The 72089-nt window shown below is 33.0% G+C and overlaps 1 protein-coding gene across 1 annotated transcript; it reads right to left on the reverse strand.

Annotated features, from left to right (window-relative positions):
- Positions 1–10450: 10450 nt before the first annotated feature.
- Positions 10451–39539, reverse strand: LOC123223006 (kinesin-like protein KIN-14B). Its single transcript, XM_044646056.1, has 23 exons — positions 38934–39539; positions 37466–37589; positions 37188–37274; positions 36828–36998; positions 36582–36688; positions 36038–36169; positions 35732–35910; positions 33950–34111; positions 33422–33513; positions 32296–32447; positions 26390–26563; positions 25595–25741; positions 24455–24643; positions 23951–24022; positions 23803–23858; positions 23477–23696; positions 14752–14943; positions 14460–14651; positions 13921–14271; positions 12219–12317; positions 11876–12016; positions 11618–11776; positions 10451–11189 (listed from the first exon to the last, which is right to left on the reverse strand). The coding sequence occupies exons 1-23, from the start codon at positions 39168–39170 to the stop codon at positions 10734–10736; spliced, it is 3891 nt and encodes a 1296-aa protein (XP_044501991.1). The 5' UTR covers positions 39171–39539; the 3' UTR covers positions 10451–10733.
- Between the last annotated feature and the right edge of the window lie 32550 nt (positions 39540–72089).

Genomic DNA, 72089 nt, shown 5'->3' on the forward strand with positions numbered 1-72089 from the left:
AAAAATGACAATTGCACACTAGTATAATTTCAAAAAGGTTTGATGATATTGTTTTATTAGCATGATAGTATTTACAATTTTATATTGCCTACTAACATAATAATTTATTATTATTGTAGATGTCATCCATCGGTGATAACAGTGGGAATTATGTGGCTCCATTACCAACTAAAGACCTCAAACGTGTAAGTTCTACAAAAACTAGGAAAAATGCTTTTGATATGTGGGATCATTTTACAAAAAATGATTGTGAAAATAAAGATAATGTTACAGCTTCATGTAGTTATTGTGGGGCTATCCTTGCATGTCCTAGCAAAAGTGGTACTAGTTCTTTACACAATCATTTAAGTAGATGTAAAAAATATCTTTTGAATGTGGCGGAAAATAGACAAAAGATTTTAATATCTCAAAAACACACACATGATCTCTCAAGTGGTGTTGAGGTTACTTCCACACATCCTTCACTTTACTCTTGGAAGTTTGATCAAGATTTAATTAGACATACTGTAGCAAAAATGATCATTATAGATGAGTTACCTTTTAGGTTTATGGAGCGAGAAGGGTTTCGTGAAATGATGAGTGTGGCACAACCTAGGTTTCAAGTTCCCTCACGTATTACTGTGGTTAGAGATTGTTTTAAAATTTTTGTTGAGGAGAAAGAGAAGTTGAAGAATTTCTTTGTTAAGTTCCCTCATAGAGTTTGTCTCACAATTGATACATGGACATCTTGTCAGAACCTCAATTACATGTGTCTTAAAGCTCATTTTATTTATGAGGATTGGAAACTAAACAAAAAAATTCTAAATTTTTGTCCTATTTCGAGTCATAAAGGTTTAATTATTGGTAAGGCAGTTGAGAGTTGTTTGCTTCAATGGAAAATTTCTAAGATACTCACCATAACTGTTGATAATGCAAGCTCTAATGATACAGGACTAAATTATCTTAAGCAAAGGTTAGAACATTGGAATAGTAGTGTATTGAATGGTGACTATCTTCATATGAGATGTTATGCGCATATATTAAGTCTAACTGTAAAAGAAGGGTTAAAAGATATGGATAACTCTATTTTTGGAATTCGTTCCGCCGTAAGGTATGTAAGGTCTTCTCCTATGAGAATGAAAAAGTTTAAAGATTGTATAGAACAAGAAAAAATTGAAAGTAAATGTTTGTTGGCTCTTGATGTTGAAACAAGATGGAACTCAACTTATTTGATGTTGGATGTGGCTATAAAATTTTAGAGAGCGTTTGACTTGTTAAAGCTTCAAGATAGTAAGTATCAAACTGAGTTTAATGGGGATAAGTATAAGGGTGTTCTTATGCCTACTGATTGGGAATATGCCCATTATTTATTGCCTTTTCTAAAAAAATTTTATGATGCAACTCTACGTATGTCTGGTTCTCTTTATGTTACAAGTAATGCATATATGCGAGAAATATATGGCATTGGGTTGAAGATTCCGACATGGTGTAAAAGCAATGATCATAAATTATGTCAAATGGCTAAAAAGATGAAGGGAAAACATGACAAATATTGGGGAAATATTGATAATATTAACCTAATGTTATTCATTGCAATGGTATTGGATCCTAGGTACAAGTTAGAGTATGTGAATTGGGTTATTAATCATTCCTATAATGTTGTTGATGTTGATAAGTTGAAAACAAAAGTAAAAGAGACTTTGTATGCTTTATATGAAGAATACAGTTTGCTTAATATTTCTCATAGTATGCAATCAACTGAGAAATCTCAAGGTATAAACAATGTTGATATTGGTGATGTAAATCTTGATCCTGAAGATTTCATAATGGTTATGTATAATGAAGAAAGAGCTGGACAACGAGCTATGCAACCTAAATCTGAGTTGGATAAATATCTAGCCAAAGATATTGATGATGATAGAGACAAAAAGTTTGATATCTTGAATTTGTGGAAAATGAATTCACCAAGATATCAAATTCTCTCTTTGGTAGCACAAGATGTTTTGGTTATGCCTGTTTCAACTATTGCATCTGAATTAGTTTTTAGTACTAGGGATCGTGTATTACATTCATTTCGTAGCTCTCTTACTCCTAAGATGGTAGAGGCTCTTATTTGTGCACAAGATTGGATCTGAGGATCACGTGAACTATTTATAATTGAAGAAAGCTTGCGAGAGATAGCAAACATTGAATCAGGTAAAAAGTAAAATTATTCACAAACATACATAAATAATTTGTAAATTGTTTATGATACATGTTGTAAATATTATGATTGATTGTGATTTAAGAATAGTTATATTAAATGATATAATCATGAAATGGGTTATTTATATCTTATGTATTATTTGTTTTTTATTTTTTGAAGAATTTTCACCCTTGCCAATGGAAACTATCACTATTCATTTGGAGGATGATTGATACAATCTCTCTAGTCTCAATGCCATTTTGTCATCTTCGTGGTGAGTTATTCAATTCAATCTCATACTTTAGTCTCAAGTTTTCATTTTTCTATTTATTTTTTTATTTTTTGTGTTGTTCATTCAGTTACATAGTTATTGTTTAAAAAATTTATTGACTATATGTTCAACGTCTTGGTATGTGAAATGAATTATATTGAATTTATATTTAGGTGTAAGAGAATTTTCTAATGCTAGTTTTTTTTAACTTATTTTCTTGATTCATTAATTATGTACAGGTTGAAGATATTGATATAAAGTGCAAAAAGAATATGTTACCGATTTACACTTCTTCAATTTCCTAATTTGTATTCATTTTGTAAATTAATTTAATACTCAATTGAATCATATTTGTATGTATTTATATTAAACATGGTATCATTTAAAATTTACTTAACTTTAGTGTTTAGTGAAAGCTAAAATTAGAAAAGAAAACAATTCATATTAAAAACTTAATTGAAAAATTAATTGTTAAAATTCAGTTCAAAATTGGGTAACTGAAAATTCGGATCGGTTATCTAATAATTTCAATTCGGTTACAAATTGGTTAATGTGTAAAACGGTTCGGTTTCGGTTCGTAATTTTTATAAAACCAAAAATTCAGTTCGGTTTGCAAAACCAATTAACCGGTTCGGTTAACCGGTTTTGTTCACCCCTAGTTGGCCAAACCATAATTTCTCAATTTCTATCTCTCAATTAGGATTGTTCAATACTGGATAACTAAACCAGTTTGAAAATTTTGTAAACCTAACCAAATTTCTGATTTGAAATAAATTTTAAATCGAAACCGATCCAATTTTATATAAAAACTAGTTGATAATCAAACCAGTTTTACCAGATAATCAAACCGAATTTTTTTTTACCCAATTTCTAGCATCAACAAAGATTACAATTGAAAGAGACCATCAAATATCGTCAAAACTCAACTGAAAAGTAGACGGCAAGAAAAGATGCAAGAAGCAATTGATGGAGGCATCATTGGAAGAGGAAGAAAATCCTCTTGGAAGAGTGAATGATGCAAGTTGAGTTGAAACCTTGAGACAATGATAATGAAAAAAAGTAACTGGTAAGAGAAAGTAAATAATAGAGAAGGACAATGCTCCAATGAAAATAGAAAACGTGCAAGGAATAAAGACAGTCACTTCAAGAATCTGAAATCTTTAATGTTAGCACACACAATAACAACCTTTTTAAAGTTTCATTTAATGATTTTTAGATTTAATGTGTTATCAGCTTTCTGTTTAATGATTTTGGCTTTTATGTGATTTAATAAATATTTAATCTAAAATATTTTTTTATTATATTTTAATCTAAAACCGGTTCAAATTTGGATAATCAGATTTCAGATTTAAATTAATTGAAAATCCAACCTAAATTTCAATCTTCACAATATTTTAACCCAATAACCGAATCAGTTTTACACTTACACTATTTTTCAAATCAGTTTAAGGTTTAAATACCAATTCGGTTTAATTTTCGGAAAATTTTGAACACCCTTACTCTCAACACTTTCATCAATTTCTCATTCTCAAACTCTCTCAAGTCTCAATCAATTTTTAATTACGTCTAATAACTTAGTTTTCATTTATTTTATAATTTTTACAATCATTATTTTTCGTTCAATAGAAAATTACAAATGGATTAAGGCTCAAATAAGTTCAATCCATTTGAATCCTTTGGAAGTAATAAAACTCGATATGTTGTTGACGACACATCTAAAACACTGGCACATGAAAGTGTAGCACCACCAACAAAAAAAAAAAAACAAAAATCAACAGTGTGAAAGCACTTCGATCAAATCAAAGAAATGGTGTGGGTCTTTGGCGTATAGCCAAACCAAAGCGATTTTAGGTCAAAAACTAAAAATGATGTATTTTCTTATTTTGGCCACAAAGCTCTGTGCAATGTAATTGTGAAAACATTAGAGCTAATTTATGTGACCTTGATACCCATATGTATATTACACTCTGACGCAGGGAGCTTTAGCATTTAGGATGCTTGTACAATATTGGAAAGACCTATGGTCTTACTTCTCTTATGATAAGATATCTTTAGCCTAAAGTCCGATCAGCAAATGTACTAGATGCACTTTACATTTGACATTTTGGGATGTCATATGCTTTCACTAGGCATCGAAGATGCCAGTATACATCTTTTGGTATTAGTTATTGCGATGAGACAACCAATAGAGAATGGCTACTAGGTGTCGAAATATTTGTATGTGCATTCAAGATGTCAAGGAAACATTTGAGAATACCAAAATGGAGTAAAGATGTAACACATATGATTATGGATTGTGATATTATTAATATTGTGTGAAACGTTTCAAGAAGTCCCTTGCTTATTGAGTGTGTTTCACTCATCATGTTCCTTTTGTAGTTTTGTAGGTAGGCTTATAGAGCAGTAGAGTGGCGGGGGAGCCAACGGGTTAGCTTAGGATATTGTATGAGCATGAGGCATTTTGCTCATTTTAGGCCATGGCTACTATTAATGTTTCTTTGAGTTTTTTTTAATATTTATGCACATTGAGATTGTATTGGTTATTTAGACACATGGATTCTTATATTAAGATTATCATAATAATGAATTTTTTTTAATTATGCATATTTGGTAATTGTGGGAATTTATTGAGTTGTCATACATTTATAAGTGTTGGGAAGTTTTAAATTAACATGTTTTTTTAGGTGCATATTTTAGATAAGGGTATGTATTTGGAGATGGGTGTTATATTTTTTGTATCAGAGTATGGTTTTGGGAACCCAAAAAGATGTTAAGTGTTTAAATATGTATAAGTATTTCAGTAGCCCCTCATGCAACTATAACCGCTCTTACGCGTCAACCACTGTAAATATTATTTTAACATGCATTTGAATTGTGGTTTATCTGCATAAGCTTGTGTATTGATTTCAAGATGAAGAGATCCAAAAGGCTTATCAGGATCTCCCTAGCCTAGAGGGTAATCAAAGAGAAACAAGGGGACAAGCCTCATGCACAGTTATAGTGCCACTGATTGACAGCTCGGTAATTAGGCAAATTGTTTAAAGGGTTTTCCAGGAGAATTGTAAGGCATTTGAAAGTGTGGGATGCCCAATTGAGGTCCCTCCTATTGTTGAATAGGGACTTAGATTAAGAGATTATAGGTTGACCTAAGAAAGTACCCGTGATCTAAGCACACTTATAAATAAGGTCTAGTCTATCGATTATTGTCCTTAGATAGAGAAATGATTGTTAAGACCGTGTGTCAGTTGATTGGGTTAGGACTTACCAAGATATAAAAAGTATGGTGATTAGCATTCATAGATTGATATGCTAGAACCATGAGTCTATCGATTGACAAAAAGATAGGACAACTAAGACTAGAAAGCCTTAAAGATTGGTTACTATATTGGGTACATAAATTTTTTTTATTCGGTTAAAATATGAACAAACTTAGAACAAAATAGAGATTAAACTTAGGTTAGAAAATGAAAGAGATAGGTATGATTGATTGACTATAAGGTTGATTATTCCTATTTATTGAGTGTTTTCATTCATTCCATTCCTTTTAATTTTATAAGTAAGAGACATAAAAATGATGACGGCTAGTCAATGATAGAGTGATATACGACAGATAAACTCATTAGATTTCTATTTTATGAGATGATATAATTATGATTATAAATTTTTGTTAATGCAATATGGATGTTAATTTCACTTGGACTTTGATTATAATATCTGGGGTTTAATGTTGGATTGGGATTTATTATTATAATAATTATTATTATTAATGATGTTATTCAATTTTTAAATATTTGTGCATGTTTATTATCTATGATTATTTGAGCATGTATGATATTAATTTTGTTGTACTTTACCCCGAAGGACACAACTTTTGGTGTAGGGTGTTATATGACCAACCCAAGGTAATTCACTCTTTGCACTTTGTACTCCAAAATTTCAAGTCCTAGCAAATAACTCTTTATATGTGTGACCTATAAGTTCTCCTATATATTGAATATGAATAAAATTCATAATTTAACCAAATTAATCTTCTCTTTTATTCATAGGCCATGAATGACCTCTAGTAAGACATCATGATCACCCAATATATTAAGAATATATGTTGGTTGATGTAACATTTCAATTGTATAATTACCATACAATCTAATCATTTCATCATACTAATATTTCATCAAGGCTAAGACATATAAATAGTGTCTATCTTAGTTATCTTAACTTATTAACTTGACTTATGAGATAACAATCAAGTTTAATTGGATTTGGACTTCAACCCTAATTCGCATCATGGGCACAAATTTTATTGGTTATAGTTATCAATCAAACAATGCTACAAGTTATCTTTCTCTTATACCTAAAAGTGATGAATCTTTTGTTGATCCACCATATTCTTACTACACTTCTCAACATAGATAATAAATACTGCTCTAATAACCCTCTCAAAAAGACTTCATTATAATAGTGTTAAATTAAGTCAATTTGTATACAAAATGTTTCGATAATCTTAAGTTTAAGAATCACATTCAGCATGATCCATTAGAGAATTTATTCTATTGGTTATCATCTATATAGAATCTTCTTGGTGGATTAGTCTAATGGATATGCAGTCTATATACACCTGCATGTTGCAATAAGTTGACACCAATAACCTCAATATATGAAATATATCTCTATCTTTTGATAAAGTCATTTAATATTATGATAGTCTTATTATATTATTTGTGCCCTTAGTTAATATAATATTAGGACTACGAACATTTCTAGATTGGTGTACTCATAAGATTCTCACAATGAAAATACACATTAATCCTCTCATCACAGTTTTATTAATTTGAGGGCATTTATCAAACATATATACATGCAAATACATATGACTAACAGATGAATAAATTCCTTTTCTTAATGATAAAATAAGTAAATCTTAAGGTGATTATTACATGAATAATCATAATAGATTGGCTCTAAAGCACATATTTTTAACACATTTGGCTAAACCAATCACTAATCTCTTGAAGAAAAACTCTTTCTAATAGAACAATACAACATAAGAAGCATTTGAGAAGCTTAAAGAGGCTATGGTTTCTACCCCAGTCTTGGCCTAACTCCTCTAAAACATTTATGATAAAGACAGATACATGTGGTGAAGAGATAAAAGATGCGTCAATGCAAGATGGTTACCCCATTGCCTATATCAGCAAGGCATTGTCTCTAAAAAAACCTAACTCTTATTAGTTTATGAAAAATAGATGTCAATAATTTTTTGTGATATTAAGAAATAGGAAGCTTTTGTGAAGTCAAGATTTTATAATTAAAACTAATCATCAAAGCCTAAAATACTTGCTAGAATAGATGCTATCAACACCAACCTAATAAGCTTGGGTGGCAAAACTTATGTAATATGACTGAGTTTTGTATAATAAGGGAAGGGAAAATATGGCAACTGTTGCTTTATCATGGCTGCCTAGAAGTGACATTTATAACTTGACAACAATGGTATCACCTACTAAGTTAATGTGGAAAATTAAGGACACATGGATGGCTGATTACCAACTTAAAATTATTATAGAAGCTAAACAATATGACCTAAACCTATTTAAGGGTTATACTAAGTAATAAGATAAATTAAAAAGAAGAGGAAGGTATGTAGTAGGGGATGCTACTAACCTAAGAAAGGAGCTTATTTCATTGCTCTATGGCTCTATCATAAGAGGCAATTCAGAGGCAATAGTAATTTTCAAAAGACGTTCCATAATAATGTTCTGGAAGGGGTATGAAAGATATGAGGAACTACATTTGGAATTTTTCAATTTGTCTAAGTTATAAGCAAAAAAATTTGGTTTTTCTAGGATTAGTACAACCTTTGCCTATTCTAGCAAGAGTGTTCACGGATATAACCATGAACTTTGTCGAAAGGCTGTTTGAGTCACATGGGAAGTCAATGATCCCAATGGTGGTAAACAAGCTTACAAAATATGGTCACTTCATAGGGATGAGTCATCCTTATTTAGTTTCTGCAATCATTTCTTGACAATGTATATAAATTACATAGAATGCCTAATACCATAACTAGTGATCGAGGTGCAACATTTACAAGTAACTTTTAGTAGGAACTTTTTAAACTACGTTGAATAGGTTTGCAACTATTGACAACTTACCATCGTCAAACAAATTATCAAATAAAAGTAGTTAACAAGTGTCTTTAGAATTGTCTAAGTTGCATGATAAGGGATTTGTTGCACACATGGTGCCACTGGCTACCATTGGTGGATTTTTGGTACAACACTTCATTCTATTCAAGCATCCTTATGTCTCCATTTGAAGCTCTCTATGGTTATGCTCCACCATTCAATGTATAGTATTTTCTAAGTGACTCCAAGGTGGAAGCAAAAGACACCTTCCTTCATACTTAAGAAGTAACTTTGCAATTTTTGAAGTGACATATGTTAATGGCACAAAATAGAATGACGTCGTTAGCAATCAAGAGAAGAACTTAGAGAAAATTCCAAGTAAAAGAATGTGTGTATATGAAACTACAACCTTACTAGCATACATCTATGCATCAGGGGAACTTGAAATTACAGGCTAAGCTACAACTCCCAATAGATGCAGAGATACATGATGTGTTTCATGTATTCCAATTAAATCATGTTTGTGCTCCCATTTAGGCATCAACAACTATTCCTTGGACATTCACCTATTCTGATCTTATTTGACAACAATTTTGGATAGACGTATTGTGAAAATGGTAGAATGCCACAACAACACAACTTCTCATTCAGTGGTAAGGCATGTCATTAAAGGAAGTGATATGGGAATTTGCAGAGAAATTGAGGAGACAATATCCCATTTTTTCCCTGAGGACAAGGTCATTGAAGGAGGGAATGTTGATAGAAAATCAATTAACTTGGACGAGATGAAGATGTTTGGTAATTGTTGGATGTCAAATGTTGCATTTCAAGTTAAAGAAGCTAGGAACAAATGATAGTCACTTTATTAAACCTAGCAAATTGGAAGGTTGGGTCGATGTAGGTGCAAGTAAAATGGGTATGAGTGAAAAAGGGATCAAGTTATACAGGTAATGATTTCTTAAATCTATACCCGACCCTACATGTACAAGTCAACTTACAAGTTACCCACTAATATTAATTTTTCATTATTTCTTTTTAATTTTTATTGTTTTAATGTATTCATTTCCTAATTTTCAATACTATTCTCTCCAAGTATATAATTATTTTATGGAGAAATAAAAATTTACCTCAAATTATAAATATTTATAACATTGAATACAGAATAAATATTTATAACAAAGTATTTAATGTTCATATTATTTAAATATATTTTCAACACAACAAATTCTTTAATTTTATAATGAATTTGATTTTATTTCATGTTAAGAGAAAGGAAAATATGTTAAATTTGTATTGAGTGTGTTGTAAGATTAATTTGAAAAGAAAGAAGAAGATGAATAGGAAAAGAATAACAAGTGACCCGGCAAATTCTTGTAGGCATATGCAATTGGTCTACAAAAATTCATTATCCATGGATATAGATCCAAAACGGTCCGAATCAAAAAAATCTAAAACTTATACCAGTTAAGTGGATTACCTGCAGTTTCTATGAATGACCCACCCATTTTACCAGGCTACATTTTGTCAAGCAAAAGGAAAATTTGAAATAATAAATGAAAACTGTAGAGTTAGTTAGGCCGGGTGGCATGCCAGATGGGAGATGATTTTAAAAACAATGTAACAGGAGAATTCGTTTTTATGAAATCCATGCATGACTCTTCTTCTTCCTTTCGTCTCCTTAATTCTACTCCATTTTCTTTGATTCTTATAATTCTCGGAAGATCGTTTAGCTTGTATCAGAGAGGAAATGAAATGTTTGTGAAGTCTCTCAACGTGATAATGACATAAAAACTAAAGAAGAGATTGAGATTTAAACTAAAAAGATTGAATGAATTTCTTACCCAATAACTGATAAACCAAAAAGACAATACTACAACCGGAGACATCCAATTTAACCACACTAGCATCCGTGGGTATAAAAGACGCCAACTTATTATTAATAAGGCAGCATTCCATAGATTACACAAAATTGCGTTTAGTATTAGCAATGATCAACGCGTGCAAAGGTACAATGAGATAATATATTAAACGCTTAGATTATAGAGGTCACTTTTCCGTGAATTGAAAGCCACAACAGATTACGATAACAAATACCTTCCCACTGCAACTCCTCCTCAAATAAAAATATAAATAGACACGAGGCAAATAACAATTACTAGACGCCCTTCAGCATTCATGACTTCACATCTTTAAGTACTCCCCCCTTTTCAAGCTCACCCACTAGATCCCTCAGTGATGGAACCTTCATGGCCAAGGTCCTGTACAGTCGAGAATACCGAGCTCGGGTACCATCAGCCGTTCTTGCTAATGCAAGCAAGCTTATTGCCTCGGGAAGTTGGGCGAATAGTTGTTTCATATCCTCCAAGCTCATATTTTCCAAAATAGATGGTCTTGGTACAACTCTCACTATTTCACCACCTTTTGGTTCCTGGTTATGGGCGTCTGCTTTGATGACAAGTCCAGAATTCGAGTTTCCCCCACATTTTATGATAAATGGGTTTGTTGAGCCTGTGTTAAACTGCAATACGTTCCACTGTGCCACGTCAGTTTCAGTACCAGACCCCATATCTACAGATGGTTTGCAAGCCTGGGATGCTACAAGAAAACTGTCATCTTCTTCAGGTATTGACTGCATCAATATATAACAATGGCAATTACAACGGGAGAAGTGGCTAAGAATTTCATATAAATAGAAATCCAAACAGAACCAGACACCCTAAAAATATAAAGACCTTCATAGTCACTAAATAATAAGCTATTTATGCTTTTTTTAACCTATAGGTGCAATATACATGACAAGAAGGATTAGAATTCATTTTCCTTCAAATAAAAACAATTTATCTCCACAAAGCAACTAAAAGAATTCATCTATTTCCTAGTCAAATTATAAATGTTAGGCCACTACAATGTATCATCTTTACCGTTCTCTTTCTCTCATTTTTATGGTCACTGTAAACCTATGCCTTGTAAATTAAAACTTGAACCTGGGACAATAGGAAAGTCAATGACATCCTAAGTTTAACCTTCAGATATTAAATGGAAAAAAAATCAAAGTACCTCCACCACACGACGAGTGTCAGCAATCTGTCTTTGAGCACAAGGATGGTCAATATCAAGAAGAGAAGGCATCCGCTCTGCAAGTTCATCTAGTGATGTGAGCATTGCTTTCTTTTTACTTCTACTCAAGAAGCTTGCAGAGGATTGTCTCATTATGTCCTGTACAGCATATATAATGTTGCAAGTTTACTTTTTCTACTAGCACATTATAAACAAAATTTCAAAAAGAAAAAACAACTGTTTCATGAAGCAAATAACCTTGACTTGCTTCATCATGGCATCCAGAGAAATAAGGGATGCCAATCGCGCATCTTCAGCTGCAGTATTAGGACTCTGAACAGGTGAACCACCATCTTCCAACATTAGTAATGCTACATCACTCCTCATTTGTTGCAAAATCTGATTATAGAAATATCTATTAGCATGACCAGAAAATTTTTAAAGTATTTCTGCACTCATGGATGTCATAAGAGGATAATAAAAGCAAACATACTGTCAGCATTAATTGTATTTAATATGTTAATATTCACAATCACTAATCCAATCCACAAAGAGAAATAGAAAGTTGAGACAAATATGTTCTCTAAACAAAGATGTGCACCTTTCTTCTTTTGTGATCAACAGACTCAAGAGCTGAACGCAGCTTTGCTACTTGTGACGCATCTGCAGCCTCTTCTGTAGCCAAGGTCCCAGCAATATCCTGACAAAAGAGTGAATATTAGCAAGTAGTCAAATTATTCATTAAATTGTGAAGATCATGAAAGAGTGCACAACTAAACTTGTTCTGAGCATAGAAAAGGTACTTGTTAGCCATTCTGTTTCTTAAGGTAAAATGTACTCATCAGGGACATAAAAAAATGTTTTTGGGCATAAACATACAACAAGAGGTCATTCTTGAACAACGATACATCCCAAAGTAGTAAATTGATGCTCTTCCAACACGAGGTCAAATTGTCATGCCAAATTAACTTGTTCTTGAAACATGGCTCAGTCATCCTGTGCACCATGCCCATACCCAGAAAATAAGACTTATCCATCTTGGGTTGTGACATATTGCTTTCATATTTTGTCCCTTATTTTTTTTTTTAACTTATTAAGTTAACAAAATTAATAAGCTATCATCCAAATCATTGATGAGGTAATTATTATTCTAATTTTTACTACAATTAATTTTAGAAATTATAAGCAATTACACATGTTTTCCAGCTTGCCAATATATTGGCTCTTGTAGACTTTCACATCTAAAATCTAAGTCAACATAATTCCTCAATTGGTCCTATGCCATGCTGGCCCAACTTTGTACAAAGCCCAAGCCATACTAGTGCCTACTTAGGTCAATTTACAACTCTTATTTTCTTAGCATAGGAATAATGCTACATATAAAAACTCTAGACACAGACTAATACATAAAAACTTGTATAAGATGTGATTGAAAGAGTGGAAACTAAAAAGAGAAATTGACAAAAATTAACAAGGTGTGACTAACATGCAAGAATGTAACATTCTCTATATGAGTCTATATAGAGAGTGCTTGTGAAGTATCACTCTTAAATGATAAAGTAAAGTGCTGCCTAAATATGATTACATGCAAACAAAAAAAAAAAAACCCACAGCTCTGGTGCGACAACCATCCCAGCCAAGCCAATCAAATAAAGAAATAACTTATTAATGATCAAGCAGAAAACTATCAAACAAAATTATGTTACTGAAAACTTGCATCAATGGAAATTAATGCCAACCAACTATTCAGCAAGGAGCCAGGGTGGATTCAAGCTGAGAACAAGGGCCAATTCGAGCTCATCTCAAATATGGAATGGCAAGCTCGAGCCAGCTCGAATGGTGAACAATAATGCCAAAGAAGACAACAAGTCGTCGGAGAACAGAAGAAAATCACCAAAGATAAAGAAAAATAGCTAGAGAAAAAGAGCTTTGATGAAGAATCGCCACTAAGCCTTCTAACTCGAGTCAAGTTGCCCAGCTGGAGCTTTGACTTGAATTAAGCTCTTTCATGCCGAACAAGGGTTCGAGCCTGAGTCAACCACTTGAAATCCACCCCTAGGAAGAAGAGATTTATCCCAAATTTGGCTTGACGCTAAAAGTTTGTGTACGTGCAAAACAAAGACGATCTACTAAACAAACAACCAGCATCTTCATATATGAGAATGCAGAGCAATTTTGCTAAGCAATTTAATAGCACTAAGAATGTTTTGAATTCACACTCCACAGGCATTTACAGTAAGCTAACTTTTCATCCAGGAGATGGTGCTCTTCAAGCAAAAGTCCTAGCAATGAATGAGACATACCTTTAAGTGCTGCAACTGAGAATTATAGACCCGCTTTGCATACTCAGACAGAAGTTGGCCAAGTGCGTCAGTATTTGGAGGCAGAGCAGCACCAAGACCTGCCATCCAACCATCCATAATCGCAGTTGAAAGAAGTTCTAACTGACCAGTGGTTCCCCCAGATGCATCATCCCCTGTGACAGATAGAAACTCAAAGCTTTCGGCAAGCCAGGACCTAATTTGCCGCTGAAGCTCACCAGCTGGGGTATGAACAAAAAGAGCAGCAAGAGCCTTGTTTCCCATGGAAAAACTTTTGGCTTCCTCTTGCATTTCCCTTAGCTTTCCTCCAGTAACTTGCTGCCTCCAAGCATCCTGCATTTTTCATCACATGAAAAAATCTTTCCATCTATTAGAACATGAAATATCTAAGATAAAATCCAACAGAAATATTGATGAGTTGAGGATAGGCATCAGTCATAACAAATGAAAGTAAGCTGAATTATAACATTACAGTAATAAAAAAAGAAAAAAGAAAATGCAAAGGGGAACAAAAAAGCCACCTGATCAATTCCTCGCATTCTCAAAACAACTGAAGATAACTTGGACTTTTTCTCTGGCTTTATATAAACCTTGAAGCCTTGGATCTGCTCATCAACATAACGCACAGGAGATCTTCCAGGACTGCTACCTCGACTTGAGCTTCTACTGCATCCAGTATTAGCCTTTTCTAAAAAGCATTCAACAGGGGGAACCTACAAATGGAAGAAAACACACTAATCTCAATAAAAAGCAAGTTATAGCATATAGTCATCAGAGGAAACCAGGTTATATGATAGCATCTTAAGTATGTACCTTAATGGACTGCAGCTCAGGAGACCTAGCAATCAATGATCTTATATACAATATTCTGACACGTGAAACAAGCATGGTGTCCATCACCCCCTTAGGTTCCATTTTACAGATAAAAGAAAAGACAGCATCTCTAATTTCAGCAAGTATTTCATGCTCTCTAGAAGCTCCTGCTTTAATAACCGCTGCCAAAACCTGAAATAAATAGAAAGATATCTTGAAATGCCCGTTCTTTTTATCACACTTAACAGATATCTTGAGGGAAGATCAACAGCCATTCACCAACTCAAACAAGCTAAAATAAAACTTACTGGGAGTTTGAGTTGTTGTGAGCACCATTGGGGGAAATTTAGAAGAGATTTTGATGGGAGCCTTCTTAAACGGCCAGAAAGATGATATTTGTGTTGAGGTAAAGCTTTTCAACCCCAGAAATGTGGGTGAAGTTATGGTGCATGCCCTAAAAATCAAAGAGAAGAACTGGGTGAATGACCTCCATTCCAGACTGTTGGGTCCTGAATTTATGTCTCCCGCAAGAAGAAGGCCCAAAGAAATGGCAAACCTGGCAGGAACAAAATTGATACACATGGCAGCTCGAGACTGAAACAAATGGCGAATTCACAATGGTCTGGACCACCACAAGCAGGAGGCATGTGTGTGGAGAACAGCAGAAAATTCAGAGGAAAAGGAAGGGAAATAGGGGAGAGAACTAGGCCTCTCGAATTGCATAGAGAATTGGTTGCAAGTTCATTTTATTTGCTTGAAATCCTGAACTTTGTTTTCTGTTTCTTTTGTTGATCTTTATGGTGTAATGAACATTTGTATTATTGCACCCATTTTCCAGAAATGAAGAGAATGAATTTATATTCTAGTTTATAAGCATATTTACAGTTCCATTGAGATTGTTATTTTTGCTTGAATTGTTGCGTTGAGGTGTTTGGCGATTAAGAAAGTAAAAAGAGAGATAGTGTAGCAGGAAATGTATTTTGTATTGCTGGAGAAATTACATTGGTGTTGAGTTACAAGTTTCAGTTGTTGGGGAAAGTGTATACAGAGGAGTTGCTGCCCAAATTTATCCAGGTACCTATCACGGACCCAGGCCTAGCCAATTCAACCGGATGAGCCCAGTCATGAACCCAACCCGTTCACCTTACCCATCTTATAACACCAACCAACTCCATTAACTAGCAAACCAGCCCACTCAGCAACAACCCAACGACCCAACAACCAAACACATATTAGCCCATCCCAAAACAGCCAAACCACCAATTCTTATAACCCATCAGGCCTTACTCAAAATCCATATACTTCCCCCAACTTGAATTCAAATAATCCTCAAAATCCCCTTTACCACAAAAATGAAAATACAACGACCAACCAACCCAAACACAAATCGATTTCCAACCAACAAGTGCGTCGTCATCCAACTAGAGACATAACAACAATTTCCAACAACTTTCCGATGAAGAGTTTTACTCCAAGTTGGAAAAGGGTTTTTGTTTTAGATGTGATGAGAAGTATTGACTAAATCACTAATGTCGATTTCCACAGCTTAAAGTGCTCACAACGTGGGAAGATGAAATGGAAGTAGAAGGACAGGAAGGAGTGGTTTTCGCAGAGGAAAAAGAGGTGGAGTTGAACCTAAATTCCAATTTAATGGTCGGACAAAGCTCACTAGAGACGATGAAATTCAAAGGGAGGATAAACCAAAAGGGCATAGTGGTCGTGTTAGACAGCGGAGTTACTCATAACTCCATTTATCCCAGTATCTCCAGTAAAATTCGCAATCATTCTTATAGATGGTCGAAGAGTTAGGGGGCTTGAAAGGTACATTGATGTCAAATTGTCATTCCAAGGTATATATAATGACTAGAATTCATTTCCATTTCAATTAGGGACTGTATACATTATTTTAGTAATCAATTCGCTGAGAACTTGAGGTGAAGTTAAATCAAACTGGAAAGTGCAAACAATGAAATTTGATTGGCAGGGTAAATAGGTGGAGATAAGGGGTGATTTATCGCTAACCAGATTGGAAACTTCATTTTAAACCTTGATGAAATCAATGTTACAAGGGCCAATGGCTTTTAGGTTGACAGGGATGGACCAAAATTTTGGGTGATAAAGAAGAGGAGTCCCTAGGGTGAGAAATTGGGAATTTAGTAGAATAGTTTGAAAAGTTATTCAATGAACTTCAAGGCCTCCCACTAAAGAGGTGGTGAACTGTTTGAATGAAGATGTTAAATTGGATGAGCAATCGAAGAGAGTATTGGATTATTGATACTACCCACAAGGCGACCTGGCAATCCTTGTTAATTGGACACAACTTTTGAACTATGAAAACTCTTGGTAGTTGACCTAGCAATCCTTGTTAATTGGACACAACTTTCAAACTGTGAACTTTGGTTGTACAAAACTCTCAAGCATATTTTCCCTCTACCTTGAGGAGAAGGTACATGTGGATGTGCAGGCTAATGTTAAAGCTTGTGTATGTCTCCCACAAGATGAAAAAGCAGTAGCAAAGGGAAGAGTTGCTAGGTACGGTGGCAAATTAATGAGAATAATAGATGGGAAACTCACAGCGAAAAACCAGGGGACAACCAAGCTGCAAAGTGAAGACATGCAACAAACTGAGAATGGAGATATGCAGCAACAAACTGAGAATGGAATATGCAACAACAAAGAGGCTTGGACCACCAGAATATTCAAGGAGGGATGTGACAAGCTGAGAATGGAGAGACATTATGCAAAGAGAAATATGTAGCAACTGAGGAGCAGGTTGGAGGCTCCTTAGGCAGCAAATAGAAATTAGGTAGGGGAAAAGGAGAGAACCAACCTCTCAAATGCTACATATAAGGGAGAACAATATGGTACTGTTATATTGGGTAAAAGAATGATTTTGTGAAACAATTTGTATTGGACTTGTGTTGAAATCATCATCAATCAATGTAGTGTCAAAGGAATTAGCTGGTCATTCAAGGCTAGCAGATTTTATGGCTGATTTTATGCCATTCATTTTATGGCTAATTTTATGTCATTCATTTTATGGCAGATTTTATGTCATTCTATGGCAGATTCTATGCCATTCTGTGGCTGATTCTATGTCATTCTGTGGCTGATTCTATGTCATTCTATGGCTGATTCTGTGGCAGATTCAATGTCATTCTATGGGTGATTCTGTGGCAGATTCTATGGTAAACTCTATATCTTGTACAACTGTAATTATTGTTGTAAATTCTTTATATTTTCCTTATTTAGGATATACTAGCTGTAGGCTATTTTTAGACAGATTTGTATATGGTAGTTTAGCTATTTTTTATAACTAAATTTCAGCTTGTATTCATAATATATAATGGGCATTCTTCTCCAAGAGGAGGACACCAGTTTTTGCTCAAAACTTTCTAAGATTATCATGGTATCAGAGCCTCAGTTCTGAATTCTCCTGTGTCTCTTCGTCTTAAATCCAACTCAGTCCTAGTTCAGTCTTTTGCTCTTAGTTATTTTGATCAAGTTATCTCAGCCTCATGTCTTCAGACAAGTATGATGTCTTCTTGATTCGTTTTAATGGCAAAAACTACTCAGCCTGGGCATTTCACTTTAAGATATTCGTCAAAGGCAAAGATCTATGGGGTCATATTGATGGCAGCAAACCTGCACCTGACAAAGACAAAGACAAGGATGAGCACTCCAAGTGGGAAGTCAAGGATGCTCAAATCATAGCATGGATTCTAGGATCTGTGGAATCCAACATCATCTTGAATCTTCGACCCTTCAGAACTGCAACTGAAATGTGGAATTATCTAAAAAAACTCTACAGTCAACACAACACTGCTCGTCGATTTCAACTTGAACATGAGCTAGCAAATCTCCAACAGGGCAGTCTCACTATCTCTGATTTTTATTCTAGCTTCATAAATCTTTGGGTTGAATATACTGATATTGTCTATGCTACCTTACCACCCAAAGGTCTTAGCTCTGTTCAATGTGTACATGAAACTACTAAGAGGGATCAATTTCTTATGAAACTGAGATCTGAATTTGAAAGCACCAGGTCTAATCTGATGAATCGAGAAACAGTCCCATCCTTGGATGCATGTCTCACTGATTTATTTCACAAAGAGCAACGACTTCTTACTCAAGCCACCATGGAACAACTTAAATCCACTTCTGTTCCTATGGCTTATGCAGCTCAAGGTAGGCCAAAAGGTAGGGACATGAGTACTATTTAGTGTTTTTGTTGCAAAGGATTTGGCCATTATGCTTCAAATTGTTCAAAAAAAATTTGCAACTATTGCAAAAAGAATGGGCATATCATCAAGGAATGTCCTATTCGACTCCCCAAGAGATCTAGAACAGCATATACTGTCTCAGTTGGTTCCTCTAGTGCTGGTAGTTCTGTGGATACAGCACATCTGACACAAAGTGCTCCTGCTCCTGTTCAATCTGTGACACCTGAAATGATTCAACAAATGATCATTTTTGCACTTTCCGCATTAGGACTCTCAGGTAAACCCTTCTCTAAACCTTCTCCTTGGTACTTTGATTTCGGGGCTTCCCATCACATGACAAACAATGTTAAATCTCTTACCAATGTGAGTAAATATCCTGGAAATCTCAAGATTTATACAGCTAATGGCAACTCTTTGCCTATCACTGCCACTGGTGATGTTTCTTCGTCTATAACCAATGTCTTTGTTTCTCCTAACTTTACCACTAATCTTGTTTCTGTCGGACAATTAGTTGAAAATAATTGTAAAGTGGAATTTTCTAAATCTGGTTGTGTTGTGCAAGATCAGCAATCGGGGAAGATGATCGCAAGGGGGCCTAAAGTAGGACGACTTTTTCCTCTTCAATTTCCTATGTCTCCATGTTCCTCTTTACCTGTTATCACTTGTAATTCTGCTTATGTTGATTACCGAGCATGGCATAAACGTCTTGGACACCCAAACTCTCATGTACTTCATGCTTTGCTAAATTCTGGTTTACTTGGGAATAAAGGATCACCATCTCTTAGTACTGTTCAATTTGATTGCAATTCTTGTAGGCTTGGAAAAAGTAAAGTTTTGCCATTTCCCATTCACACACCTAAAATACTCCAGCCTTTTGATTTGATACATAGTGATGTATGGGGAATGGCACCAATTACTTCCCATGCTAATTACAAGTATTTTGTCACTTTTATTGATGACTATAGTTGCTTCACATGGATTTATTTTCTGCATTCTAAAGATGAATTGTTTTCGGTTTTTAAGCTTTTTCATGCATATATTTAGACCCAATTTTCTGCCAATATCAAAATTCTTTGTTCTGATAATGGGGTGAGTACATGTCTCATTTATTTCAAGAATTTCTGCAAACCAATGGTATAATTTCTCAAAGGTCTTGTCCTTCAACCCCTCAACAGAATGGGGTGGCTGAAAGAAAGAACCATCACCTTCTAGATGTTGTTCGCACCCTTCTATTAGAGTCATTTGTACCCCCTCGTTTTTGGTGTGAAGCTCTCTCCACTACTGTCCACCTTATCAATAGGTTGCCTTCTCCCACCTTGAACCATGTTTCTCCTTTTTTCAATTATTTGGTCATACCCCAAATTACTCTAACCTTTGTACCTTTGGTTGTGTGTGCTATGTTCATCTTCCTACACATGAACGCACAAAACTAACAGCTCAAGCTGTTCAATGTGCTTTTCTAGGATATTCGGTGCACCAAAAAGGTTTTCTTTGTTATGATCGCAACCTCCGATGTATTCGGGTTTCTCGAAATGTGATTTTCTTTGAAAATCAGTATTTTTTTTCCACACACAAGGATGACCTTTTTCCTTCATTCTCTGTTTTGCCAATATTTACTAACTCTTCTGCAGATTTCGTACCTTCTAAGCCTCTCATAGTCTATCAATGATGCAAGATTTCAGCACCTCTTCGGCCTCCTCCAGCTCATTCCCTCAATGTTGATCCCGTTCCAGCAACTGCACCAGCACCTCTAAGACAAAGTACTCAAGTTCGTAAACCACCAGATAGGTATGGTTTCACCTCTCCTTTATCTTTGACAGCCATTGTGTCTTCTATTCCTATTCCTTCATCCTATAAACAGGCAATGGAGCATGAATGTTGGCTAAAAGCTATTGAAACAGAACTTCTTGCACTTGCAAAAAACCAAACCTGGGATGTTGTTCCATGTCCACCATCTGTGAAACCTCTTGGTAGTAAGTTTGTGTTTTCTATCAAGCTTCGTTTTGATGGATCCATAGAACGTCACAAAGCTCGGTTGGTGGTTCTTGGCAACAAGCAAGAGTATGGCCTAGACTATGATGAGACCTTTGCACTGGTAGCCAAAATGACCACTGTACGAACAATCCTCGCCCTTGCTGCATCACAATCATGGTCTTTATATCAAATGGATGTAAAGAACGTTTTCTTACATGGTGATCTCAAGGAGGAAGTTTACATGAAACTCCCCTGCGGTATGCCTACTTCTTCCCCTAATGATGTTTGTAAACTAAAACGCTCTTTGTATGGATTGAAGCAGGCACCACAAGTATGGTTTGAAAAGTTTCGATCGACTCTCCTTGGTTTTTCATTTACTCAAAGTCAGTATGATTCCTCCCTTTTTCTCCAACGGACATCTAAGGGCATAGTTGTTCTCCTTGTTTATGTGGATGACATTGTTATCACCGGTTCTGATATGGAGGCTATTTCTAAACTTCAGAATTTGTTGCACTCTACTTTCCACATGAAAGATCTCGACCAACTTACCTATTTTTTGGGGTTAGAGGTGCATCATCAACCTCAAGGTATCTTCTTGAATCAGCACAAGTATATTATGGATTTGGTTCAGCTAGGTGGACTCACAAACACTAATTCTGTTTACACCCCAATGGAAATTAATGTGAAATATCGGCGTGATGAAGGGGAACTTCTTGAGGATCCTACTTTGTATCGGAAGCTGGTTGGAAGTCTTATTTATCTAACTATCACCCGCCCAGACATCTCTTATGCTGTCCATATTGTCAGCAAGTTCATGCAAGCTCTTCGGCATCTCCACCTATCTGTAGTCCGCTGCATCATTAGATATATCCTTGGCACACCTAGTCGTGGCTTATTCTTTCCTATTGGTTCTCCCCTCAAATTACAAGCCTATAGTGATGCAGATTGGGCTGGCTGCCCGGACACAAGAAAATCAACTACAGGATGGTGCATGTTTCTTGGTGATGCTCTTATCTCTTGGAAATGCAAGAAGCAAGACTCGGTCTCCAAATCATCCACTGAGGCGGAGTACCGCGCCATGTCTACTGCATGCTCCGAGATCATTTGGTTACGTGGTCTTCTAACAGAGCTTGGTTTCTCCCAAGATCAACCTACTCCCTTACATGCTGACAACACTAGTGCCATCCAAATTGCTGCCAATCCTGTCTACCATGAACACACGAAGCACATAGAGGTTGATTGCCACTCTATCCGGGAGGCCTATGATGGCCAAGTTATCACTCTCCCACATATCTCCACTACTCTTCAGATTGCAGATATTTTCACGAAATCCATGACACGTCAGCGACATAACTTTCTTGTTAGCAAATTGATGCTTGTTGACTTACCAGCATCAATTTGAGGGGGGATGTTAAAGGAATTAGCTAGTCATTCAAGGCTAACTGATTTTATGCCATTCATTTTATGGCAGATTTTATGTCATTCATTTTATGGCTGATTCTATGGCAGATTCTATGCCATTCTGTGGCAGATTCTATACCATTCTGTGACTGATTCTATGTCATTCTATGGCTGATTCTGTGGCAGATTCTATGTCATTCTATGGGTGATTCTATGGCAAACTCTGTACCTTGTACAACTGTAATTATTGTTGTAAATTCTTTATATTTTCCTTATTTAGGATATACTAGCTGTAGGCTATTTTTAGACAGATTTGTATATGGTAGTTTAGCTATTTTTTAGAACTAAATTTCAGCTTGTATTCATAATATATAATGGGCATTCTTCTCCAAGAGGAGAACACCAGTTTTTGCTCAAAACTTTCTAAGATTATCATGTAGGAGTAATAATCCTTTTGTTTATACAGATTTTGGTTACATGGTTCATGTGTGTATTGTGTTGTTGATTTATGTATCACTCAATTACAGGGATTGATTATTAAGGGAGGTGCTGGCGTAAGCAGAATCAAAAAACGAAGACAGGCTCATCCTAGGTACGTAACAGAGATTATGGTGTTTCCTTCTTAAGATCTTTATCCCCTTTTAACAGAGGCATTTCAACTGTTTTTGTTCTTGGAAACTTATTTTGAAAAACAGTAATAATTTCATCTACAAATCTTCAAAATGCAAAACTCTGAGAATACACAAAACTGTTTTCCTACTAATTTCTACGAAAGTCTTAGAAAACTAGTTTGAAATACAGTACTAGACTCAATTCTAATCTTAAACATATTAAAAAAAACAATTCTCCTCTTTCATTTTTCAAAATATTTTCAAAGACATTTTTAATCAATATTGGACAGGCCTGTCCAACTTGAATATATCGAGTTAATGATTAAAAGCAACACTAATATAAGTCATCTACAATCTCATCCACAAGGGTAAACATTAGAAGGACCGTTTTGACCTTTTCCACAGACTTAAATGGAGAACATAAATGACACCATTGTAGAAATTCACTTGAACAACACAAATAATTATGTGACAGAAAGATTCCATCTAAAATGGACAAGCCAAGTACAAACATACCAGCATCAGAAGCTTGTTTGCTCCATCAGAAATGGCAGCAAGGCTGTCATATTGTTCAGGGTCAAAGTCATTTAATGCCGTAGTAAGATATTCTCCAGCTGGTGTAGATTTAACTTTCTCAGAACTTGATTTAACCAAAGTCATTGTCCCTTCAGTTTTCTCTGCAGATAATGACGAAGGAACTGCATTCATAGAGTGTCCTTGATTGTTACTATCATTCCTGTTCATAAACAATCAGAGTTCAATAATCAGCTATTGAGGTACCAAGGAAAAGGGAATATAAACTGCTAGAACAATCACAGCAACTTTTTCAAACTTGGCTATACCAGGCTGAGTCCCGTAACTTCACATTCACTAGTCCTTTTGCTGACGGACTTGTTACCTGAAAAAATAAAGACAACAAAGTTAGACAAATAATACAATATTTACAAAGAATAAAAGCACCTGTCACACTGTTTAAGAAAGAAAAACTACCTGGACTGAACCAATTACTGAAGTTTTCTCTGTTAATCTATCAAACAATTTCTCATTTTCTTCGTGCAACCTCTGCTCAAGCAACAAATCAAATATACCTATAAGGCAACCATAGTAAAAGCAGAAGTCCGCTTTAATTTCAAAAGGGTTTAAAAAATGGTTTAAAACAGACAACAGACAGATTCCAAAAGCATCACGAAAAACAACATTTTTAAAGAGATATAACCATTACTATGGCTAGAAATCAACCACATCCAACCAATAATCAAAGGAAGATACTTCATTGCAGCATTAAATTCCATTCTAAATGAAGGAAAAGTAAGTCTTATTGATTTTAGAGGTCCATTGTTAAAACTTTAATTAGCAACAACTTACATGGAGGAACAGAAACAAGTGTGCCAAAGATAAGACAAATTCAAGTTGACAACACAAAAAAATAAGGTCAAAATTGTAGATTCCTACACTTTAGTGATTTAAAAAAACAAAAAATGAATTGCAGCACACCTCAATGAGAGCATCACGTTTTTTAAGTTCTTCCTCCAGTTTTTTGGTTACTGCTGAAGAATCTATGCCATCCTCAGTTGCCTTGGATATTGAAGAAACAGCAGGTCCTGGTGCTGAGCCAGGTGTTGACCTTACTTCACTTGAATGAAGTGCTTCATTGAGTTGAGATTCAATGTTCTTAATCTTGGCCTGGATAAGAGATCAAAAACAGGAGAATCAATATTATCATTCAACAATGTTCTAGAAATTATATAATCAGTATAAGCAGAAACAGGCAGTTAACTTTTCTATAGAGATGACTAATACATACTCAAACCTTTTGCCAGTAAAAGTTGGAGTATATTAATGAAATGAAAAAACTGGCAACGTTATGAAGAAGTTCACAAGTAGTTCTTAGAACCCGAATAAAGAATAATCATTAAGCATCATTAGAAATCTAAGAATAATGGTCAACTACACAACAACAAATCTTAGAAAACTATGCCATACTGTTGCTGTCTCTACTTATGAAAGAAATGTAAAGTTTGCCAAAATGGCTCTGGGTCACATACATGTGAGATGACAAAAATGTCTTTGTTGAATCTCAAGACAGCAACAGCATGGCATAATGTTGGACATTATACTATTCTCAAGACAAAGGAAAAAAATTGAGAACATTTAGCTATCCACAAGAAGAAACTTCCCGACCTAGAGATGTTTCTTCAATATTAATGAAACTAAAGAACTCAAGCTACAATTAGTGAAGAAACTTTCTGTAAAATATCAGTCAAACATAAACACTCCTTCAGATCTAGAAAACAAAATATATGTATCAATAGTAAAGAAAAAAACAGGAGCACACATTAATCCATCACCATCAGCTTTGACTTGGGGTGAATTAAAATCACCCCCAGTACTTGCTCCTCTACACTGAGCTTGACTCTGTAAGACAGCCAATCACCCTATAATCAAGGCTGTGTATGTAACATTTATATCAACGAAAATAAAAATACTTGATTTTCATTAAAATTGTAGCAAAATGAACAAACAAACTATGGGAAGGCCCAATAAACTTTTAAAAAGCTCCCAAGGCATTGCAAAAGAATTTTTTTTCTTCTAAACATATACACAGATAAACAAATAAAGTTATTGAGGACCAACCTGCAATGCCTGAATTGTTGAATCTCTTTGTTGAATCTGCATCTTTTGTTCCTGTTCCAACTGTAATAGTTGAGCGACCTGATTTCTGAGCTGAGCATTTTGTTCCTTCTCTATCTTATACTTGTCAGCAAGCATAAGATTCTCAGACTGCATCAAACAAAATTGATAATAAAGATTAACAATATGATTTACGTGAATTGGAAATACCTACTTTTAACAAAAAAAAAAGCACACGTACAAATGCCGCTATGCACATCCACAACGGCAACCACAAAATACAGCACGCCACTCAAAGTATAGGCATTTGCAAATCCAAAATCAGAGTATTATGCCCAAGCAATTTAACTAAACGGAGGAAGTTATACTGTAAACATAATTGTCCAATCAACATTTCAAAAAAAATCACAGAAATAAAGAGTAGGACCATCATTACACCATTAATCTAGACTACATATGTAACACTAAAGCATAAAAAATAACCTAAACCCATGCATTTGTATTAACGTGGAACGACACTTGATGGAGAAGTAAGCACAAATATCAGTTAAGCCATCTTAATATGCAAAAAGAGGCAAGAATTTGACTATACAACATACTCTAGCACAATACATTCAATTTTTATTGACCATGGAGACCTTCTGAATACTAAAAGTCTAGGGCAAAAGAAGAAGACAAAGAAAGGAAGAATAAGCAAGGAAAGTTACAAAAGAATGAAACTCAATTACAAACTTGAGATACTTAGAAAAAAATGTTACTCAATTAGAAAAATATACCAAACTTGAGATGTTACAAGACCTTTAAATCTGACTGCAGTGTAAAAGACACTTTCCATGCTTTCTGAACTTCATTGTAGAGTAGGAGACACTGATTGTTTGCTTCTTTAAGTGATTGTCTTAGTCCCACAATCTCCTGTTTAAGATCTTGGATTTCCTTGTCCCTTTCATACAACTCCTTATGTGCATCATTTGCCTACAAGAGTCATCACACAAAATAAAAATGTAAGTTTGGGCAGTACACCTGCATTACCAAGACATAGACTTGAATAAGCATGGAGAACTCTAACAAGTTCCAACTTGATCTATTGAACTTTCAAGAGAGCAGTTATAAGAAGCACCCAAGTACAGGTAACCTCAAATGAATTGCTAGATTGAAATGTAGCTGAGATGCTTCCCAATTTGATTTTGTTCTGCCAATTCCATTTCTAAAGCTTTGTAGTTGTCTCATCTATATAAAGCCCTTGCCATTTATCATTTCACAAAAGCAGAATACTTGTAAATCCACATGTTATTAGAATACTTATTGAACATTCTTTTCACCGTTCATAGACATAATTGTGCATCTGGACAAAGAATGTCCTGACCTTGAGGAGATGTCCTATTCTGGCTGATTTCTGGGTTATTTAAAATGAAAGAAATAAGGAGTTTTAAAGACCAGTGACTAAGGATATAGGTAAGCTATGGGATATTCATAATTTCATGTTCTCCTCTTTTCAGGCTTCACTCCCAGAACAGTTTTTTTCTTCATTCAAAGGGACCAGTTGTAATGTCTTCCTTGCTTATAAAAAGTAAATCTAGATATTAATAGTAGTGTGCAAGACAGAGATTAAGATATTATATATTTCTTTTTCTTTTCATGTGTATATTTCTTATAGTAATTAGCCTTAATTGTTTGAGATAGTCCTCATAAAATTAAGGATTACTTTTCTTGTATTAGGATTTAATTTCCTGATTTTGAGTTTGATATAAACTATTTATTCCCTTGAGTCTTGAACATAAAACGCATAATAATAAAAGTCTCAAAATCATTCAAATATTTGCATGGCATCAAAGTAGAAATTTTGGGAAAATTAAGCTTTCTTTTTGTCACCAGAACAGTAACCTCACTTGAATAGTCACCGAAAAATCTCCTTTAATCTCAAAAAACACTGACATGTCCATAACCTTGCCAGAAACAGTCAAACATCGTCTAAGTTTTTCCGAAAATCCTCAGAAGCTACCACAAATTGTAGATCTTCCATCATTGTTGCCAAAATCCTTCAAAAGTTGTCGGAAACCCAAGTAAAAACCATTTGACACACTGTACACTGTCTACATCATTGGACCTTTGAGCCACTGGATAGTGGTTCATCTTGTAGGAGTTTGTGAATAGACAGATCAAGTGTTGGTCAGAATTTCCAGGAGAACCCCTTAAATACCTTTGTAGTTTTAGAAGGCCTTTATAGTCTTTAGAAGTATTAGAAAGACCACAGAAGTTGCAGGAAATAGTAGATATATCCCTCTAGTTTCAAGAAGTATCATATTTACCTCAGTAATTCTAGAAAATATGATATAAAACCCATATCTTTGAAAGGTATCAAACATCATACAAGATGACCTTCAACACCGAATTCTCAACTTCAGAGGTGACATCTTCCCAAGAGATGCCTCACTTGTGAGGAAACTTATCCTTAGCTCCTTTTGCTAGTGCTTCTTTAGCACAAAAAAGTAATTTTCTAAGTGCTCTCAATGTGACTCAGGGAAAGAATCTTTGGATTGAGGACTCTGGTGCCTTCAATAACATGACAGGTAACATTAATGTTTTTCATAAATATTAACCATGCCATAAAAATTTGACAGTACGAATTGTTGATATTACCTTATCTAAAGAGACTAGTTTAGGCTAAGTTGCAGTTTCAAAGGATCTAATGCTTAAATTTGCCTTATTGGTGCCAAATCTAGATTGTAATTTGTCATCAATTAGCAAATTAATTGAGGAAAGGAAATGTGTTGTTAACTTTAGTTTTCAACAATGTGTTTCTCAAGAGTTGAGTTCAGAGAAGACAATTCATAGTGTTTAGATGTGCTTGGGACTTTATCTACTTAAAGTTTTCCTTCAGTCATGGAAAAAATGTCTCTTTCAATTTTTAGTTCAAATAAAAATAGGAATGTTATGCTTTGACATTATCGTCTAGGACACCCTAATTTCTTATACTTGAAAAGATTGTTTCCTGTTTTATTCAATAAAAATTGAGATTCATTTGAATGTGAAATATGTCAAGCATCTAAACATTCGCACAAATTATCCTATTCACACTTATAAATCAACTCTACTTGTTTCTATGATCCATAGTGACATGAGAGCCAACAAAAATTAAAAAAAAAATTTCAACGCTAAATGGTTCTTGAATCAACACACCTCAACAAAATGGAATAGTCGAATGAAAAGATAGACACCAAAGGTCACTAAATCTCTCATATTTACAACAAATGTCACTAATTTTTTTTTTGGGGAGAAGTCATCTGAACAATTGCATATCTTTCATGGGTTTTACACTTTAAGACACATAGCAGAGTCTTTCTAAAATCCTATCCTAATTATGAATCCTATACTTTATTCAGCCCAAAGTGTTTGGATGTTGTAGGAAACCAGGAATAAACCCCTAAAATTTAGGAATAGAAATTTCAATTTAGTTACTGAATATTTCTTTTTCCTGGTTTAAACTAATCTGATTCTTTTCCCTAGTTTAGACTGGTTGCTTCCTCAATTTGTTGTAAAATTTGTATAAATTCACCTATTTACTATTGAATGAAACAAGCAAGAATTCTTCAAATCTTCATTTTTGTTTCATGGCATCAAAGCACCGGCTTTAAGAACTCTTTCATTTTTGTTTCACTCTTAGAAGGAATAAAGGGTGTAATCTACACGAATATTGCCAATACCCTACCAGAATATTACCACAAAAATTTTCAAACCTCAAATGTCACATGACTTCTTAGTAATCACAAAAGTCATTGGACGTCCACAACAACCATCTAAGACCTAAGATCTCGTCAGAAAATCTTCAAATTTGTTGGAAAAATGTATTGGTTGAACACAGAAGATGTCGATCTACTGTCAATAGTGGCCAAAATTATTTTATTTACAATCTGCAGAAAGTTTCAGCTTGCCGAAAGTTTCCAGATATGCCAAAAGTTGCTAAAAGTGTCAAAACAGTTGCAAGAACCTGTTGACCTACTTCCTACCTGAATTTTCAACTGTCGATATGTTGTCAATTGAACAGTTGACACCCTTCTATTGGCAAATTTCAAAAAGCCTATCATAACAAATTTTAAAGGGCCCCCTTTGGCAAATTTTAAAAAGGCCCCTTTTGAAAAATTTTAAAAAGCCCCCTTGTGGCAAAATTCATAAAAGCCCTCTTCTGGAAATTATTTTTAAAACCCCTTATGAAAGTTTTCTTCAAAAAGAAACCGAAATTTTTTCACCATGGAGCTCAACAACCTCCATTAGTCACTCTTTTTTCTTTCACCTGTTGTTGCATCCTCTAATTCACCTACTACTATAGTCTCAATCGCTCATTGAGGTACTCTTAACTCTGCTTTTGTGTCTCACATCTTGCCGCAAGATATATGGATTGTCGATGATAGTGCCTAAGATCATATGATTGATTTTGTCTCTTTGTTCACTTGCTTTGCACCTTGTACAGTTGATTTTAACATTTCAGCGCAGATGGTATTGCTCGCAATGTAGATAGTCAAGGAACTGTCAAAATATGTAATTTAGTGTTGTACTCAGTTCTTTATGTTCCTAATTTGTCCTCTAATTTACTATCTGTCAGTAAATTTGTCTTAAAATCTTAACTGTGCAATAACACTATTTCATTCTCATTGTGAATTGCAGAAGAGTCTTTAGGGATGGTGATTAGCAATGTTAATGAGTGCAATGACATATACTATCTCAAGGGTGCTAACTTTTTTTAAGTTCCAAAATTTGCTCAGCTTCACTATTGGTTTCTAATGTTTCTAACGATGAGGTATTTCTTTGGCATCAATGTCTTGGACACCCTAGTTTTAGCTATTTAAAACATTTGTATCCACATCTCTTTATTAATGAAGACATGAAAGTTTTTCAATGCAAAAATTGTATTCATGCTAAACAGTATAGACATTTTTATTCTTTGTACACATATCAATCATCACAACTATTTCATCGCATTCACAGCAATATTTGGGGACTTACTCATTCCACAAATTTAACTCATACTAGCTAGTTCATTACATTTATAGATGATCATACAAAGGTTTGTTGGGAATATCTCATAAAAGACAAACTTCACGTTAATCTTATCTTTCAACAATTCCACAAATTTATACACACTGTTTTTGAAAAATCTATTCAAAAATGTCACATGACTTTCAAAAATACTTCTCCAATCATGGCATATTTAATCAAACATCTTGTGCATACACTTCTCAACAAAATGGTTTAGCTAAAGGAAAAAATAAGTGTCTTCTAAACATTGCTAGGTCACTCATGTTTGCCTCCAATTTTCCTAACTGATTTTGGGGTGAGGCCACATTAACTGTAACCTATCCCATAAACCATCTTGCTAAGAGTCTAAAATTTCATACACCAATCAACTCGTTAAAAGAATGTTTTCCCCATGTTCATCTTCTTACTTCTTTACCTTTAAATGTTTTCTGGGCATACTACTTATGCCTACCATCATTCTCCCACTCGTCGCAAGTTTGATTCCAAAGATTTAAATTGTTTCTTTGTTCAATATTCCTCAACTCCAAAAAACAACTCCGCTCAAAAGGTACAAATCTTACCCAATCTAGATGGAGAAACTCATGACAAGACAGACACCCAAAATTCAAAACAAGTTGTTTACTCAAAGAGCCCAAAAGTGTCCATAAGTATTGTGATAATCTATGAAAATATGTTGTGATAATCAAACATCCATCAGTACTAAAAAGAATCATTTACATCATGATAGAATGAAACACATGGACATAGATCGTCATCTCATCATAGAGAAAATAGAGGGAGGAATTATTTCTTTTATCTACATGCCCATTTCTCTTCAAACTGTCAAAATCTTCACCAAAGCATTGTCATGCATTATCATGCACCAACTTTGAAGATCTTAAATCCAAACTAGGAAAGATTAACATCTACATCCCAGCCTAAGGAAGAGTGTGGAATATACAGATTATGATATTGCTTATTTCTTTTCCTTTCATGTGTATATTTTCTTTATTAATTAGTCATAATCGTCTGAAATTATCCCCATAAAATCAAAAATTACTTTCCTTGTGTTAGGATTTAATTTCCTGATCTTGAATTTGATGTAAACTATTTATTCCCTTAAATCTTCTACATAGAACATACAATAATAAAAATCTTGGAATTATTCTAAATTTGCAAGTAGTGATTAAATAAGAATCCTATCCACCCGTTACCCTTCATATATCAAGGCATTATCCTTTTGAAAGACATGTTTTGTTTGTTAATGTTGGAAAGTTAACAAGGATTCCTAAAGTTAAGGAATTGAATCAAACTTTCCTAGATTGGTTGCCTCTATCTTTTAGTCAAACTTTCCTAGTTTGGTTGTCTCTATCTTTTAGTCAAACTTTCCTAGTTTGGTTGTCTCTATCTTTTAGCATTTTTTTTTTTTTAATTGTAATCTGTTTCTTAGATTTTCCTAGAATAATGCCTAGGATAATGTGATTTTCCTAAAATAATGCCTAGGATGATTCATTTCCATTTGCTCCATCTATTATATAATGTAATTGTTGTTATTGAATAAAAATATCTTGGAGTATTATATTTTGAATACTTCTAATTTCAGTTAAACATACGTTTATTTCAGAAAAATGCAAGACATATTGAATGAAAATGATGCATTGTAATAGAGATTAAAGAAGACATAGGAAACTCACAATATCTCTCCATTTCTTAATTGTATCTCGATTTCCAAGGCTTAAAACTGCATTACGAGCACGAGCAGAGAAATTGAGAGATGATAGTGTCTCAGACAAATTTACAGCATTTGGACATATGGTAACTATCATTAAAGTTTTTGAGTTTCCACCTACAGAAATACAAAAATAAGAATTCATTGAGATAGTTTGTCAAAACGAATATCTTAAAAAATAAAGAAGAATGCAAATAATTACATGCACAATGAAACAAATGAAACACAACCAGACAACAGTAAAGAAAGCTGGAACATTATGAAGGCAGTTAATCTCACAAAGGATAATCACCCACAAATAAGAATAAAATTAAGTAATCACTTACCAAAGCTATAAGGCCCAAATAATGCATGAAACAAATTTTAGTGGTTTAGTGCTAAATTGCAAACCTTGCTCTTGACAGATCCCATTCTCACTCAAAAAATGACATATAATGGATCTTATATGATGTGGAGTTACAAAACAAAGCAGATACAGTATTTTCTACAAAATTACCAAATTTCCAAAATCAATAAAGCCAAATCAGGTTTATACAAAGTTTGTGTCCAACTCTTTGAGCAAACTTAAAATCGTACACTCTTTCCATGCAAATTTTTTTCCAGAGTACGAATTGAATGTCTTTGTTTATGGTTCTAAGCATTTTATTTGATATGAAATTTTTGCCTCTAAGTAATAGTATTATAAACAATAAGCATAGTGTTCATCAATCCATGGAAGACTATGATCAAAAGCACTAATGGAGAATATACAATTTCAATTCTTTTTCGTTAGCATGACCAAAGGGGAGATAAACTGAGAACCAAGAGCATGATAAGACACATTTGGCATCTTTTAGAAGGCAACTCAGAAGAATCTATGAGATTCATAGTTTTCTACTTATTCCTAATAAAAAGATGGAACTAATTTCATCAACAGATCTACTTTTTGGGAAACCTTACCTATAATTTCCCATACTGATTCTTCCTAATATTCTTTCCTAACTTCCCACAATTACAGTTTCCACTATAATATATCTTATGATGCTGCTGCAAGTCTAAGCATCATAAAATTGCCACCAAAACTTATGCACACAAGAAGGAGAATTTGGTACCAAGAGAGTCTGCAAGTACTTTGGTAAGCATTGAATTTTCATAAGGAACAATATCCTTTCTTGATGTCAAGGATGACAAAACATCTCCCAGCCTACAATTTAACATACAATTGAATAAGAAATTGCATAGAAATAGGAGAGACTTCAGAAACACATGAATGCATTGCATGTTAATCTTACTACCAAGAGCAAACAAGTAAATAGCAAATACAATCATGTTTCTCACTAACCAAGCCTAGGAAATGGCATAATTAATATCCATGTTTAACTAACTAGAAAGAACACAACCTCAAATTGCAACAATTCCTATGAGAAACCTCTTTACTTTCTTTTTTTTTTTTTAAGGAAAACGTAAAAAGTAGCAACTACAACACCAAGAGAAAGCAGAACTGAAAATTCGTATCTTTATAATTATTCCAACATAACAATTCATATGCAGGCAACAACTGTGTGTAGCATTATGTTGCTACTGATGCAGAACAATTAATTGATTAATTCAATGAAGAGACAGATGAGGTTAAGCCATACACCGAAAGTGATTTCATGACATGCAGCAAATCAGTTACACGCTCGCTGCTATCATCTTCTGTTATCAGACCTTCGCTTCCAGCCAAGTCAACAAGAGAAAGCTTACTATATGTGCTTTCTCCAGTGATCAAATTGTTATAATATATGTGTATCATGATAATCCTGCCAAAAATAAGACACAAAATTGAATTATATAATAGCACTAACTATCAAAGCAACAGGCATTCATATGTGACACATGCACATACACTGCAACAATTTAAATTTAAATTTCGATTGCTTTTTAAACTGCACAAAACATTGAAAGAGTTTGGAAGAAAGTAAAGGAGCAATCATCTCTCCTTGCATGTTGTACTAGTTGTTCTCTATTTCCCTATCAAACCTCTTAAAAAGTGAACAAACTCCTGTGAATATCTGAAAGAACATTTAGAAAGAATCTTCTTATCTTGCTTATTTCTTAATTGAACCATATTTTCTTCTGTTCTCTTCTTTGTTTCCATTATCCTTGCTGATCCTTGAATTTAAAGCCATTATACACTGAATTTTTTAATGAAATCTACAGACAAGCCCATTTTCTGAGACTAACAGCCAGATCCCTAGAAAATGTTAAACCCCAAAAACTTATCAACGATATCCAGATAAAATCTTAAATTAAATTCCTTACCTCCTTCACTATTACTAACGCCTTGGAATATTTCAATTTCATGAATATTGTTACAGTGGTATCCTAGCAGGTTTGTTACATTCAATCAATTATGGCCTTTGAATCTTAAAGACTTGAAACTTTTTTTGAACAAAATTCAAGAAAACTTGAATAAAAAATTAGAGAGTGTAGTACTAAAAGGAGCACACTTTCCACATTATATACATGTACGGCTCAAGACAGGGCAAAAACAGAAAACTAACTAATGATACAGGACATTATCAAAGCTCCTATCAACAAAAACGCTAATATCGACAAAGTCTATCAATGCAACCCTATTTAACATATGTTCAAACATTGTTTTATCAAATTTATGAGCAAATACTACTTTCGTGGCACCATCACCGATTAAAATAATTCTTTTCATGAGACTTTATATTCAACTTTAGTCATATGATTAGTAAATGATCTAGTAAATTAACTTATCAAGGTCATATCTCACTAGACGTGCCCCCATTAGTTGATCAAATAAAGTGAAAATCAATTAACAAAGTGAGTTCTGCATTTATATTTTTTTCAATTACATAATTGTTACCAAGATAAAATTGTTTAAAAATAAAGTTATGTTATGTGCACTTATAAAGAATACGAATTTAGGTACCAACAATGATGTGTCACCATGTGATTGGGTGTTACTTAATCCTTAATTCAAAATCACTCAATCACATAGTGACATATCATCATTAGTATGCAAATTAGTACTCATTATAAGTGCACATAATTTTATTGTTAAAAATGAGTCAATATCAAAGAGCTATTCCAAAATGCTTTTACAAGCACAAAATACGTTAATAATACCAAAAAAATATAAAGAATAACTTATAAAAAATTAAACTTAGTACTCTTTGACAGCAATGTGTCAAGACCTTGTTTAAAGTGACTATTTCAAGGCACACCAATCCTTTAAATTAAAATTATTACTTAGCCCAAGGCGTGGTCAAACTTTCTCTCTCAGCAAGGAAGCATGGTCATGGAAGTAGAAAGGGTATGATCACACATTAAATGGGAAAAGAGAGAAAATGAAAAAGAAAGAAATATAATGAGATGGAAACTCCAATAGTACAGCAAAGAGAACATACAAATGAGAAACAATTAACTTGTAAACATCATTTCCCCGGCTTTGAAATGCAGATTTCAAGACCTTAGAGAACTCCAATGGATTATCAACTTTTTCCTGTACAAGTTCTATAGAAGATTCTGCCATTCCCAAGCGAACCATTGTTAAACTGCCACCTGATTCTAAGAGCAAATCCCTTATCTACAAGAACAAGAGAAGGGTCTGAATCAGAACATTCTGATGACACCACAACTAAAAACCAGGAGATACTGAAAATAAACAATGGACAAGAATTGCAAAGATTGATTAGTGATTGAGCTGAATAAACCTGTTCATTGTAGAGCTCAAAAACTGTAACAGAGAATTTAAATCGAGAAGTTGAAGTTGAATCCAAGTTAGATAAATCAAACAATTCCTCAAAACAGCGAGCACACAGACCACGATCATGGCTTGATCCTTCCTGTACAAATCAGAAACATGTAAGAAAAGCAAGAGACTTCACACAAGAATGAAGCCCTGCAAAGCCTCAAAGCACTGGCAGTAGACCTACAATCAGTTTAATCGACATAATGATCATCAAGTTGATCCAATTGCTACTTAATTCAAAGAGAATGAGAACAGGAAAATAAAAAACCAAGACAAAAATATTTTATTCAACAAAAGTTGTAGAGAGTTGATGAAAAAACAATAACAACTCTAGTTTAATCAACAACTAAGCCAGCTTTAACAAGTATATCGTTTATATTGAGCAATGAAAATGTTAAAGAGTGTGCTTTAGCAAATTTTCCAATGGAAGAACCCAAGGGAAGGGGGCAGGGGGTTGTGGAAGAGAGAGAGAGAGAGAGAGAGAGAGAGAGGAAGAGAGAAAGCACCATTGTGTGTGTCTTTCCTGAGTGAGTTTGCCCATAAGCAAATATAGAGACGTTGTATCCATCCAACGCTGATTGCACAAGTGGCTGCACATCATTGAACAACTCGGCTACAAAGAAACACCTCAATAAGACTTTTTCTTAAGGCATTTCAATAGTTTAATTATTAAACTGTGCATGGCTCAGGGGCAAAAGAAAAAAATCACTTATAAAATGATTTAGAAAGATGATTGAAGAAATTTTTGTCACCTTGTCCAACATGAGGGCCATAAACTCGGTCAAATTCAAAATCCTTCTTGTGGTTGGAGATGGAATCATCACCAGTATTTATACGAATCATGCAATCATCAGGAAATTCAACAACTGAATGGCCTTCATCTTCAAATAATGGTCTAGTACGGCAAAATACCTTCACATTTCCTGAAATAAACAGTCTAGTTTTTCAAACAAGATAATGGAAAAACAAAAACCTTGAAGATGATCTTAGAATAAATATAGAAAATATTGTAATGAAAAAAGCTTTTGTGAGCATGGAGTATGTGCAAATCTGTCTGTGCATGTGAGTCCATTGGAGACAAAGAGAGAGATGGCAAATCAGAATATGAGTACCTTTGGACGTCAACAAGTCATTGAACAATCTTTTCTTTTCAAGGATCAGTGGAGATATTCTGGCTTCAGCTTCGGTGGCAACTTGATCTGACATTTAAATTTAACTTAAAACTTAAAACCAATATAGGAACAAATCTCCATTTCAAACATACTAATACCATAGTCATGAGCTTAGGGATATAGCCTCATTCGAATCATAATCTCAAACCAGCATAGTCCTTATTTGGGGAAAAATTCAAGATTTTAGTGTGAACAACATAAGTGACTTGGTTATATACCTAGCTTACGGGTTTTTGCAGCAAGAACACCAAGATAACGTGTAACTCGGTCAAGCTTTGCATTAGAGTACTCTTGCAGATCACTTGCTTCTTGTCTCAATTCCAAGTAATCCTCTTTTGCCAGCTGTCAAAATAATGTGAAAAAAGTATTACAAATTCATGAAAAAAAATTATACTATAGACAAATCAACCATCTGAACTCAATGTAATTTTAAAGCAAAGATCAACGTTCTTAAAAGCTCACAGAATGTTCCCAAGATAAATTTGCAACTCCTGATCTGCCTTGATATCAATATAACCTACAATAGAATAAAGGGGTCTCCAATACATCATCCAGCATATGTTGTGATTCCAGCCAACAGCTAAGACTAAAAACTTGCCAGAGATCTTGCATTCCAGCTCACTATGCGTGAAAAGGTTTAATCAAGAGGTACCATGATATTTTACTCACAATTCTTTTTCCTTTTTTTGCTTTTGAATTGGAATTTTAAAAATCAGATACTCAATCTGTGCGTATAACTAGACTCACATATAGTAAGCCTTGCGTAAATAGTTTTAAAAAGTTATTAACAAATTTCATCCTGATATTACAGAATCTTGGAACCTTAAATTTGAACAAAGAAAATCAGATTCCTTAAACAGTTATCAAAATGAATGAACTTGAGACCTGCACTAAAACTAATACAACTAATGTTTCAACAATCAGCTGATAACCACAGTACTTTTTAGCACTTCCCAATATCATAAACCAGAAACTGTCAAAATTCTACCAACTGTTGTCCCACCAAAAACCCACAAAAAAGAAAAACTTCTCTTTAGCCATCCAACAACAAGCCCACCTCACCTGAATGCATATGTTGCAATTGCATTAATGTGCATTAAAAAAAAGCTACAAAACTCCATATTAATTTTGAGAAACCTACCCAATTAGAATTAGATCACCAAGGAAGGTCTGGCCATGGACTACAGTTCTAAAGTGCCTTAAAGAAATTAGGTCATACCTTGTTGTTTCACTAAAATGCCTCAAGGTCCTTGACAAATTTACTTATTTACAACTCCTACATAAATTCAGATTAACCCCCCAAACTCAAAAGTTTCTAAAACCAACATTTGCAGACTGATAATAGACTCCATGTCTCAAATGCCAACAAAACCAACCAGTCTAGCATTATCCAACTAAAAACTTCCATTCCTCCACCATTAAGAAGCCAGTCCTAACCAAAAGTATAATTCTAGACTGTAATTAAACTTAGTTAAAGACATTAAACAACATTTACCTATTTCCTGAATGAAGTATTTTTGAAACATAAATGCCTCTCACATTCGAGAAAATAACTCAGTGACAGAATATTCACTACTTAACCTCACTATCACACTCAAACTCACTAACCACTACACACATTGCAATTAACACCACCAAATCAAACCATCAGCCAACCAACTCGAACAATAATAATAAACAGACTACCTTAACTTTATCCTTCAATCGCTGAACCTTAGTAGTAAGCGCCTGCTTCGAAATCTCTGGAGAATGCGGCGAAACCGACGTGGCAGATATCGAGTAGTGTCGAAGTAGAGGTGCAACGGCCGGGCGGGGGTCCTCCGGCAGGTCGAACGGCAACCTCGAGGATGACGAAGACGGAGACGACGTCTTCCTCGGCTCGAAGCCACTCACCTCCCAGTTCCACCGGTTCTTGTTCTCCATCACTAGAGAACCCAAACCCTACCTCAGTTCCAACACAAATTCGGAGCTAAAACTTCAAAAGACTCTACCTAGAGATCGTCATCTAATATTTTTCGCTTTACTTTTCGTATTTGCTTTAGCCCTGTGATCATGTGATGCAATAAAATGAAAGGTGGAGAGAGAGTTGAGGAATAAAACGGCGTCGTATTGGAAAATGGCGGATTGATGTATCGACACTCGATAGCTGTTTGGAACACAACTAATTTGTGCCTAGTATCACTTCACGATTCGCTTTCTTTTTTCCTAACATTCGTTTTCTTTAGACAAGGAAGCGCGTGCGGGTGTGGGTGGCTGTTTGTACGATGAATGAACCGGTGATCGGTGGTGTCGGGTTGGCATGTGTTGATTGATTACTGGAGTGGTAGCCTACAACCCGAACCCATCGGATTATATTTTTGTTTCTTTGTTTAAATGTGGACATGGTTTGGTTTCCCGCCTTATTAATTCAAATTCAACTTTTGGCAATTGAAATTGTACAGTTCCGTGGTATGGTAGTTGAAGTTTAATTATGTCCATTATTACGTTGCGTTACTCTTTAAAATGGGTACAGTGTTTCTGGATAATTTAGCCGAGCCGAGCACATTGGTCACAGTTTTTGTGATATTATTGATAAAGTGTCATAATTGGCCTTTGAGACTGCCCAATGTTATAACTTTGAAATGTTAATCATAAACTCCTATGTACTTTTGATTATCTTTTATGATTCATATGGTTTTCAATCATACCATACAATATTCCAAAAACAAGAAACCTTATTGCGAACACTTAATCACAAAATCAACGATTGATTACCTTATAAAAAAATAAAATACTTGATTAACCCAACATAATTATTATATTTATTATAATTAAAATAATAATAATAATAATAGAAAATTCAAACTTTTTACTGAATTTCATATCTAATGTGAAGATAGATACATTCATATCTTAATAATATAAGATGGAAATCGATAATATATATGTTTTTTTATTTTTTTTCACAAATGAAAATTTGGTTGTATAAAGAAGGCTAAATATTACTTCAAAGCGAAACAAAGCTAGGTATGTTATTTATTGGAGCGGCATGGCAAAATTATATCGTTGCTAATTCAGTAGTATTTATGACCCATGTGTACATTTGCGACCCCACAGGCCAGCTCGCCGAATTGTAAAGCAATCACAAATAGACCCGACTATCATGTCTGTGGGTTATGTTTGCATCATTTCAAGTGAAAGTTAAAAAACTTTAATTTTAATTTGATTTAAATTAAAATTATATTAAAATTTTTAATCCTAACACAATTTTTTAATATTTGATTTAATTTAACACAACTCAAATTATCTTGAAATTGTCTATTATATTTATTTTCTTAAGTGTTTTTAGTTTTTTAATTTCTTTATCAAATTATTCTAACTTATTATTAATAAAACACATAAAATAATATTTTGTTTTGTTTACAAATTATCCAAAAATTATATACTACCAAGACCTTAAAAATACGTCAATAATTTTATTAATAAAATCACATCCATATTACCAAATAATAAAATAATATATTTAAATAAAAAAATAATAATATGAGCAATTACAATTATATAAAGATAACTATATGTAATTAGTAAGAATTTCAATTGATATTATCTTTCAATATATATTTTTATAATTTATTTGTAACAAATTATTAAAAATTAATATTTTTCTAAACATTGAGTTAATTCAGGTTTTTTTAAATTATTTTTATATTTAATTAATTTGAAATAAATTTTATATAAAAAAGTTATCTATGATCCGATTTTTTTCGTATCAGGTTAATACATTGGGTTGAAAATTACCAACTTCAATCCCAAATTACGACATCTATGAGGATGTAACTGAAAAACATCTTGAAATTAAGATTATCTTTATGCAAACAATTTCAAGATATTATATGATCCTCTTTTATGGAAATTGACATCAGAAAAATATAATAAAGTAATTACAGCAACTATGAAGTAGAACTACCCTTAACACTCTTATCACACCATCAGTATCGCTTTAGGAGTTTCACTCTCATTGGTCCTTATTATCAAGGTTTTTAAAACCAGATAGGGATAAAAACCGTTTTAAATACTGATTTTAATCAAACCAGTTGGATTGGAATTACAGTTTTATGTAAAAACCTAAAAATATTATGTATAATTAGTAATTACATGTGTTTTATACAGTAAATTTTATACTACGCATACTTTTCAATTTTCACAATTAATAAAATATATGCATTATTGAACATAAATCTAATAAGTAATAACAACTAACTTTGCATCAAAACAAAATATTTGCATTAAACAAATCCAATTCTACTAACACATGCACTATTAATTATTGAACACTCAAACAAATCAGAAATCTAATTATGCATTAAATAAAATATAAAATCAACCAACTATTATAACCATTATTAAACAAATAATATTCAATTCAACATTTAATAAAACATATCAAAAACATAATTTGTTTAACATAAAGTTTAATAAATGCATAATTGGTCATTCTTCATTATCACTAATGATAAAATATTTTGTCATCGCTTCTATTGCACTCTCTATCAATTGTTCACTTCTACATCATTTTCTTCAATAGTATTACTATTATTTATAAAATTTATAATTAAACATTTTATTTTCTTTCAACCTAAAAAATCAATCATTTATATAAGTGTGTAAATATTTGTGTAAGTACTAAAAAAATGTTTTTACCTGAGAAATTATGTGTCAAATCATAATTTGTTGAATCATTATTGATGGGAATAGATCACTCTCCATAAAACATTTGATCCAATTCATCTGCATTAAGTTCACCAAACTCCTCTTCCTCATTTATTATCTAAAAGTCTGTTTTATCGATACTTTTATAATCAATTGGATCAAAATTTGATTTCTTGTAACATAACCTAAATGGCAAAATGATAAAAAGTAAATAATTAAAATATTAAAGAACATTATACCAATAGCCATTAAGTCAGGCACATTCATATGTAAAGTTGTAAATAATCATTAAACATGATAAAATAGTTTAAATATAAATATTTATAAATATAATGATGCATAATTGATAATTGTGTTACCTATTTTGCAACCGTAAGTTATAATGAATAAAAATAAGATCATTTACATATTGATGCTCTAATCTATTTCTCTTTTTAGTATGTATGCATTCAAAAATACTCCAATTACGCTCACAACCTGAAAATGTTGAAGTTTGGCAAAGAATTTTAATTGCAAACTTATGTAAATTGGGAGTATTATACCCATATGTTCTCCACTATTTATCTAATACAAAATAACACGTAAATAATTATGTAATAGAATTTTATAAATTGGAAAAAGAATCGAGACATAAGAAACATATAAATTAAATTCATACCAGGTCATGTGATTTTGCATGTTTCAATAGCAAGTTGACGTGAGAAACTTCCTTCACAATCACGAAACATTTTGTTCTCTTCAACTAACTTCGTCTTACTAACATTAAACATACACGTTTTACTCTCAACAACATTCATAAAACCCTATAATACCTTTGGTTTTGTGCAAAAAGATTCATGATCATACTGAAATGCAGGATTCAAGTAATACGCAGCTGCATGAATATCTCAACGCAATGTCCTATCCCACCTCAACTTGATTATTTGAGTATAAGGCTTGTATAATTTTTTTTTATTATTAAACAACTTTTTTATCCCCAATCTAACTCTATACATTCCATCATAGACATATCCCAATGAAGGTCTTTCATCTGAGTCTACAATACGAAGCAAATGCATCAATGGTCCCATAACTTTTATAGTTATACCCATTTCGTTTCAAAAATCATTATTCATAATTATGGTCACAACCTCTTTATCTTAATTACTTTTTGCATATCTAGAATCAATAAAAAACCTGTCAGTGACCATCGCTTGTAAGTCATGCTTTTGCTCAAAAAGACTTTGCAATGCAATGAAAGTCGTAGCAAATCGGGTTGCACTAGGCCATATAATTTCTCTTCATCCTTCTCTCTTCCTTAACCAAGCTATCAATAATGTATGATTATAAATAAATTTTGTGACAAGAGATACACATTTGGAAATTCTGACAATATGATCCATTTCACCAATATCCTTCAAAATCAAATTAATACAGTGTACTACACAAAGTGACCAAGTAATATTTTGATATTTTTCAAATAACAATCTTCCAACTGTTTTATAGTTAGCTCCATTATCAGTCATAAAATGGACAATGTTTTTAGGCCCAATCCATAATATTATTTTCTCAAACAACCCAAATAATGTGTTTGCCCCTATTACAACATCAGATGCATCCACTAATTTGATAAAACAAATCTCTTTTGGATAATATACTAAGAAATTTATCAATGGCCTACTAGAAATGTCTGTCCAACTATCAGCGATAAATGTACAACCAAAATCTTTCCAGTTTTTTTTATAACTATCAACAAGTAATTAAACTTTCTTTTTTGAATAGTTTAACAAATTCACCCGTGCTTCATAATATGTTGGCTACTTATATCCAAACCCAATTGTAGTTATGACATCTAACATAGGTTGGAAATCAATAAAATTTAGTGCATTAAGAGGGATGCAAACATCATATAGAAACCTCACAACAACCATGTCAGCTCTCCATTTGGCTTCTTTTCCAGTCAAAACACTCCTTATTGAAGGTTAAGACCCACTAGTAGTCCTTAGAGTAAAAAAATCACCAACACCAATTGGTCTTTTTCTTTTTGAATCATTTGTCGATCTATTTTCTTTTCTAGAAGATCCAGTATTACCTTCATTTATGTTCATTGGAGGAGACAACCCTTCGAATTTTTCACGTGCAATATCACCCTTGAATTGAGATACACTAGCACCTAAAAGAGTTGCATGCCTACGAAAATCTTGTCTTTCTTTATTTTTTGTAGCAATCTCATCTAATGCATTTATCATTTGATATCTAACATCACGATGAACTTTAGTGCATGGACTAACATCACCTTTCTTTTCGGCCAAATGTTGTTTCATTCTATATAAACCACATCTTCTAGTTGTCTTACACAATATAAACAATTCAAGATTTTCCTTCTATTCTCATCAATATTCTTAGAAATATGTGCCCAAACAATATCACCTTTCACTCGACATGGTGTCAAAGAAGATCCAACCCCAAATAATGACATACTTCTACTTTATCTATCTGTTGGACACAATAACAAGCCACTATGAAAATATATATCAAATATATATACATATACACACACACAGACATAAAGTATTATGAATAGAAAACTTTTATAATTCGCATCTGTCATGTTTGAAATGCAAAACATAATTTCTATATATAAGCAAATAAATGTATATATCTTTATTATAATAACATAATTAGGTTTTTAAAGTATAACTTTTAATTTTTAAATTAAATAACAACAATATTCGTAATGTAAAATTTGGAGGCTCAAAAACTCATAATCAAGTTTATTATTCAACATACATAACTTTATGCATTCGTAATAAACAACAATATTCATAATTTGATTAATCACTACTCTGACTTGTAGTTAGAAAATTGGCATATATTGGTTTATTATATATATATATATAGGGTGTCATAGAATACCAATATTCAACTTTCAAATTCTTAGAAATTAATTACATTATGAATGAAGTACACCTAGACATATAATATAGATTCATAATAAAATTATAAATTTATAGCATAAAAGTACAAACTAATAATAACATATTAAAGACACAATAACAATAAGTTAATTTTAAATTAATAATAACAAATTCACTTATTATTAAACACTAAAAGCCAAAACATGTTGAATTACAACAAATAAACATGATAATGATTTTGCTGGCTTGTTGTGCATCAATTAACCAAAAGAAAACAAAAGCTTACTATTACACGTTTTGACAGTAAATAGTCTACTTTTTACTGTTGCAACAATTCAAAATAAAGTGTCTACTGTTGCAACAATTCAAAATAAATATAAACAGTCTATTTTTTACTTTTCTAGAACGCACTTTTCCAGCTATTAGTTTATATATTCAAACGGAAAAAATTTTATGAGTTCAAATGGAAAAAATTTAAAACAAAATTACACAACCTTACAATGACTAGCCTGTCGTCGGTATTATTGAAATACAATTGTTGGTCATTGTAGCAAGGGAATTTGTCGTCGTCAATTGTTGTCTCAGCCTGCGATATCGTTGACAATAACAGCAAATACAGGCATTAATATTTGTTGTTGTCTAGACCTGTGATCGAAACTAATTTTCAACAGTGTCCTTGTCGTCGTCAACTGTTGTCGTCATCAGCAAAATTCTTCCAACCGTCGTCGGCAAAAGATCAATTGTTGTGATGAAGTTAGAATAGGTCGTCGGCAACCAAAACTTCACAGCATGGAAGAAGAAAAAAAAGAAGAAAATTGTTCACTTTTAAATAAAACACTGAACAATAAACCGCTAAACCGGGTTTGACTGTGAACTGACAATTCAACCATGATCTAACCTGATTTTCATGGTTTTATCTATTATATAAATTGTCTACAATACCAGGTCATGGTTAAACCAATCAAACCGATTGGTCTGGTCTGGTTTTTCAATCCTTATTATATCAATGTAAGTTTGTGGGGGTAATTTTCAAAATTTTATGTTCAAATTAAGTGATTAGAAAGTAATTTCCTAAAATACAAATATATTTGTCTTTCACATCTTGATTGTGTTATGACCAAGAAGAAGAAATACACTTCTAAACTAGAAAATGAATCCTGAATTGTTATTGATAATAGATTGTACACAATCATCAGACTTTTATCCAATAAATATATGACTGCTTGTGTCAAATACTCTCTAAAATTAGGCAATAATACCCAAACTACAGCAAGACTATTAGAGTCTCCACGTTGCATACAAGACATATCTGTGGAGTTGCTAGTAAAGAGATCATGTCTACACTTTTTGGCAATGTTTAGTCATTCGTGCCTCCCTAGTAATGTTTAGTTCGGTTATTTGTTTTGATGTTTTAGAGCAATGTTATATATATTTATAATAATTGTCAATTTAAATATTAATAATAATATATTTTCATACAGTTACTTATTATTTTTTTAATTTAATAAAAATATTTAATCACACGATAATATATCATCATTAATATTTATTATAAATACATATGATTATACATACTTATTATAATACTATAGAAATCAATTAAGTGTATCAAAAATTGGCCTGATTGATATGGCATCCAGGTGACATATATTATTTTATCTGTTATGTCACTATAATGTCAAATCAAACCAATGTTTTATTTAAATAAAATTTAGGTAATATAACTCATTTATAAAAAAATTTAAAAAAAAACAGTACTTGACATTTGTGGCATTCGAAAGTCTCTGTTCGTTTTTCACCTTCTGCCATTTTCTCTCTTTCTCTTCACCATTGCTAATTGTTCAGAACCACCACCATTGTCGACTTTTCTTCAACACCACCATCTTCCATTTGATAAAAGCATTAAAACTAGTTATATTTAGTATTCATGGACCTTCTTCTTTATTTAATCGTCATCTTTAAGGTAAATCATTCTCTCACATTAAGGAGGAGGAGAGGAAGTTGTTCTTAAGAATGTTCATTTTTTATGAGCAAGTGCAAAGTAAATTGGGCAATCTAATTGGTAGGAGATGGGGTTAAGAGGAGTGAAAACTATTGTGAAGTGTTTAAGTTTGAAAAACCCTAAATGACTAATAATCTTAGAAGGAGGTGAATAGGAGTATTTAAAACTTTTTAACCAAATAAAAAATTTGAACAAATTTCTAATCAATCATAATTTCACAAACAATTTCAACAAAGATATTTGAACTAAAGCAATATCCAACAAGTTTACTCAAACAATCAAAAATAGATAATATGTAATAATTTATCAAAAACATATAGCATAAATATAATGTATAAAGTAAAAATAGTAGAAAAAGAAAATGCTCATAATTTATAGTGGTTTGGAGTTTTTTCTTCCAATTCTCCTACATCTACTTCTTCAAATAATTCACTTGAAGTTTCACTAGTAAAGAATCTCCAAAAGAATCAATAAATCTGATTGAAATTTATAAAAAGAACCATAATTTTGTTAAAAAATAGGACCAATTTAAGCATCAATGATGTATTATATTCAAGTAGATTCAGAAAAATTTACTTAGTTTTAAAAGTATAAGAAATAATAGTTATCACATTAAAACCACGATTAAAAATGGTGTAAAATTTATCTGTATAACTGGTAATGTCTTTGGAAGAAGGCTTATATTAGAGAAATTATCTATTTTATCATCTTGATTGTATTATATAATCGTAAGGACAATTAAAACCTATACAATATCGAATCAGAAGTTCTCTAATCTAAAAGTATTTATGCATTGATATGACTATTTAGGCTACCCAAGATCTACAATGATCTACAATGATCTATAGGATTGCTGACAATTCACATAAACATGCATTAAATTATCACAAAATTTTATTATCCAGTGAAAAATTCCGTTTTGCCTGTTCTTAAAACAAATTAGTAATAAGACTATCTCCCTCCAAAATTGGAGTTGAATCCTCATCATTCCTATAAAGGATTTGAAAGGACATATGCAGACCCATTCATCCACTAAGTAGGTAATTTCATTATTTTATGGTCTTATTTGATGTATCTACAAGATGGTCTCATGTTTATTTATTACCAATTCAAAATTTTATATTTGCTAAACTGTTAACACAAATTATCAAATTAAAGACACATTTAACAAATTATTCAATTAAGTTAATACAACTAGATAATGCTGGTGAATTTATATCTAAGATATTTGATGGTTATTGTATATCTATGGGAATTGATGTTGAACATCCACTCAAAATAGATTAGCTGAGTTTCTTATCAAACAACTCTAGGTAATTGCACGTACTTTATTACAAAAAACTCGATTACCAACTTCTATGTGAGGACATAGTATATTACATGTTGTAGCATTAATTCACTAGCGACCTTCTTCTTATCATCAATATTCTTCCTTACAATTGGTTCTTGGTGACTAAGTTGTGTTTAAGGTTAGATTCGAATCGAGCCCATTCGAGCTTAGCTTTAATAAGACCAAAATGAGTCAGCCTTATACGAGCTCGATCGAGTTCGAGCTACTTGCCAAAATTTTCAATTAAAAATTTTGATACAAAATGACGTTGTTTTGACTAATATGTGTTAAAATAACGTCATTTTAATAATGAAAAACGAGTCGAGCCAAATTTGAGCAGAATTTAAGCCGAGTTTGAGCTTGACTTTCACAAACTTGAGCTCAGCTATATGTAAACCAAGTTGAGGTCAAGCTTGGCTCAGCTCAAATCTAACCCTAGTTGTGTTGTATATGTCCTTATTGTGTCTTTTTAATGCACAAAAAATGGACCCTAATGTCATTTGGAAATCTATGTTGGATAAAATTCACTACCTATTCTTAGGTAGCTGGAACTATTAACAGGTGATCTTTTTACAATATGATTTACAGATTGTTACTTTGATGAGATAACATTCCTACTTTTAGGAGAAAAGAAAATGCTTTTTGAAGTTAGACATGAATTTACTTAGTATGTACCTACTATGTCTCATCTAAATCCTCACATATCTCAAAGTGAAACTGAAGTGCAGAAGATAATGCATTTACAAATTATTGTTAACCAAATATCTGATGCATTTGTAGATACAACAAAAATGATAAGATCACATATACCAATTGTCAATGCACTAGTAAGAATTAATGTAGCTGTTAAACAGTTTATTTGAGTCATGACTGATTAATCTACTACACACTGAAACGTGATAGACTTGTTGGATCAAAAGATACTGCTTCTAAAAAAGGAAAAACAAATAATCAAACAGATATCACTCCTGATGATTCTAAAATGAATAAAACATCGACATTTTCTAATATTCTTCTAGAAGAGGTTATGGTCTTTGAAGAGACTCAAATCTTTGAAGAGACCGAAACCCCTGAAGTAGTACAAAATTTTAAAGAATAAGAAAATAATAATACTAAATATTTTCAAATTATGCTTATACATGAAAGATGTGGAACCGTGAAATGGTTAACATTGATAATATACTCTCATTTATAGTAACTACTGAAATTATGAATGAAGATGATTTTAAACCACGTATTATGGCTGAGTGTAAACAAAGACATGATTGGCCTAAATAAGAAGAAGTCATTCATACAGAATTAGCTTTTTTAGTAAAACGTCAAGTGTTTGGGTCTGTAGTTCAACACCTAAGATTGTACAACCCGTTGGACATAAATGGGTATTTGCGAGAAAAATAAATAAGAAAAATGAAATTATTAGATATAAAGTCAGACTTATAGCTCAAGGCTTTTCCTGAAGGCTAGGTAAAGACCTTGATGAAATATATGCACCTGTGATGGATATAATCATATAACATCGGTATGCAGTGATTAAACAAGCAGCAAAATTAATTTCATTACAAAGAGAAGGGGAGAATTCATTAGATGAAACATTCATCAAAAGGAGCAAATTTTTTTTTAAGTTTATCATATATTGGATAAAATGTGCACTGTACTCTTTTTTCCTTCAGTAGGTTTTTTCCTATTGAGTTTTCCTAGTAAAGTTTTTAATGACAGTTTTAATCATGTCCAATCTTACTTTATAGGACATTAAATAATTATGTTCCTTTGCTTTGGTTTTTATCTCACTGGATTTTTCTTTAATAAGATTAATATAATTATCTATAAGTGGTAGAAATTTAATGGGGAGTGTTATATTCGGTAGATTTTTCCACCACGTGAGGAGAAAAATTTCAAAGCTTTGTGTGAATGCAGTAAAGGCATAGTGAGCTGTATTGGATGCCTTGGAAATTAACTTTAGAAAATGTCATCTTCTTGACTGGAGGGGTGACAATGATTTGTATAAATAACCCCCCTCCTTTCTTTATTTGTAACATATATGCATATATTGAATTAATACTCCGTTTGCGGTTTTTCATGTTTCTTACAATTCTTTTTCCAAGTGTATAAAATTTATAACAAATATTCTTTTTATTTATTTATCTATTTATTACAATAACATGGTTCACTTATTATGTTCAATAGAAATGGCTACCTCAACATGGTTCAATTTTGGAATGTAGTCTTTAGCATTTCTTAAAACTACATATATTCTAGTATTTTCTTTACTAGATATACATGTTAACATAATCTTTTAGAATAGTATTAACTACAATGATAAATATTAAGATAATGGAAAATAAAATATGTTCTTTTATTGTTGGTCGAATCTAGTGGCTTTATTGTTGAACCGTATTGAAGTTTGAAGGAATTATGTGTTGTTAGTTCTCATATTATGTCAAAGGTTTGTAATGTCTATAGCTATCTTTTCTACCATATTTAAAACTTGAAATGTTCATATTGATTCATACTTTTTTCGATATTTGCAATGTGAATGTAATAATGATTTAAATATACCTATAAATGCAACAGGTTATAATTTAGTTGTGCAATTGGGAATTGCAATAATGGAGGACATTATAATTTAAAATGCACAAGTGCGAGAGATAGCATTCATCACAACTATTTTTTGTCACTTTGACAAATTAAGATGTCATATGTTTTACAAAAAGTTGTTGTTTATGAAAGATCACAATCAAGTTTATAATCTTCTCATATAAATTGTAAAGGACAAAATGCAATATTAAACAATACCATAATTAATCAACAAAGTCGCATTACCATTTTTACTAGGGGTGAGTAAACAAATCAAGTTGGAATCAGAATCGCGGGTACTCGACTTTTGGTTTTGGATCCTACCTAAAACTAGTCTACTTTGGGTAGGTTTCAGTTTCAATTTTTTGGAAGTGATCAGTTCCAGTTACTGTTTTGATTCCATTCATAAAAAACCAAAATTGGAACCAAAACCTACAAATAGACATCATGTAGAAGAGCAACAATGCAAATTGGGATATAACCATCAAGGTAGCACTCATTGCATTTGGGTAAAGTCTAAAAAACTCATTGATTTTTCCTTTATCTTCATCTACAACAACATTTTATATAGCAATATAAGGAATGCTAACATCTTCGAAGTGTTTATACTCGCAGAGAAAACATATAGAAACTAGTTTGTTAAATGTTATTTTAACACATGATTCATTATAAGAAAAAAAAAAAGTTTTTTCTACAAATATTTTTGCATAAGCCATCTCTCACAACATAATCCCATATCAAGAGAAATGATGTTTTACTTAACCCTGTGTAAACAGTTATGGTATTACATAGACTTTTCTGTGGTAAAATGAAGAATGAATATATTTAACAAGAGGTTAAATTCTAGAAGCTTATTATTGTGTTAAACTATCCAAAAATAATGCTGGTTTTGGTTAAGAACTGAACCTTACTTGAAATCTATAAGGTCAATATCAACCTTGTAGATTTCAGGTTTTGGTTTTTATTTTTAGTAATGGTTGATTCCGGTTTTAGCTTTGATTCCAATTCCTTAAAATTTCACAGAGTACCCAGATTTGTTCATCCTTAATTTTTACATAAAAAGGTAAAATATAATCATTCTCATTGAAAATCATTCTCAATTTCCCTATGCTTATATCTGTCTAAATAGGCTTTTATTACTGTTTGAAGTTCTTTTTTAGAAAAAAAACGTTCAAATTCAACATTGAAAACACACCAAAGCTATCCTTAAACTTTTTTCTTCTCTTTTATAGTATCATAAACAACACTTCTTGATATTTTTCACTACAAAAGTCATTTGCTATGACAACAACTAGATAGGGTCCAACTAGTACAACACTTCTGCATTTGATGTGTGTATTTTATACATACACATTAATAGCTTTTAATTAGTTCGTTTTAGGTAAATTTTAGTTTATTTTGATTAATTTTTTTAATTTTAGTTTTCTTTTAAGATTTAATCTTATTTGACACTTTCAATAATATTTTTAGATGATTTGATAAGGCTCGAGCTTGATAAGGACAAGAATTAAAAGATCATAAAAAAAAATTGGCGTGAATTGTTAAAGTGATGTAGAAGTCAATTATGACCATAATTGATTCAGTTATGCTCATAATTGATGATGTGAATTGCAAAAAGAAAAAAAAAAGGAAAAAATGCAAGAAACAAATTAGGGTTGAGTTGGCTTAATATAAAAAGACAAAAAAATTATCTATTTATTACGAAGGAGGACCGTAGCACTAAAAGGAAAGAAATTTTAAAGGAAAAATCACAAGATCCAATAGGAAGATTCAAGATGCAAGCTCAAGGATCAAGTTAAAGAAGATCTAGCCTATCAAGCTTGAAGAGCTAAAAGTTTTCTTTAACCTTTTTCTTCTTGATAGTTGTTTATTTTCTGTTTTGAACATGATGAATCTTTAATTGATTTTTATAGATTTATTGTGATGGATATGAGTAACTAAATTTCCTACATATAGTGTATGATGGATCTATAAATCTTTGTGATTGTTGACAGGTTTTGATTTAATTTAATGTTGATGAAGCTTTGATTTAGTGATCGTGAGCTTATTTCTTGTTTGATGTTTTGGGCCTAACATCTAGTTTGTTTGTAAATTGATTTTATACTTTTGAAAGATGGATAATCAATCAGTACAAACAATTTCTAAACCTAGAATTTTTATTTAGAAATAGATTTAGGTTCCTTATGGATTTTATGATCATCATAGAGGCTTTTAATGGGTTTTGATATACTTAACCATGAAAGTAGGTAATTTCTTAATCTTTACATGCTTAAATCAACTTTAAAAGAAGAATTAAACAATTTAGGATTATTACCCATCAATTTCTCATCAATTTTTTGCTTTAGATTTGATCTGTTAACAATTACTAGTGATTCATGGTGAAATCTTAAATTAGATAAGTTTGCTTGATAATTAGTCCTTTAATTTTCTATTTTAATCAATTTCTTCATTGATTTTAATTAAATTGCTGTATTTTTATTCATTTTTCTAGATTAAATATTTGGTTTTTCTAGCTAATTCGAATTACAAAATGAACTAGTATCTAATAGCCAATCTCTATGAGACTAACATCTTTTTATATTACTTAATTAACTTATGCACTTTTGAGCCATAGGCAACAACATTTTAAATAGGAACGAAATGATAGAACATATTGAATCAAGTTCAATATGAAATAAGATGATTTTGTTAAGGAAGTGTCTTAAAGTCAATAATCACATTCATTATTTGTGTAATCTTTGAGATTTTAAATAATATGACATTTCATTTCTCTTATTGTTTTTGTAAATTAGATAATTGTCCTGAGAATAGTTGAATCGTGGTAAGGGGATCAGTGCATTATACTTGATTATAGAACCTTATATACATATTAGATGACTATTCTTAAAACGTTTGTAACTCTAATATTACCATAACCTAAAGTATAGGTAATAGTGATAGAGTTATTATAGTATTGAATGACCTCATCAAAAGATAATGATAGTTTCCACGTGTTTGTAACACCCATTTCTAAATACATGCCATTATTTGAAATATGTATACAAAGTTATGTGTTACCTTTAACTTTTCCCTAATCCAAATAACAGATAATAAATGCATAATAAATAAATTCTCACATACCCAAAAAGCAACCTCAATATAATTAAAAAACACTGTAATTTACATTAAATCTACACATGTTTGAAACCCAAAATACATAAACAAAGTGTATAAGTGCAATCCCAAACCAATACATAAATGCCCTCTGCTTATGCAATGTCCCAAGCTGACCTGTTGGTTTTCTTATCATCCGACTACTCTATAAACCTACCTATAAAACCACAAAGGAACACAGTGAGTGATAAAACACTAAATAGGTGATCTCTCAAATGCCTATTTGAATGTTCTGGTATCAATTGCCCAATTCTTCAATGAAGATGTCATCCCAAATGATTAATATCAAACGATGTATATCAATGTTTGGGACGCTTAGTAAAAACATGAGACATCTCATATGTAAAATATGAAGTGTACCCAATATATTTGTTGCTTGGGCTTTGTACTAAAGATATTTTATCACAAGAAGAGTAAAATGTCATGAACTAATTTCAATGGGCACGATATAGGGTTGCCACAACACTACAGTCAAATACACAGTAGTACGAGCGTGTCAACAGGTACTAGTGTGAAAACAGGCATAGTTGATATAAAATGAGCATTAGGCCTGTAATTGACAAATGAGGGCATTTAGCCCTATTATCCAACACCCAAGAGTGGGTCTAAGCCAATGAAGCAGCAAGTCTACAGTTCTAGCCCATTAGTCTAAAGTTCTAGCAAGTGAAAGGTAGCCAAAAAGTCATCTTAGCCCATTTGCAAGATAACATCATTAGCATGCAAACATAAGTGGCAAAGGTACAGCCAGGGGACACCATGCATCAGGGATGACAACGTTACACAAAAAAGTATAGACATGCAATAGTGGTGCAGGGAAAACAGGTTATATAAGGGCTACATAGATAATTGAAGTCATACAAGTGGCATGCAACAGTGAAGCAAGAAAAGACAATCATGCAGAGGTACATAGGTTGTGGTGTAGGAAAAGAAGATTATGCATGGGTTGCATGACACTTAGATAACTAAAATGTAATTATTGTATATTTGAAATTTGAATTAGTTTGTAAGCTTATATAAAGAGGCAACCATTGTACGAAATTTCTTTATAAGCATTAGTTCAAGTTAATACAACTAATATTTCTTGGCTCATTACTTTGCCTTATATCATTGTGTGAAATGTTTGTGGGTGTTCTTAACTACTTGCTTCCATTATTCCATTGTCACAACTTGTTTTTGCCAGTTTGGGGTAGCGTATTGGGGTTTTTGGCTGACTTAGCCACTAAGGAGCCACTAAGTGCCACACGGTTGACGACAGATTGCTTGGCTTGTGACAAGTGGTATCAAAGCTACATTTGTAGGGAGCAAAGTTCATTTCTTTATCCGAGTAAAGTGTTTTTAGATCCTACGTTTATGGAAAGCAAGGCTCACATCTTTTCCAAGTTCGGGTTTATTCACAATAAGTTTAACTGAGCTTGTTCATGTTATGCTAGATTTTCCAAGAGGAAGACTCTATGAATTTTTATATTGATCCAAGGGGATTTTCATATTTTAGCAGTGTTTTGTGTTGTTCCAAGAGGGAGTAACACATTCTAGAAATATTTCTGAGTAACACATCTTAGAAATATTTCTATCTTTTGTAACAGTGGTTAACAGTGGGGTTTAACCATTCCAATAATGGAGATGTTGGGCACTAGTGATCTAACCATGCATAACAGTCAGGAGCAAGAATAAGAGGCTTCAAAAGGGGGAAAACAACAACAAGGCAAGTCTAGGGAGACAATGGTTGATATAAATGTGAGGTTTGCACAAGTAGAGCTTGCATTTGGCAATCGATTGGATCAACTCGGGCATTGGGCTTAGCACACTGAGATGCTTGAAGGTAGCATGAAGAAGCTGCGAGAGAAGACCTAAAGTGTTTTGAACGTTATTTTCGAGTCATGCCGCAATGAAGGTATTGAAATTCGTGACTCTTGGTTATTGAAATCACTACTCTTTGACAAGAAGTTGTTGCATTACAAAAAGAATTTTGAGGGATAAATGTTGAGCTAGGGGATATCAAAAGTGACTTGGTACTGTGTAAGATGACAATACCGCAAGGGCCAACTGTCGCCACAACTTCATCATCCAAACCCTACCAAAGCTAACGTGCCACAACCAAAGGTATACAAGGGTGCACATTATGCCAAGGAAATTGATAATTTTCTTTGGTATATTAAACAATATTTTCATGTTGTAGGTATTGAAAGTAATACCAATATGATTGATCGTGCCAACTTTATTTGAGGGATACCATTATAATTTGGTGGCGTAGGTGGCATGTAGAAATCGAATAGGTAATAGCAATATTTAGACATAGGGTTAGTTCAAGGTAGATCTAAAGCGCCAATTTTACCTAAAGAATACAAAGTATGAGGGCAAAAACAAGTTATGGTGGCTCACTTAATATGATAACATTTGGGAGTATGTGAATGAGTTTTCTAAACTATTGCTTGAGATTACTAATTTTCCAATATAGGAGCCATTGTCTGCTTCATGGAAGGGTTGTAACCATGGGCAAAATAAGAGGTGCAATAGAAGGGACTACAAGATCTTAACATGGTAATTACAATAACTGAATCACTTGTTGAACATAGAAAGCCCGAAAGGAGTGGTGTGATCAAGAGTGATCATAGAAAAAGTAGGAGAGACTACACTCAAGACAGTGATAGTGCTTAGGAAAACTATAAGGATTAGGATAACCCAGGCCAATGGAAGCAGTGTGACTATGACCATCATAGAGAAGGTGTGCAAGAGTACAATAGGCATGGGGGAAGTCCAAATCGAAGGCAAAATCATCAGAACAGAGATAAGGGCCAAAGGAGAGTACCTCTGAAGTGTTTTCTCTGTTATGGATAACAGATACTTAGAGAATGTCTAGTGCACAACAAGTTATCTAAGCTTATTGAGGAGTTGGGTAAATAGTAAGAATGATATGAGCAGGATGATCAGGGATAGACATTCAAAGTAAGAATGAGTTTTCTTTAGGTCATGGGTGCCATCAAGGGCCAACGTTGTAATATCCTCAGGTATGTTCCAAGAGCATTTATGTTTTTTGACCATGTTTTGAGATATTTCCAATTTTTTATATATATATATATATTTATTCACATGGATGTGTGTTTTATTTTTTATTTATATATATATATATATATATATATATATATATATATATATATATATATATATATATATATATAATATAGACAAAAAATAAAATAAAAATAAGTTGTATATACATATAAATGGATATATATCCATATCTTAAGAGAGAAAAGACAAAAAGTAGCATTTTAAGTCTCCTTTTCCATCTTTTACCGTCACTTCCAGAAGAAGGCGGATTTCTTCTTGCTTTTGCTATGTTTTTGAAGAAAAGTTTGTGATTTGGAAGGGTTTTGGAAGATAAATAAGGAAGGAAAATAAGAGGAAGCACTTTGGGAGCCTTGGTAACCAAAATATCTCTTCCTTTTCCCTTTACCTATGTATATATATATTGGATGCATGTTATATGAATATGTTAGTATGTTTTGGTGTTGATTTAAGGTGATTTTAGTTATAAAGGAAGCAAAACAAAGAGAAGGGAGCCAACTTGTAAAGATTTGGCTTGGAACAAGGTAAGGGGTATCATCCTTGATGTGTTGCATGTTTTAGGCTTTTGTTCCTTGGATCTATGTTATAAATGATGATTTTGAAGTTGAGAAATGTTGCTTTGCCATTTGGGATATCTATGTGTGTGATTTTGTTCATGGCATAGAGTTGCATAATATTTATAGTTTTACCATTGATTTCGTCCCATGTTTTGGATGTATTATCTGATGAATCATGAGTGCTATTATAGCTTGTTGGTAAGCTCTTTGAATCCTCTTTCCAATGATATATAACTTTTATGAATTAAAGATCATTTGGACTATTAAATATTGTATGAACCAAAAGGACTGCTTTACCAAATAAACAGGGGAGAGTTTTTGCCATTGATTCCATCTCATGTTTTGACTACCTTATCTGATGAATTATGTATGCTATTATAGCTTGTTGGAAATCTCTTTTAATCCTCTTTCCAGTGATATATAGTTTGTATGAATTAGAGATTATTTGGACTATTAAATATTGTATGAACCAAAGAGACTTCTTTACCAAATAAATAGGGGAGAAATTTTTTGCCACTGATTGCATCTCACATTTTGACTACCTTATCTAATGAATTATGAGTGCTATTATAGCTTGTTGGAAAGCTATTTGAATTCTATTTTCAATGATATATAGTTTGTATGAATTAGAGACTGTTAGGGTTATTAAATTATATGAAAAAGAAGGCTACCCTACCAAATGAACAGTATTTCACAGATTTTGGGAAAGAGAGAAAAAGAGAAAAAGGAAAGAAAGAAAGAAAGAAAGGAAAAGAAATGAAAGAAATGAGAGGAAAAAAAAAAAACAAGAAAAAGGAATCTGGGGGCTCAAGATTCAAGGGTTATCCCAAGAGTATGGTTTAGTGAGTTATAAATAGATTTAGATAGAAGCAAGATTAGTAAGATAGAAACAAGATTTAGACAACATACATGCTATGAACTATGAGGGAGCACTTTACACTACACTGCCCGTAGTAGGGTACGTCCGTAGTAGGACACGTTCGTAGTAGGACATAGACCTACAGTAGGATCCGTTCGAAGTAGAGCATACTCGTAGTATAGCTTAATTCAGATTTCAAAATGGTGTAGTGAGAGAAAAAAAGAAAGCTCGAGCTTAGAAAAATATCAAATCCTTATAGTTAGCTTCCAAAAAGTATCAAATAGACACCAGACAAAGTATGACCCAAATAGTAAATAATGAACTAGATTATCCCCTCAATTTCTTATAAAGGTTATGATGTGGGGTTGAGTCCCGAGAGTGAGTTTGAACAGGAAATGAGATAGTTTACTTAATCTTTTCCCCTTATGAGTGTTCTTATCTCTTACTTCCTTTTCTTTCCTGATTACAGGTACAGGTGATCGAGGTAGCTGTGAGGTAGGGTCAAGTCAGTAAAGATAGATTCGGTTGACGCAGGTTATCTCTAGTTTATATTACATGCATACAGTAGCATGTTCTTGTCAACTTTTGACCTTTTTGAAATGATTATACAGTTGTATATGATTACTCCCTATTTTCAGACGCTTTTAGATGAGTTTTCCTATGAGTATATACATCTTTTATTCGTTTCTAAATTTTCAGTTTTCTTAGAATACTTTCTAAACATTTTCAGTGATGCGTTTATTTTAAAGTATTTTAAAAGAAAAAAAATAGACACTTTGGATATTAATTTGTAATATTGCTCCTTCGGTAGGTAGTATTTCTAGGGAGGAATGTTACAAGTTGGTATCAAAACATGATTTTGGAAACCCAAAAAATGTTTTCTAAAACAAAATAGAGTAATCCAAAGAAACACAAAGATGAAATACCCTCTAGCCACACTGACCAGCCTTGCAGCTGATCACTGTAAGTTAAGTTTTCATAAATACCTGCTGAGTTTTATGAAACTAATATGTTCATTTTCAGGACCTATGAGTTAAACACCAGTAGATCCCTCTTAAAGAAGCTAGAGTGAAGGAGCAGCCCCCCACGTACCCCAAGGGGCACTCCATGCACATGATATGCGAGAGATCTTTAGAAAGATGATGAGAGAGCATAGAGGTGCTCCTACGTAGGAAAGTGAGATAACGCATATACCGCCAACCCAAGGACACGATATGAGGGAGGTTACTTCAGTATCTATAACAGTCCTAATGAGGACTTAGTTGCATAATATTTTCAACCTCCCTAGTATGCATTAGCCTCAAAAATTTAATGGTGCAAATGACTCAATAACAACTAAAGAGTGGTTGGAATCAGTAGATAGTGCAATGGCCTTGTTTGACATGACCGACCAAGAGAAAATGAGATATGCCACCTATCTTTTCAAGTCAGAGGCAAGAATATGGTAGAACTTAGTTAGGGAGATGGGCAATGTCTTATAGATGACATGGTTCGAGTTCAGGCACAAATTTGAGACAGAGTACAAGGGTGCCGATGTTACTTGTATTAAGGCCCAAAAGTTTATTTATCTAGTGTAGGGACAAATTCTATAAAAGAATATTCCATAAAGTTTAATCAGTTATCCCAGTATGCCCTCGAGATAACTAGTACAGAGATGGGGTGTATGCAGAAGTTCATGTACGGGCTAGATCTAGAGATAGCTTGAGATATTATGACAGGGGCGCAATTACCCAGAACTTATGCAGAGGCCCTCGATAGAGCTTTGAAAGTAGAGGTTTTTGTGAGGAGGAGGTTTGGTTAGACTACAGGGTAAAAGGTTACACCTTCTACTGCCATGCCAATTCTCCCGATAAGTAGTGGTTCAGTTTCAGTACAGAAAGACCCTTATTTTGAGCGAGATAGAAAGGGTAAACGACCACTCCAGTTCAAAGACATGAAAAAGAACTAGAAAAGTGTAAAGAAACAAAAAGGACCTAAGATACCAACTTGTTAGAAATGTGGGAAGCAACATAGAGGAGAGTGTTTGACAAGCCAAACAGTTTATTTCAGATGTTGTCGGCTCGTTTTTATATAACTACCCCAGTGAGAGTAGAGCAGTAGCAGCCTATTAGAGGGGCTACAACTAGAGTTTATACGATCACCCAAGGACCAGTAGAGGCTAACCCATCAACAGTCGCAGGTCAGATTCTTTATTTTGATACTCCTATTTATGTTTTAGTTGATTGTGGGGTTACTCATTGTTTTATAGCCAAGAGTGTGCTTGAGAGGTTAAAGTTACAACTTGTTAGAATAGCCTAGAGGATTATGATTGAGTTGCCTGATAGGGGGTCAGTCATTAGTGAGATGATGCTACTAGGACATAGTATTATGATTCAGGGTTGATAGTTACTGATGGACCTGATTGTGTTCGAAATGTTAGATTTTGACATGATTTTAGGGATAGACTTTTTGGGTAGATACAGAGTTGAGATTGATTGTAAAAAGAAGAAAGTGAGATTTAACCTAGATTCTAGAGATCAATTTGAGTTCGGTGAGGGTCATATCTAGAGTTTGATGATCAGTATGTTTAAAGCTAGTAAAATATTGAAAAATGGGTGTACAAGATATTTGGCTCATGTAGTGAGCAAAGTTGGGTCAGACCCAATTATTGATGAGATGCCAGTTGTATGTAAGTTTCCAGATGTGTTTCCAAGTGAGCTACTAGGATTAGCTCCCAAGCGGGAGATTAAGTTTAGTATAGAGTTGGCACCTGACACAACATTTATTTCAAGAGCACCCTATCGAATGACCCTTATCGAGTTATAAGAATTGAAGAAGCAGTTTCAAGAATTATTATATCATAGTTTTATCAGACTGAGCCATTCTCCTTGGAGAGCTCCCATCCTATTTGTGAAAAAGAAAAATGGGTCTATGAGGATGTGCATTGATTACAAAGAGTTAAATAAAGTCACAATTAAGAACAAGTACCCGTTACTTAGGATTGATGATTTATTTGATCAGTTGAAGGGATCCGTGGTCTTCTCTAAGATAGATTTGAGATTTGGTTATCACCAGGTAAGAGTGACAGAGAAGGATATACCCAAGACAACTTTCCGAATAAGGTATGACCACTTTGAGTTTATAGTGATATTATTCAGATTGATAAATGCCCCTGCGGTATTTATGGATTTGATGAATAATGTATTCCATGACTGCCTAGATAAATTTATTATGATATTCATTGATGATATCTTAGTGTATTCTTGCAGTCGAGAAAAGTATGAGTAGCACTTAAAGTTTACCCTCCAAAGGTTGAGAGAGAAACAACTGTATGCCAAATTCTCAAAATGCGAATTTTGGCTAGATAGAGTTACCTTATTGGGGCATGTGATTTTAGCTGAGGGTATATCCATGGATCCTTGTAAGATTGAGCAATAGTTGAATGGTAGAAACCAAAGACAGTCAAGGAGATTCGTAGTTTCCTAGGTTTGACAAGGTATTATCAGAGGTTTGTAGAGGGATTTGCTAGATTAGTCAAACCTCTTACAACCCTTACAAAGAAAACAACGCCATTTCAATGATCAAATACTTGTGAGGCAAGCTTCCAAGAATTAAAAAGAAGATTGACTACTGCTCCGGTGTTAGCACTTCCAGAGAAGGGAGTTGAGTATGATTTATACACCGATGTCTTACATGGTGGTTTAGGAGTAGTATTGATGCAGCGCGGCAAAGTGATAGCATATGCCTCAAGACAATTGAAAGAATTCGAAACCCGATACCCTACTTATGATTTGGAGTTAGGAGCAGTAATTTTTGCTTTGAAAATCTGGAGACACTATTTATATGGGGTAAGATGTAATATTTATACTGACAATAAAAGCCTTAGATATTTCTTCACTCAAAAGGAATTAAATATGAGGCAGAGGTGATGGCTCGAGTTAGTAAAAGACTATGACTGTGATATTAAATACCATTCAGGCAAGGCTAATGTGGTTACAGACGCTCTCAGTAGAAACGTGATGATATCACAATTGACGGTCCAGAGAGAAATTCAGAGAGATATGGATCGAGAGTAGATTGAGCTTGTGATTAAGACCCTCGCTAGATTAGGTATTTAGCCCACTCTCATAGATGAGATTTGACAGGCTCAAACAAGAGATGAGTGGTCTTAACAAAAAATCTAAAAAGTGCAAGAGGGTCTTGAGACAGATTTTCAAGTATCGAATGAAATTCTCAAATTCAGAGATCGAGTATATATTCCCTAGATAATTAAATTGAGACAAAGAATTCTTACAAAGGCTCATAGTTCTCTTTACACTGCCCACCTTAGGGGCGTAAAGATGTATTAGGATTTAAAAAGACATTTTTGGTGGTCAAACATGAAAAGGGATATAAGTGAGTTTGTTACCAGATATCTCACTTGTCAACAAATTAAGGCCGAACACTAGAGACCTTTAGGGTTGCTTCAGCCTCTGTCTATTCCAGAGTGGAAATGGGAGCATATCTCCATAGACTTTAGCAAAGAGGAAATGTTGCAAGTTGTGTAAGAGGCGAGCAAGCAAAAATAATTCAGGGAAGCAACACAGTGGTGCAAGTCACTTGGGGGAGCACAATGGGCCAAAACGGGTAGACCAAGATCACCTTATAGTGATGAGGGCATCACAAAATAGATAGGGGAAAATGTCACAGGTTAATGTTCATGGGCATGACATAGGGTCGTCATAACATTACAATCAAGTGTATAGTAATACAAATGCCGGTTTAATAAGTACCAGTATGAAAACAAGCATAAATTATATAAAATGGGTAGTAAGCTTGTAGTGGCTAAATGAGGGCATCCAACCCAATTATCCAGCATCCAAGAGTGGGTCTAGGCCAAGGAAACAACAAGTCCACAATTCCAACCCATTAGTCCAAAGTTCCAATAAGTCGAAGGCAACCAAAAAGTCATCTTAACCTACTTGTAGGATAATATAATTAGCATGCAAACACAGGCAGCAAGGGTGCAACCATAGGACACTATGTAGCAGGGATGGCAATACTACATAGAATAGAAAAACCATGTAGCAATGGTGTAAGGAAAACATGCCATGTAGGGGTTGTGCAAAGAATTGAAGTTATGCTGGTGGTATGTAGCAGTAAAGCAAGAAAAGACAACCATACAAGGGTGCATGGGTTATAACGCAAAAAAAGAAGACTATGCATGGGTTACATAACACTTACATAACTAAAATGTAATTATTGTATATTTGAAATTTGAATTAGTTTGTAAGTCTATATAAAGGGGTAACCATTGTACAAAATTTCTTTAGAAGCATTAGTTCAAGTTAATACAACTAATATTTCCTAGCTCATTACTCTGCCTTATATCATTGTATAGAGTGTTTATGGGTGTTCTTGACTATTTTTTTTTTGCTATTCCATTGTTACAACTTGTTTTTGCCAAGTTTAGGGTAGCGTATCGGGTTTTAGGCTAACTTAGCCATTAGAGAGTCGTTAAGTGTCGCAGAGGTTTACAATAGACTGCTTAGCCTATGATAAAGACCATGAGCCTTTTCTAATATATTACAAGCATCTTAGATGCTAAGACACCCAACGTTAGTGCATGCACAAACATCCTAGATGTAAAGGCACCATACGCTGGTGTATATTAATCAAATGGGTATCAAGGTCACATCGACTAGCCCTAATATTTTCATAACCACACTACACATAACTTGGTGACTAAAATAAGATAATACATTATTTTTAATTTTTAACTTGGAATTGCTTCTATTTGGGTCTATGTCATTATCCATACAGTCGGGTACCAAAAATACTATTTATCTCTTATTGCCTTTGTTAAGGCCATAATAGGCCTTTTTGATTCTTTTTTGCCTTCATTAGGGCTTTATTATTACCATTTCCTACATTTATCATTTATAGGGGTAAAATAATCATTATTATAGTCATATATAAACATTACTAATCCTTTGTACCTTTATTCTCAATTTACCTCATTTACACGATGGTGCATGCTTCATGCATAGGGGTGTACTTCATCTAACTTACACGACCATGCATTCATCTTACATGAGCATGCAACCTAGGGTAACACACATGATTATGTGTCTCATACCATATGGGTATATGCCTAATCCTAAATTAACAAGCCCGTGAAATCACTAATACATAAGGAACTAATTTGTCTAATAATACATGACTATGTTCCCCTCCATACATGTGCTAGTGTTGTGTTCTGCAGAATTTTGACTTCACCTTCAACTGCATGTTTAGATTACCTAAACACAATTCTAAGTCTATAAAGTCACACCAGATTATCCCTAAATCATACCTAGTGTGTTTCTAATTTGAGATGAGTATTGATAATAATCCATAATCATGAATCCTACATGAATTTATTCAAAATAAACAATAAATACCACAATAGACTGCAACAATAGAATCTAATAATTATTAATAGATAAGTGCATGATCATTCCTCCGAATTTGATAATGCACTAAATCTCCATCAAACATCTATTTTACAAATTATAATTCTATAAATCCATTAAAGGGAAAATTCACCTACTTACCTTACTTTTAATGAATGCATAGCTTTTCTCATAGCTTGAATGAACTCCGACAATCCTTCAATCTTCCTAGGCTCATATGGATAAAAAATCTTTCTCAACTCTCTTTTGTTCTGGAAGAATATGATGAAAAAAGGCATTAAGCAATTGAACCAGCATATCCTTTATTTAAAAAAAAAAAAACACTTTTTTATAGTTGTATACTCTATATACATGAAGGTGTTTGTCATTACCCAAAAGCAACAATTTTTGAAATCATCACAAAATTGCTCTTTATCTAAATTCAAATTGCATTAACATTACATAAGTGTGTACCTCAACATACATAAACATGTGTTTCCTTTAGATTTAGCCATTTTCATGTTTCATACAAAAATGACCATTTTGCTCTTACTAACACACATATCGGCGTTTGACCTCCCCACATAACTGTGTACCCCTATAGTACTTATATATAATTAAATAAACATAATTTATGAGGCAAAAGATCAAAATAACCTTAGGTGTACTTATGGGTGTTACAGTATCAAAGTTATTTGTTGATAACCTGATGTAACACATGAGTGTATGTTGTGAATTTGTTCATTAGACAAACCCACTAAGAGGATTTCATATGAATGGTTACTACAATGTCGATGAAATATATCATTTTCATGAACGGAGGCATATGTAATATTTAGAATTAAGGTCATTGGATTGTCTTGTGTAAGGATTAATATAGTTTGACACTAATCTAATGTAGTCTAGTCAAAGGATTGTTAAAAAGATGGTGATTAACCATATCGAATCTATACAAAGGCTATGGTGGATCAACGATGGACTCACCACTCTTGAGTATGAGAGTTAACATCTTAGTTAACGTCTTTTGATGAATGACAATGACCAATTAAACCTATGGCCATAACGTGATTAAACTGATGCTTGATTTGATATTATTCAGTTTGTGATAGAAGCTAATCTATGTAAATTGAGGATCATTGAGTGAGACATTTTATATATTCCTTAACTTATAAGAGATACCATATGATGAAAAAATCGAATTGTATGAGTAACTATATTACTGACAAGTTAAGAAGTTCAATATTGATATTCTACTAATCAAATAGCCACGATGCCTTACGTAACACCCTTTTTTAGATACATATCTTTGTCTGAAATATACAACTAAAGAGATATGTTAAATTAAAACTTCTTAACACGTACACAACAAATACTAATAGACATGCATGGTAGATAAAATATTCCCACAATCCCAAAAGTTTATTAATCAAAACAATAATAAACAATGCAAATTCATCGTAGTGTGTTTGCAATCCATGTATACAAAACTCCAAGTGCATGAATAATAATTAACCAATTCGAAATACATAAAAACTATCACACAAGTAAAATGACTAAGATGGCCTTGCCTTATGCATCACTTCAAGCTGACTAGCTAACTCCTCAACTGTCATCCCGTTACTCTATAATCCTACCTATAAAACTAACAAGAAACATAGTAAGTGGAACATACTAAATAAGAAAGTAGTATTTCCACACCAAGCACACAACATAAATAATAACCATAATTAACAATTGGTGTCTTATATAAGATCTCAATATGGTATGTCAGATGTTTTTCCACTATCCCTAATGCCCATTTAAGTTGTTTTAGTGTCTAATGCCTAAACTACAATGGTGATGTCATCTAAGATGACTAGTGTCAAATGATTTATATTGACATCTTAAACACCTAGTAAAATCATGAGATATATCAGATGTCAATTATAAAGTGTACCCATTATACTTGTTGGCTAGGGTTTAAGCTATGAAAACTATATCATAAAGGAAATAAGACCTCGAGCCTTTCCTAATCTCACACATGTATCCCAGATGCTAAGACACCTAACATTGGTACGTGCACGAGTATTCAAGATGCTAACTCACCCAACATCAATGTATAATCATCAAAAATGTATCAAGGTCACACAGACTAACTCTATTGCTTTCACATAATGACATAATATATCATTCCTAGTTTTTGACTCAAAATCGCTCTGGTTAGGGTCTATGCTATTATCCATACAGTTGGGCACACCTATATCATCTACATAGTTGGGCACTCTATATTATCTTTCATATACTTTGACACATTTATCAGATTTTCACCTTATGTTCCCTTCGTTAGGGCCTTATTATTTATTTCCTCATAATCATTCTTCGTAAAGGTAAAATAGTTATTTACAAGTATAAAAACTTCGTATTAGCATTACTAACTTCTTACACCTTCACTTCTAACTTTCCCAAATGTACATGAGTGTGTACTTTACCTACACAGGGGTGTACTTATCCTACCTATGCAGTCATGGACTTAACTAACGTAGGTCTGCAATCTAAGGTGGCATACACGATTGCATGCCCTATGCAACATGAACATGTATCCATTCCTAAAATAACGCATTTGTGAATTAACCCAACATAGAGATTATTCATTCCAAATTACACGGTTGTGTGTCTTACTATACATTGGCATGTAGCATCTTTTTTAGATTTTCTTTTCTCTTAAACTTTGCAATTTTTGACGAACACTATACATAACCAAGGCACTATACTTCTATCAATTAATCCAGAATCAACCTTAGCATATTTCTTCATACTTGTTAGTTTAGAAAACACATAAATGATTCAAATCTCCTCATCTAACACACACAATAGAACCTAAAACATATCCACGATACATCATCACTTCATGACTCAATTAATTTAGTAAAGCCATGACTTATTATCATTACCAAAACATTCCAAGTTTAGTCAAGCTCCAATAAATCATTCCATTCTATCCAAATATTCGTATTTCACATATCAAACCAAAGCAATATGCTTTTTATGAAATCACAAACAATTAAATATACTAAACCTTTAGTAAATCCAATTCTCAACTGAACACCCTTTAATTCTCATGTATAAACAAATACACACACACACACACATTGTACTATTAGATAATTATATCAAAGTAGATAACCTGTAGCGAACACAATCATTCAAACAATTTCAGTCAAAATTAAGCATCACTATATTTACCTTTCCTCTAATGATAAGTTAGTCTTCACATGGCTAGAATTAATCCTCAATGATTCCCATATGTCCAAGACTCCCAAAGTCACGAAATCCCTTTCAAGTTCAATGTTTGGTTGTAAAAATATAGTGAAAAGTATCAGCCAAACGCATTTAGTCTTTTTGTTTCACTGTAACGTATGATACATGGTCGTGTGTCATATCATACATAATTGTGTATGTTGTTACCCATTAATGATAATTTCTAAAATCATCAAACAATTGATCTTTATCTATAATTCAAATAAGTTGACCATTCATAGGTATCTACACCAATATACATGGGCGTATATATCTACAAAACTCATGGAAAAATACTATTTTACCATTGCCATTACACACATGGGCATGTGGTCTTTTTACATGGTTGTGTAACCCTAAAAACACTTAAACAAAATTAACCAAGCATAATCATGATATAAAAAGACCAAATTACCCCTTAGACATACTTGGGAGTATTACACCTTGTTAGAGGTCAATCTTAGACTGTGTTTCTATTGACTTAGTGAAAAGCCTATAGGTCACCCATAATAAGAGTTGATTGAACTTAAGAGGCAAAAGATTATTTGAGTTTGGTCTTGTCTAAATTCCAGTAGAGGATTCAAAGCCTTGGAATAGATTTTAAGCTTAAAAGTAGGTTTTATGATACTTAGGGACCTAAGCAAAATAACTTGGCATTTAGGGTTTTTTGTGAGAAAATGTGAGATTAGATTTATCCAATTGATAAACCCAAGCCTAATTAGCTTTGTTGCATGTGATGGGATAAGTATTTAATTTACTTTTACCCATGTGAGAATTAAGGATGACTGTCTAATGCAGGCACCAAAGACTGGGTTAGATGAGCTTGCCAGGTCATGACTAAAATCATGTCCCAAGAGTGGACATGAGAGAAAGGGAGAGGCACACCTTGTCTTGGTGCAATGATTGGGTGTACAAGGCAAGTACATCTGGTCTTTACACTTAGATCAGGTGTATAAGTAAAAGATCACCCAGTCTTTACATTAAGGTCGAGCAACATTAGTTGAATGTGTATCAACACACATCTTTTCTCTTGTTTTCTCATGCATTATTATACTAACATAAACCCTAACTGCATACAAAGAAGTCATCATACTTTTCTCACCCAAACATAACTGTCCTCAAATTCTGCTAAACCCCGAACATAGTTTTGACCTTTTTTTGAGTTCTTAATTTTTATTCATACCAAGAGAAGTGCCTATTATTAGTTTTGAGAGTGACTTCATAATCTTTTGCCATTAACAAAAAATGATGGAGTTGTCTATGTAGGTATAACCAATAGACACCCTATGTGTGCCATATTGACATGTTGTGAATTAATCATCCTCTAAGGGCAATTTAAAGTAGGATTTATGGTATTTATGATTAAATTTTTTTTTGTTAATTCTAATAACAAGGCCACAAATCCCTATAGTAGTATCAAAGCCACCCTCGAGGGATTAAGTCACAAAATTATACTTGTAAATTTATTTTATTTGATTGCATGATGTAATAACTTTATGTACATTTTAAGGGCATTTATGTTTTTTGACCCTCCTTTGAGATATTTCCAGTTTAAATATATATGTTCAAATGTATGTGGGTTTGTATATATATATATATATATATATATATATATATATATATATATATATATATATATCCATATTAAAAGGTGTACATATATATCTAAAGAAAGAAAAGACAAAAAAAAGGAACACTTTAAGCCTTTTTCCATCTTGTCTTGTCTCTTCCAGAAGAAAGTAGCTTTCTTCATGTTTTTGCTATGTTTTTGAAGAAAAGTGAGTGATTTGAAAGGGTTTTAGAAGATAAGTAAGGAAGGAAAAGAAGATAAAGTACTTTGAAAGCCTTGATAACTAAAAGATCTGTTTCTTTTTCCTTTACCTATGTTCATATATATTGGATGTATGTTATATGAATATGTTAGTGTGTTTTGGTGTTGATTTAAGGTGGTTTTGGTGATAAAAAAAGCAAGACAAAGAGGAGAGAACCAACTTGCAAAGATTGGCTTGAAATAAGGTAAAAGGTATTATCCTTGGTATGTTTTATGTTTTATGCTTTTGGTTCCTTTGCTCTATGTTATAAATGATGAATTTGAAGTTGAGAAATGTTTTTTTGCCATTTGGGGTATTTATGTGTGTGATTTTTTTCATGGCAAAAAATGGATAATATTTACAATTTTACCACTAATTTCATCTCATGTTTTGACTATCTTATCTGATGAATCATGAGTGCTATTATAGCTCTTGGAAAGCTCTTTGAATCCTCTTTTCAATGATATGTAGCTTGTATGAATTAGATACGGTCTAGGCTATTAAATTGCATGAATAAAAAGACTATCTTACTAAATAAACAGTGAATATAATTTTTTGCCACTGATTTCATGCCTCATTTTGGCTGTCTTATCTGATGAATCATGAGTGCTATTATAGCGTGTTGGAAAGTTCTTTGAATCCTCTTTTCAATGATATATAGCTTGTATGAATTAGAGACAGTTTAGACTATTAAATTGTGTAAACAAAAGGATTGCCTTACCACATAAATAGTAAATACACTTTTTTGTCACTATTTTCATCCATGTTTTGACTACTTTATTAGATGAATCATAAGTGTTGTTATAGTTTGTTGGAAAGCTCTTTGAATATTCTTTTAAATGATATATAGTTTGTATAAATTAGAGACTATTTGGATTGTTAAATTGCATGAAGAAAAACACTGCCCTACTAAGTGAATAGTCTAATGAACAGTATTTTATAGTTTTTGGAAAGAAAATAAAGAAAGGAAAGGAAAGAAATGAGAGAAAAAAAAAAGAAAAAGAAAAGAAAGAAAAGCAAAAAAAGGAATTTGGAGCTCAGAATTCAGGGATTATCCCAAGAATATAGTCTGGTGGATTATGAATAGATTTAGATGAAAGCAAGATTAGTAAGAGATAAGTACACATGCATGCTACGAATTATGAAGGGGCACTCTACACTACATCACTTATAGTAAGACACATCTGTAGTAGGACACATGAATAGTAAGACAGATCCGTAGTAGGGTCCACTTATAGTAAAACATAATTCAGATTCAGAAATAGTGTAATGAAAGAAAAGAAAAGAACTCGAGCATAGAAAAGTGTCAAATTCTTATAGTTAACTTCCAGAAAGTATCAAATAAACACTAGATGAGACAAAGTATGACCTAAATAGTAAATGATGAACTAGATTATCCCTTCGATTCTTTGAGGAGGTTATGATGTAAGATTGAGTCTTAAGGGTGATTTAGAATAAGAAAAGAGATAGTTTACTTAATTCTTTCCCTTTATTAAGTGTTCTTATCTCTCACTTCCTTTTTTTTCATGATTATAGGTATGAGTGATTGAGTAGCTGCGAGGTAGGGTTATGTCAGCGAAGATAGATCTAGGCTGGGGTTGGTTACTTATGGTTTTTGTTACATGCATATATTATTGTTGATTTTTTGCCCTATTTAGATAGTTGTATAGTTATATCTAGGGGCATGTATATAATTATTCCATGATCTCGGATGTTTTCAAATGAGTTTTCACATGAGATTTATACATCTTTTGTTTGACTCCAGATTTTCAGTTTTCTTAGAATAATTTTTAAACACTTTTAGTGATGAGTTCATTTTAAAGTATTTTTTTTTAAAATAGATATTCCAGATATTAATTCGTAATATTTCTTCTTCGTAGGGTAGTACTTTTAGGGAGGGATGTTACACATGATTTAATATTGATATCAAATGTATGAAAATTGTAATTAATTGATATTAAAAATTATTGTTGCAATTTTTTATTATTTGATATTGTTAATAACGTAAATGTTTATTTAATGTCATTGAGTTTTATTTGTTCTTCTTCTTGTTGAATAAATTATAGTGATCTGTGTTCCCAATTGATGTTTGGTTTTGCGTTGTTGCATGAAATTGACCCCATTGAGCATTGTTGCACTCGATAAGGTTTCTATCAAAGCAAGATAAGCTTTCATGCCTTTTTGTCTTGTTTTGAAATGGTTGTTGGATTTTGAGAAATATTTCATAATCTTTTTT

The sequence above is a fragment of the Mangifera indica genome, chromosome 1, assembly GCF_011075055.1.
Source record: "Mangifera indica cultivar Alphonso chromosome 1, CATAS_Mindica_2.1, whole genome shotgun sequence".
Classification (NCBI taxonomy): domain Eukaryota; kingdom Viridiplantae; phylum Streptophyta; class Magnoliopsida; order Sapindales; family Anacardiaceae; genus Mangifera; species Mangifera indica.

What these genes read in the sequence shown, in the direction of transcription:
- LOC123223006 (XM_044646056.1), bottom strand. Translation starts at nt 39,170, where the DNA reads ATGGAGAACAAGAACCGGTGGAACTGGGAGGTGAGTGGCTTCGAGCCG. An exon ending in CAGTAATTGGTTCAGTCCAG is followed by an intron (nt 23,859 to 23,950) that starts GTAGTTTTTCTT and finishes TTATTTTTTCAG; the next exon opens with GTAACAAGTCCGTCAGCAAA. An exon ending in TTGATCACAAAAGAAGAAAG is followed by an intron (nt 12,017 to 12,218) that starts GTGCACATCTTT and finishes TTCTATAATCAG; the next exon opens with ATTTTGCAACAAATGAGGAG.